Source organism: Electrophorus electricus, chromosome 6 (genome assembly GCF_013358815.1).
Source record: "Electrophorus electricus isolate fEleEle1 chromosome 6, fEleEle1.pri, whole genome shotgun sequence".
In the NCBI taxonomy this organism is placed as follows: Eukaryota; Metazoa; Chordata; class Actinopteri; order Gymnotiformes; family Gymnotidae; genus Electrophorus; species Electrophorus electricus.
In genome coordinates this window covers 4,028,237-4,100,325 of record NC_049540.1, presented here as the reverse complement: position 1 = coordinate 4,100,325, position 72,089 = coordinate 4,028,237, and the positions used below count along the sequence as shown (strand labels likewise).

The 72,089-nt window shown below is 36.6% G+C and overlaps 2 protein-coding genes and 2 pseudogenes across 5 annotated transcripts in view; 2 read left to right on the top strand and 2 right to left on the bottom strand.

Annotated features, from left to right (window-relative positions):
• The first annotated feature begins 23,438 nt into the window (after nt 1-23,438).
• On the top strand, nt 23,439-30,447 carry LOC113585948 (annotated as a pseudogene).
• A 16,583-nt stretch (nt 30,448-47,030) lies between these two features.
• On the top strand, nt 47,031-47,866 carry LOC118241528 (annotated as a pseudogene).
• Nucleotides 47,867-59,492: 11,626 nt separating this feature from the next.
• On the bottom strand, nt 59,493-67,031 carry LOC118240066 (cingulin-like protein 1). 4 transcript variants are annotated; one of them, XM_035527246.1, is made up of 8 exons: nt 66,962-67,031; nt 66,709-66,755; nt 64,675-65,001; nt 64,047-64,078; nt 63,802-63,834; nt 62,911-62,971; nt 61,960-62,334; nt 59,493-61,582 (listed from the first exon to the last, which is right to left on the bottom strand). In XM_035527246.1, exons 2-8 carry the CDS (start codon nt 66,725-66,727, stop codon nt 60,261-60,263), a joined length of 2,169 nt encoding a protein of 722 aa, XP_035383139.1. In that variant the 5' UTR covers nt 66,728-66,755; nt 66,962-67,031; the 3' UTR covers nt 59,493-60,260. The 4 variants fall into 4 exon arrangements, with proteins under 4 accessions (XP_035383139.1, XP_035383140.1, XP_035383141.1 ...); XM_035527247.1 differs by having other exon boundaries at nt 64,675-66,591; nt 66,962-67,007; XM_035527248.1 differs by having other exon boundaries at nt 64,675-66,341; nt 66,962-66,996.
• A 2,758-nt stretch (nt 67,032-69,789) lies between these two features.
• The window catches only part of LOC113590598, a 7,310-nt gene continuing 5,010 nt past the window's right edge, over nt 69,790-72,089 (bottom strand). Inside the window, exons 7-8 of the mRNA XM_035527250.1 lie at nt 71,741-71,818; nt 69,790-71,616 (exon numbers count right to left, since the gene is read on the bottom strand). Of these exons, the coding sequence (XP_035383143.1) occupies nt 70,544-71,616; nt 71,741-71,818 (1,151 nt within the window). The 3' untranslated portion in view covers nt 69,790-70,543. The remainder of the gene's footprint in view (nt 71,617-71,740; nt 71,819-72,089) is intronic.

Below are 72,089 nucleotides of genomic sequence, written 5' to 3'. Positions count from 1 at the left end.
GCTAGAGATTGTTATACCTGGCACACACTGTTGGCATCATTCCTGAAAGACCATCAGCTGAATGAGTCCTGAGCTGAATGGAACTTGTCAGTGTGTACAGAAGAAGTTGTAAGCATGGTGACCAAATCAATAACTAAGTGGGTTACAGTAAAGGAGGATAAACCTGTTGTGTTGTGGCAATGTATGCATGAATGTCTGTATAAGGTATACTGTAAAACATAACAGAAGCGACAAAGAAAGGAGTTGGACAGAAATTGAGAGAGTTATCCACCATGTTTGTTTAGATCTATAGTCAATTTAATTCTCAAGAAACTCCCTCTGGGTTTTGAGAATAGGAAAAAATTGGTCAGCAGTTGAAAAATGACATAGTTGTGGGGCGTCTTCCTCATCTTTTGAGGGGTGGTGGTTGAGTTGCACTTGTGGTTTGAAGGGTACATGATGTGGTGCAGCCTTTTAGCAGTGCTTTCAAATATATGGAGGACCAATCCAATTTTTTTGCTTTATAGCATCTTAAATCCCAGTGAAGGGAATGCAGTAGTAGAGTGATTTTGGAGAACACATGAAGCTTGAATACTGAAGTGGATCTATATTTTGAATCATCTACAAGGATATAGAGGAATGTTTACCCACTAATAAAAATTAATAGTGGTGTAGAGATTTTTCCTCTTCAAATATTTGCTGTAGGTTGGCAGGATGTCCCTTTAAGGTTGTGAGATACCAACCAGGGGTGCATTCCCGATAATGATTACTCTTAACTGTGACTTAGGCAGGGAGGGAGCAAAACAAAAGTGCTGATGAGGAGTGTCTTCATTCCGCATTTCATAAAGACAAACAAAATTGGCATACTTCTAATGAGTCCCCCACTGATGTAGAAAGGGGAGCCAAATCTGAATGTCTTAATTATTTCACTGGATTATCTTCCTTCACAGTTTGTGTGGGTCACATTGACATATTTGCTAAAACAATCACTATGTCCTGATGTGAAAGTTAACCCCCACCCCCCCAACCCAGGATCCTAGTCTTGGCAGCAACCACATAGGTTGAATACAGGGCTGGAATGCAGAGGAAAAGAAGGATGAAGGGCCTGGTAGAATATTCAAGAAACTCTATCCTCAATCTTACCAACTACTTCTGTAAGGAAAGAATGAGTGGAAAACAAGGCATGTGAGGATATTGCCTCACCTAGAGAGCAAGTATAGAGAGATCATACCCCTTATTGTATGTCTGTGGAGAGCTTGCATGGTGCAGAGAACCCTTCTATTTCACCCAATATGATGCCTTCTGTAGGTAGGATGCAAACCACTGCCACAATGTCATGTTCTAGCAAGACAAGAGAGTGCCTCCAATTTACATAAAAAAAGTACAAAGTTAATAACCATGCCACCCTGGGAATTAATCAGTTAGCCTTATGATATAACATTAGAAGCAACAATACTTCCCACACAAGTCTTCCAACTAAATGAAAGACAAACAGAGATGGAAGATTCTGCAGAATTCATTAACTGGTTTATTTAATATCTCTCTTATAAAATGTGCAATGAAATATAATTCTTTATGAACAATAAAAACAGCACACCTGCATGAAGTTGGGCTTTAGATAAGGTAATTGATCTGTACAAATCAACTTAGAATGATTATCTCAATGTGTGATTATCCACAAATGGTGGCAACTCTTGTACCTGCACAAAAAGAAAAACAAGAGTTAGAATTCTAATATCTACTGGCTTCAAAAGTATATCACAACACACACTCACACAGTAATGCAGTTCATTATTTCCAAACTTCAGTAAAGTGCACAGAAGGTTAAATTTAAATGATTTAAATGAACTGTTCACTTGATAAAGACATGATTAAACCAGAAACCAAACAAAAACAAGATAATAGCAAATACAGAAAAGAAGAAAAAACAAACAGAGAAAGCTGAGTAAAATTCTTCAAAATGCAAAAGGGATAGCACTTGCCTGCTAAACATTAAAATGCCTTAAAGGCTTAATCATTCTGATTACAAAAGGAAGTACAGGAAGAATATGAAATCTGAGTAACAAAACCAAAAAGTGTGGTTTGTGCTAATGTACAAATGTACTAATGTAATGGACACCACACTGATTACAGTTTTTAACTTTTTTTAACAGTTAATTCAATCTCAACTCATAAAAATCACAAGTTCTGCAATGTAGTAAATGATCATCTAACAAAAATTAAAAATACCAGCCATGAACCACATTCATGCATATTAATATTATTTTTGCTAACTAGACAGCAGTTGGGTTTCTATGGCTGATTCACCACTGACAAAGATACTTAAACAAAAAAACAAAGATCATTCTTACCTAATTTATGGTGTCCAATCCTGGATCACATACAATGTTATAACATGTAGCCAAAAATAAGCACATTATCAACTATCAACAACAGATTTATGAGACAGTTACCTTAATTCCTTTTCCATTTTACCTTGAAAGTTAGAAAAATGTAGTAACATGCTACATTTACTCCGCAACATTTACTTAAGTACTTTTTGGACCAAATTGTACTTTTAATATTTGGTTATTCCTTTTACTCAAGTACATTTGCGAGGTCAAAAATGTATTTTTACTCTGCTATACTCGTCAACGTTCCTACAGCTACATTTTAAAAATAATTTTTAATTTTTGTACACAACCTGTCTAGTGTGGGAGGGTTAGTGAAACCCTAAAGGTGATCATTGAGTGCCAACACTTTGCTTTAGTAAGTTAAACCAGTGGACAGTAGACCGACAATGAACAGCGGATAGGCACGTTTTACAGCGTGAGACTTAAATGACATTTATGAAAAGCAGCTCGCAATATATTCTTTTCTTTAGGGATCACATATCTGTGTGTGAAATGGGTGCACTCTCCTAATATGCTAACTACCTACATAGCTATAAACTACAAGCATTAGAAAAAGCATCTGAACTGATGCTTGCCCCATTCTGAGGCATATTTTCAATATTATAAAGATTATAATGGTTTCAAGGTTATAAACATTAAGATTTGTTATTGATTTCATACATTTAAATTTCTTTTGACCAAATGCAGGCTCTGTTGGTAGCTAGGCAACATAGGATATCTAACTAGCTGCTTTGGATAATCGGTCACCTAATTTCAAGGCAAATAACAAACAGTAAGATGTCTAGTAAGTTACCTTTGGCAAGAACTTGGAATATTCCCTGTATTAATGTATTAATCTGTATTAATCACAAAGTGACTGTATTAATCATGAAGTGATCACCAAGTCCAATGCGATACTTGTGTCTTATGTTATATGCACAATATTTAGCCAATATGAAACATCTCAGCTTAAACATAACACATGAACACATGAGCTAAGAATGACAAACCCTGAGCAAAGAAAACAGCTGTTTATTATGGATTTTAGCATGCAGAATACAAATGTTTTCAGTTGTTGTTTTTTTTTACCCATTATATTTACATCTACATGTATCGCATTTAACAAATATGATCTACCAAATTGCTTTTAGCTGTCTACATAGAACAAATAGTTTAGAACTGATTACACTCACACCTCATTATGTATGGTAGGCCTATGGAAAATTGGCACCAAGGAAAGTGGTGCCCCTCTGTGTTGGCAGAGTATTACTGGACAGTGAAGAGGGTGTTTCTGAGACCAAATATTTGTGAGGGAGAGGGAGCTAAGGAATGTAATTCACAAACCTGTACACCTGGACCCTGACCACATCACTGTGCTACATTCAAGTAGGGTTCATCCCATCACAAAGGTCACAAATGCAGAAGAAAGATCTAAGTAGACATCTAAGTATGACATTTTGGGCAGAAGCAGCTTATAAGCAAGGAATGGAGGAGGAATGGTGTGAATGATATAAAGAGAGAGCAGGTTGTATTAATGGGAAGATCAGGGAGGAAGAGTGTAACTCTAAGTGATCTAAGTGATGCTCTGAGTACTGGAGAAGGATTACTGTCGAATCAGGTGTACCAGGTGAAAGCTGGCTCTTGTCCTGCTTTCTAGGAGGAAAGTGACTGAAGTTCAAAGCAATAGATGGGAACACTGGAATGAGGTATAAGCGTTACTGTTGGTCTGAAGCAAAGATGAAGAGTGAGAGGACAGTGACGGGGGTTCTGTTTGTTGGGAAAGAACTTTTAAAGATGTCCAGACCTTCTATGAAGTTAGCTATAGATCCAGGGGGATCCATATATGATATGTGACTGTTTGTTACACTAATGTGAAGTTTAGTGCTGAAGGATATTGTTCCAATGTGGAATTCAAATTATGAATTGTGAAGCTGGGACAGCACAAAGGGTATGAAACATTACTTCTTGGATAGAAGCAGACCTGTGCCACCTTCCATTCGTCCTTCTGTATTGAATGCAAGTTACCCCAAAAAAAAGAAGGCAAAAGAAAAGCCAAGAAGACATTTCTAATGACTTTTGAAGTAATATGCATAATTATAATGCAAAAGAGATTATAATATATTTTATATCAACAGTATCATAAAATATCAGTCTTTTTGAGATGAAACACTTAAAGAACAAAACCAAAGCACCATTGCTGGACTGCACAAGTTCTGAACTGCACATAAATTTAGGAAATAAAAATCAGAGAACCATGTTTGAGTCCTTGTACAATTTGATATGTGGTAAAATGAGAACATACATAATGGTACCAGTATCTACATTTTAAAAGAGTTTATTAATTAATTAGTTACTTTGTCCTAAACAAAGTAAACACCAATAATGAGGTGTCTTAATTGTATTTTCTTTTTCCCATGGTGCTCTGTTTTAAGGATGACTTTTACAGGAGAGGATACATTAGAAATTGTCACCCTGGGGAGACCCTTCCAGCTGGGAATGCTCTATGACAGCCGAAAGGATGCACTAGTACCAGGTATTACCCAACAGCAATGTTTTACTCAACGCATACTCCCTCTCCTCAAAACAGATAGTAATGTTTTTGTAGTGAGCCAACATGTGAACTGACAATGTCTTTTGAAAATATGTAGTTAAAACACTACAGGCATGAATCTAGAATTATAGCATATTTGACAATATTTGGTATATGTGAAGACTGCATTTTGTTGTTTTTTTTACTTGTACTGAGAAATGACAATAAAATGACTCTTTATCTTAAAATTCTTATGGTGTATTTTGACAAGATAACTTTGAAATGAAGACAACATAATTTATTCTTTCTGACCGATCACAGGAATCACACTTTGGGATCATGAACAATTGACAAACAGCACAGATGTTTGTCCTCAGCATAATACAGAATTCCAAGTCACAATGGTGGACTCCAATGAAGAAAAATGTAACAATCTAAAGGTTGAAGGTGGTCTCAAATTGAATGTTTTGGCTGGACTAATTCATTTAAATGGAGCAGCTAAGTATTTCAAGGATACAAAGAAATCTTTTAGACAAGAGGGGTTGACCCTGCACTATTGTTCAAACACCAAGTTTGCACAGTTGACAATGGATCATTTGGGAAGTGTGGCTCACTGTTCTGTCTTTGATAATAATATAGCAACACATGTGGTTACAGCAGTGCTATATGGAGCTAATGCCTACTTTGTGTTTGATAGATAGGTTTCTTCAGATGTGAAGAAACGAGATGTAAATGGAGACTTAAAGATTGTATTTGATAAACTCAAGGGTGTTTCTGCAGGTTCACAGGCAACATTAACCATGACTCAAAATGAAAGGATGGCACCTGAAAAATTGAATTGTACATTTTATGGTGATTTGAAGTTGTCCTCTAACCCAAACACTTTCAAAGATGCCATAAAGGTTTACACAGATCTATCCAAAATGCTTGGAGAGAATGCAGAATATGCAGTACCTCTCAAAGTGTGGCTTTACCCTCTTGTGAAAGTAGACTCGAGAGCACCCAAACCTGAGCGAAACATCAGCACAGAGATCATCAGAGCATTGGAGTGAGTAATTGAGACTTTAAATATCACAGAAATGAAATGTGGAGACCTTCTAGAAGATACAGTGACAAAATCATTCACAGCATTTCAAGATCAAGTGCTGGACTTTAAGAAGAACTGCTGTCATTACAAAGTGGATTTCATGACAAAACTTGGACACCTGCTGCCAAATGTTCGTGGAGGTAAAACAGACATTAGTGCTGTGACAGGTCTTCTGCATGGCCATGAAGAGTCTCCTTTTAAAACCAAGGATCTTCAGCAGTGGATAGAAGACAAAAAAAAATGAATCTAAAACAATTAAAGCTCTACTTAAGCAACTGGATGAAGCAGACATTAATAATGATCTAGACAGTCTACTAATGGATATGGAAGTAGAGAATTTAGTTTGTTACACTTTCACATCTCTGCACGAGCCAGACAGTGTCTTATACAAACAAAAGAAATACTTAAGACCCTCAGAAAAGAAGGAAACCAATAAGCCATCTGAATCTGGTTCCAAACACAAATCATGGCTGTCTGCAGACATTAAAAAGATCATGAAGAACAACTTGTGTCACTTTAAAACATTACAGAAAACACACAAGAGATCAGTATAATCACACAAAACTCATTGCTGTGTCAAAACAAGTGGATAATCATCCAGGTTCCTGCATTCTTCTCTGTGAAAATGGATCTGATGAAGCTCTGCATTTTCTTCCTCCATCAAAACCAGACTGTCCAATTATTGACTGCCTGACAGATAACAGTGTGACAATAAAGTAGGGCCCCTCATGTTCTGCCACAGTGGAGACCAGACTAATTATACAGAATCCAACAACAGGAGCAATGGAATGTTCAGCCTGTACTGAAGAATCAAGATCACATTACTCTGATTGATCTGGAATACAGCACTGTTTATGAGATTAAATGTGTATCAGTGGGCAAGTTGGGCTACACAGTTGAAAGTGATGTGCTCTGTCTTAGAGTTATAGACAAGGACCTAATCAGGGCTACACAGGTAGTCATTGATAATTTAAGGGAAGCTGAAGGGAAATGCAGAGAGCTCCTAAAGGACACTAATCAAACAGCTTTAGTGCCGTTGCAGAAGAAGATCCAAACCATGCTACAGGGTTATCTAGAATATGTGCAAGATTTTAAGGACAAACATGATTCCCTGATCTTATCTATCCAAGCATGTAAAAAAGAAGAAAGACAGTCTCTTGATCTTCATAAGAAGTCTCCTTTCAACAACAGTGCCATCAGCCAGTGACTAGAGTTCAAAGAACAGGAATTTAAAACTGTATGTGCCTTTCTCCATTTTAGAAAAATGGAACTGAAATAAATGAGAAATTGGCTGTAGTCTTGACAGACTGTAAAATTAATAATGTGGTTTGTTACACATTCACAAGACTTGGACAGCCAGATCCATTGCTCTCTCAGCAAGAAACTTTTCTGAAGAGGAAAACTCCTGAGATGTCTGGTCCTGACTGCCAGCAGCAGACTTGGATGACAGATGACATCAGAAAAACTATGAGGGAACATTTTAAGATATTTGAAAACCTGATGAAATCATGCAATAATCTGACAACAAAATTCTTGGTTACATCAAAGGATCATCAGCTTCACCCCGGTTCCTGCATTCTGCTCTGTGAAAATGGATCTGATCAAGCTGTTTGCTTTGTTCCTCCACCAAAACTAATTATTAGACATATCAAAGACAACACTGTCACAGTTGAGCTGGGTCTTTCATGTTCTGTTGCAGAAGAAGTATTGTACAAGATGACGCAACAGGATGAGTGGATATATCATTCTGTGCAACCAAATGAAGATACAGTCACACTGAATGATTTAACATCAGACACTGCATATGAAGTTAAATGTAAAGTAGTAGGAAATCAAGACTACAGAATGGAGAGTGACATTTGCATAATTCAGCCTATTCAACAAATGTCCAGTTATTTCTGCCTTTTGTCTGACAACACTCTGATTTGTCATTTGGACTTTCTGAGGATCCTCCATGAACAAATATCAAATCTAAGGGAGGTGTCTGCAGTGGAGGTCGCTGATGCTATTCTGGTTTTCTGCTGTGTTGTTTGAAGTGTTGGAACAGACATTGAAACAGCGCTACATAAACTAAATCGTAAATCAGCTAAGCAGTTTATTAAGTCTACATATTTTTTTATGTATAGAGTAAGGCCGGCCATAAATGATCAATACAATATCTACCAAGACTCCTCACATTAGCTGAAATTCATATAAAATATAGAACCCCATATAAACCTATATATTTCCTATACATACATACCTATCGCTAATTTGTTTTCATATAAGACAAAAAAGACTATTAATTGTACATGTACATGTTGAATTCACAAACTCATGAGATGAAATAATAATAATAATAATAATAATAATAATAATAATAACAACACAAATAATAATTATTATTAATATTAAGAGACTAATAATGTATAACGATACTCATATAACCAGAAATTTATGTATTGTTATATGAAGACAAATCCAGAAATTGGGACCAAGGTTTAGGAAATTGATGTTTTTATTTACTTACAAGTACACCTGGGTGGGCATCATGGACATCTGCTCATCATGGACATCTACTTTTTTGTTGGAAAGAATCACCATAGGAAAAAGGTAAAAGCTCAGAAGAGAAATGCAGCCTTTAAACATTAAAAAACAGACAAGAACAAGATGATGAGTAAAAACCAAGTCAAGACAATAAAAATAATGGAATGTCTGAAACAAGAGAACAGGAATCAGGCACAAGTGATATGTAACAAAAATAAAAGCAGAAATAATTGACCCAAACTATTTACTCCCTGGAAGATAGTCTTTCTTTTAGATAATTTTCCTTGCATTTTAAAAATAGCAATGCTTCATGATAATTATAAACAAGTGTATACAGTGAAACACCCGGATAATCAACATGTTTTTTTACTTCAAGTAAAAGCCTCATCTTGCAAACTGAAGATTCAAGGTACAGTGAACCTCAGGAAATAAACCATTAATTTATATAAGTATTATATATTTTCATTTTGTAATGATGAATGGTAAGGAGGCAGACGCATGCGCAGAGAAGAGCGAGATTTATTCAAGGCAAATCCAAAATCAGAGTCATAAAGGCAGTCCAGGGTCAAAGAGCCAACACATCGAGTACGGGGGTACATGAGCAAACAAAATAAACACACATGAAGCCAAATGGGAAAGCAAGCTATAACTAAGGCTAGAGAAAACTAAGGGCTACACGGAGTACCAACACAACCAACACAACCATACGAAATAAACATACAACCATTCAAATGAACAGCAAATCACTGGGATCCAGACAGGGTTTAAATACATGAACTTAATACTAGAAATGAGGGACACGTGTGGAAAATCAAACAAGGGGAGGAGAAAACAAAACTATGGAACAGAACTAAAAAAACACAGGACAGGGAAACCACAGAAGCTGGAACCTCATGACACATTTGCACCGCATAAAGCATATTTATTACAGGACATATATATACACACACACACACACACACACACACACACACACACACACACACACACACACACACACACACACACACACACACACACACACACAAACAATGATTCTAAGAGTAAAGACCCTAAAAGCCCATAAAGATTTCACAACAAAGCTCCATGAACAAATACCAGCTCTAATGAAAGTGTCAAGAAAGGAGGAATTTGATTTCATTCTGGTTTTCTGCTCTGTGGTTTCACAAGCTGGAACTGACAAAGAAGCAGCTCTGCATGAACGTAATGGAGTATCAGGTAACATTCTGTAATGATTCTGGAGCCTTTATATATAATCATGAATGAAATATATATTTATTATGTTATGTTCTCATTTGGTTATTTGACATGTAAGGTTTGGACAATCTGATGTTATCAAGACAGATTATCTGTTTCGTTCTTTAATATAGAGTCAAAACCTGCAATTTTGGTGATGCTCCATCAAACATTTGACCCAGACAGCATTGTACCAGACAGCAGCAGATGGGTATCCAGGGAGAACATGATCACAGTGGACTGTCTGTTCCATGAGGATCAGGGACTGCTGCAATGTCAGAGAAATAATGAAGCACTATCCAGAGTTAAAAAGCATCTGGAATGTCAGGTAATTTTTTTCTTTCTTTTTTTTAATAGAAGTTTTATGTTTTAGGGAGTGACATCATTAAGCCATAGTTATTTTTAACCCTTTGCAGGTGACCCTCTCTAACTGACCTAATAACATAAACTGTTGTATATCTGCTGTCGAATCATGGATGCCTTGTTAAGTGGCTACCAAAACTTTTATTTTGATATCATTGGTTAGGAGGTTTGTGATATATATATATATATATATATATATATATATATATATATATATATATATATATATATATATATATATATATATATATATATATATATATATATTTTTTTTTTTTTTTTTTTTTTTTTTTAAGTATATATTGTCTCTACTTTGTACCATAATCAAATGTTTGTTTCTTCTTTGAAATATGTCCACTGCCAAAACAAGGAATGCTCACATAGCAATAGAGCTGGTTTTGAGAGTATTTGAGGATTTATGTCCCAATCACACTGAGTGCATTATGGGTGATCAAATTCTTTCCCAGTAATGAAGTGACCTTATAACAGTGTGCTGTAGATTTTTCTAACGTTACCTTGTCTAAGCACTGTAGAATATCAAGCATTCTACCCAACTGAACTGTCTTACACTGATCTGTTCATATCAAGTGAAGTAGTAGTTCAATTACTTGGTAACTTTTAGGAAGGTGTTAAAATCTTGCAAATTTTGCTTTTGGATGAAAACAGCTTTACTGCACAAGCATATTCAGTACAGCTGCTGAATGCAGTAAATTCTATGCAGCAATAAAATCAAACACTGACAGGGGCTTTATAACTAAAAGAAGACCATAAACATGTTTGTGTCTTTTTTAAGCATCAGTAATAGTTCTGGTATTTTCCCTTTTCCACTTCTAGGTGGAAAATCCAAAGTCATGTAAGTCAAACTCTCCACAAGTACTGGTAGTTTTATTTTTATATTCATATTAGAATGTTATTGCTGTTGCAGCTACCAGCAAACTAGAGCTGAAGCTTCATTCTTAAAGGAAACAATCACTGATGATATTAGCATAAATCATTTGATTAATTAATTTTTTGTCAGTGTCCTTAAAGCAGGTCGGACAAAGTTACTTAAAGTTTGAAGGTTTAGAACTGTGTTCAACAGAATTGAGGTTCTATTAGAAATAGAGCTGAAGTTCAATTCAGGAAACAGAATTTTTTTTTTTTTTCCTGCCATGAATGGATTGAATTTGGACATTACAGTCTAAAACTTTGTTTACCATTTTTTCTAGCTCAATCAATTGGGATATTGTGGAGCTGGATATTTCCATCAACATCGTCAGTGGCACAGGTGATCCTCTGGAATGACATACTAATGGAACACACTGTATATTTGGGAAATTATAGTAGAACTAGCGTAATCTGTTTTATAAATTGCAAGAATAACAATGAGCAACAGAATCACTAGAGTTTATGAAAAAAAACTTCATCCTTTTTCATCCTTGTTGAAGCAGAGTGTTTCCACTCTTGGCTTTAAAAGTGAAAAACTAACAATTCTAGTGGATACCAACACTAAATAGTCGCACTAAATAATAGTGCTATGTCTTGCACTTGAATTCCATATAACATATCACTGCACGTGCCCCACAAATGTTAGACATACCCCAAAACACACACATATATATGTGTCACAGAATGCTCGCCTCTGCAAGTCACATGGTTTGGCCCGCCAGGTGCAGGGGGAGGATGCTCGTTTGTGGCCACGCCTGCACACACCTGCACCTCGTCCTGTCTGTGTATTTAAACCCTCGTCAGTGTGTGCAGTGTCGTTGGTAATTGTTGATGTAACGTGTTAAAGACTCAATTTCAAAAACTGAGAGGTTACGCACTACTGATACACTTTGTAGATGAGACTTGTTCAGCTCATCCATACAAAAAAGCAGGAAAATTATGCAGACCAGGAAGGGGTATGTCATAAATATCTGAAAGGCTGTGCTATAGGTACTCACAAAAGATAGAAAAAGAAATGTTCACAATTATTATGTATTATGAATACAAGCTCTGCTGGTATCTATAAATCCAGATTCCAAGTTCAATCCAAGAAATAAATTGAAGTTCACTGTTTTATTTATTTTTATTAATTATTCTATATTGTATTTTGTCACAGGACGGCCCCTCTTCCCAAACATCTCCCTGTGTGTGTGTGTGGGGGGGGGGGGGGGGTTGTTAGTATGTGAGTACATGTCTTTTGTTTAAATGTGAATATTGTCAGTGTTTGACCTTGCAATAGCCTAAGCGCTATGTTGTCTTCAGTGTTTATCAGTAAACTTTGTTGTGTGTCACACGGCTCATCTGTGCCAAGCCTCCCCGTGTTAAATATTTAATGGTTTTTGGTGTACTTTATGATGTATTCTGTTTTCATATCTAAAGCAGAAAACTTTAGACTCAAAATAAAATGCTAATTAATTAAAATAAAATGAAAGGTTGTTCAGCTCAACTATGCTAGGAAATTCCACCTGTAATGATGTCTCTCCTGCTGGTAACCTCCGTTATGTGGCTTTGCATTTATGTTCCATCTTTTGTCTTTTACCATGCCAGGTGTTGTGTGTTTTTTCATTTGCCACACTACGTGGGGGTTGTTATGCCATTATGTTATGCTCTTTATAAAACCTTTGTGTTTTGTGGCGATTTGTCAGTCATTGTGAATGTTACATTGGCTTTCTTTTGTTCCTGTTAATACACTTTTATGTATGGGTTCATTTTTGCTTGTTTCATTAAACTGTTCAGTTAGATACTCACAATTCCTGCACATTCCTGCCTGTAGCACCACTTATATAATAGATATATTAAATATATACTATATATGTAAAAGTTATTCTATGCCATTAACATGTGCTTATGGGTATGTTTGTATGATTAAACACTTGACTATTATTATTATTATTACAATTATTAGTTAATAATTATTTATTATTCATTAAAAGCCAGTGAGTAGGTCTGGGAAAACACCAACAACTTGATTCTGTTCTGCACTAAAAACAAGATCGAACCATCTCTTCATCTCTACAGCTCTGTCTGTGAGCTCAGTTCTAGTCATCAGCATGGTGTCCTGCTGGATTGGGAGGGGTATTGACCTGCATCATCCTTGATTTCCCACTGAGTCCCTGCAGATGAGCTCACACCCTGACCGAGGGGTCATCCTCATAGTCAATCATGGTCTGTGGCCTGCTCAGGAGCTTTTGGGGCTGGTACGCATTCTATCAATGTGTAGCAACTTTCCACCCTGTCACACCTGTACCTTCTTAATCAGAATCTCTTTGTGCATTTGGAATTTGCGTACTATTGTATACCTCCATGTGTTGCCTACATTCAAGTTAATCCCATGTGTACACTCTTAACTGTTACTTTGAATTCAATATATGCATATTTTGACCACTAATAAATTAACTGTATTTTGTTTTTAGATACTCAGACAACAGATTGCTAGATTTTAAAAAAGTAGAATCATTTATTTTATTAGCACTTGGTGGGTCTGTGCTGTCAAGTTATTCTTTGCACCTCTTGAAATTAACTTGTGTTCTTAATATACTTTTTTAATACTTTGTCATCACTTAACAACACTGACGTTCAAACATGAGTCAGATAACTTTTCAATTGTCTTTCTTAGCAGTGTACACGTCCCAATGAATTTTATTAAATGGTTGGTAATGTCAAAGGAATAATCACATTGAAAGTTATGTGTAGTCTGTTACTGCAGTGTGCAAGTATGTGGTGGACAAAAGCAGAACCCAACAACTGTAAGGAAGTTGAGGGCAAATGTGAAGTCAAGGACATGAGCAATCTAAGAAGTAATGCACACTCTGACAGCAGGAGATAACCGGATAAATAGTAGAACATATGCAAACAGTTGATGCTAATCAAGGGAGACATAGGGAGTGTTCACACAGACAAGGACTTTGACATGAGGACACGAGGCAGGGAGTGATCACTGTGCAGATGTGATATAGTTTATGGTGAGATTACCACTGGAGGAGTTATAATTTGTGGCATAACAAGTGGTCACATCCAACAGTGGATGTGTTATTTCAGAGAACCTCTACTCAAGGATTTTGTGAACATTTAAAAAGCTATTTAGGTCAGTGTGGTTGTAGTTAATCCTCTTTCTTATTACTGATAAGTAAAAGCCTTAGCCAAAGCATTTTTTTTCATTCATACACAAGCATGTGTGTAATAGAATTCAGTACCAAGTGTTAGATATAAATTGCCTTTGTTTACCTGCATTTTCTTTGGATTAAACTAGAGTTAAACTTAATATTTGCTGTAGCCTTATTTATTTGAAACCTAATGGAGGAGTATAATAGTACTTTTTTAAAACTATATGTTATGCTGGTGCCTTTGATCATTTGCAGCAATCAGTGCATACAAACTACAGTCAAATTACAGAGCGTTGTAAAATGCAGCGCTGAACTGGACTGGAGATACAGGATCCCAGTGCTGATTTATCTTCAGTGAATCTGTTAAGCCGAGGATTTGATTTCTTAAATGGCAAACATGAGGGGCAGCCAAGTTCTTGTCCCCAGCACTTTTTAAAGCAAAGTTACACCCATGGTCCGAGATTATGCAAGCTTGTGCTGATAATTAAATTGTTTGTGTGGTTAAAACTGTTCCTGGTGAAATCTTAACTGTAACCTGAACAAACAAAGTGCAGTAGAAAGTAAACTATATCCCGTTTGAACCGAAATTAAGATAATGACCTTTATAAATCATCAGAACAATAAATGCCTTGCTTTCTAGTAGTAGACCTATGCTAGTGATAGCTTGAAGCTTTCTGAAAGTTACACTGAAGCTCGATATGCTTGACCAATGTGACTGTAAAGATAAGTATAACGTTGAGTGGTAAGGAGGCAAATGCATGTGCGGAGAAGAGAGAGATTTATTAAAGGCAAATCCAGAATCATAGTCGTAGTCCAGAGTCACAGAGCCAACACTGAGCTTACGGGGATCTATGATCAAAACAAAAGTACAAGAAGGCAAACAGGGGAATCAGGCTATAACAAATGATGCTAGGAAAACTCGGAGCTAAGATACACGACGTACAAACCAACATTCAGTACAACCTAACAATGAGCCTAATGCATCAAACACGAAGAACATAACAATGAACAGCCAAGACACAGCGCACATGACAGGGTTTACATACATGAAGGAGGGACAGGTGTGGAAAATTAAACGAGGAGTGTAGAAAACGAAACTACGGAATAGAACTGAAATATACAAGACAGGGAAAATGGAACACAGAAGCTGGGAGGGACTAATCATGACGATAAGAGGTAAGGAAGATAATTCAGTACTGAAAAAACACAGCCAATAATACGGTTAGAGAGTGCTGAACAGTGGTGCACTTGAAATTAAGAATGAAAGTGAAAGCTTTCTGTATTCTTTGGAGTTTTTTTTTTTTTTATCTGTCTCAGGGGAATGACTGAGACACGTGACACTATGTCTGAACATACATTAAAGCTAAATAATGTAAAAAGCTCCAAGGCCTAGATATTAAAGCTAACAGGCCTAGACCCCATATAGGCCCTGGGCATAATTTTATAAAAAGCACAGGTTAGATCATAAATAATTGTATGTGCAAAGTGATGGTTCAGCAGATATTAATAAATAATGATGGTTGTTCTCAAGGAAACTCCTTTGTTGTATACCTTGTTGGTGTCAATAGATTAGTTTCTAATTTTCTCTATCACCCTCATTCTGACTCTCCTTGTCTGCTGAGTGCTTTGAATTTTTGAATGACAACTACGTTCTTCACTTGTTCTGAACCTAAATTGGAGAAGAGAGAACAGAACAGAACGACAGAACAGGTTAACCGTATCAACATTAATGAGAATCGTTTTGGTTTGCATTTGTGCTTCACTCTCTTCTTGATGTCACACTAGTCACACCGGTGGTATGAATACTGATGTTTAATACACACCACATAAGTGAGGCGCAGACACACACAAACGAAATGTGAGAGAAACATGGACATAACATAAACCAGCCCACGTATGCCGCCGCATGTGAGATTGAATTTTATGTACTTCATTTTTATTTTTGCCCTGCACAATACTGGTTTATTCTGAACATTCAGCCTGAGCATAGCAATCACTGAAACATGGGTCCATGGTCAGAGGACACAGTCCAGAGCTGTTTCCTAAAAAGGAAACAGTGGTGCAGTGAGAGCGTTAAAGTGAAAATGAAAGTGTGTTATAGCTTTTGAGATTCAGACTATAAGTGGTAGCCTCCTGTATTCTTTCACTGTCACAGCAAAGAGCAGGTGTGGTGAGTAACTGCTTGTTTAATTCTTATTGAAAAGGCTAGAAATTGTGTATTTTCATAAATATGTGCGCGTTTATGTAAGAGATATGTTTTTCCAAAAATGTGTCAAATATGTGTTATCAAATATGTATCACATAGTGATAGTGAACAAGAAATGATCAGTGATGCATGTAAAATTTAGAAAGAAAGTGAGACATTGCAAGGTGTGAGCTCAAAAGGAAGGGCAGCATACAGGCATGAGCCATTGAAAAAAAAGATTAAATTTGATAAAAATTAAAGAAAACACAAACATACAAATGCTAACGTCCACACACCTAAACATTCAACTGCTACATGAATTTTATATATATATATTTATATATATATATATATATATATATATATATATATATATATATATATATATATATATATATATATTTATTTATTTATTTATTTATTTATATATATATATTTTTTAATTCTATTTAGTTTTTTTATTTTTTTATTTTTTCTGTGAGAGTTGAGTGTGAAAAAAGTGTGACAAAAGAGAATGCCAAATCTGAACTGTGGTTAGATGAGAAGATGAAGATCTGTGAGCGCCATTAAGCATGTGCAATACAGGTGATTTCTCCTCAACAAACATGGCAAATGTTTTTCCTCATATTGCAGCAATCACTCAGCCACAGTACAAGAGGACACTAGCAATGGCCACAGCTAATCAAGAGTTCAGCGGTAAGTTTATGTGGATTTTGTAAATTTGGGTCATTAAAATGTTTTTTGTTTTAAATTTGACATGGAATATACCACCCATGTTTGATTTCCATTTCTGCCCTGTCTGTTCCTGTGTCTCGTTTGGGTCCTGTCCCTATGCCGTGTCATACTCGTTATGTTCCTGTTGGTGTATTGTCCTAGTCCTGCTTTTTGGATTTGGTGGTGTTTTGCACCCCACGGTGTTGCGTGCTTTGAGGTGGGGGTGGGGTTGGTGGGGTGTACAGGAAGTGTTCGCTTCCTGTATTCTTCCACAGTCACAGCAAAGAGCAGGTGTGGTGAGTAACTGCTTGTTTAATTCTTATTGAAAAGGCTAGAAATTGTGTATTTTCATAAATATGTGCATTTTTATGTAAGAGATATGAACCTTCAGAAGATATTATTTCCTCCTCTGCTTTCAGAGCTGAATGTGATGTTGAACAAATGAATGGTGAATGTATTTTTTTCCATTTGTATGAGCAGCAAATGAATGACTACTGAGTCTTTAAGTGTGTATGAGCTTAAAGAGCAGCCTGCTCAAATAAAAATATGAAACTGCCTGTATAAAGATCAAGATCCTACTACCACTGAGCACAGAACTGTCCACAGTACAACTAAACATGTTTCTCTGTGATTTATGCATTTGCAGACAAGTACTGCTGTGCTTGTGCCTCATAGCCAGACAGTTCACATAGCTTCCCTATAGAGCCAGATAGCATTCTTGTAGAACCAAAGAAAAAAATGAAAGAACAGGCTGCTGATCACCAATATAACATACTGACATTTTCAAATAAATCAGAAGGTAGTTCAGTTCTCAGAAGGTGTACTCAGTTTTTCCAAATATGTGTCAAATATGTGTTATCAAATATGCATCACATAGTGATAGTGAACGAGAAATGATCAGTGATGCATGTAAAATTTAGAAAGAAAGTGAGACGATGCAAGGTGTGAGCTCAAAAGGAAGGTTAGGATACAGGCATGAGCCATTGAAAACAAACAAAAATAATAACATTTGATAAAAAGTAAACACAAACATACAAATGCTAACATCCAAACACCTAAACATTCAACAGCTACATAAACGATTGATATAGAAGGCTGGAAAGGCGAGAAATAAATACCCGGATAAATCAGGAATGAGATTATTCACAAGTCAGATAAGTTTGGAGTAACTGGACACTTTTCAAAGTCAGATAAGAAAAAATATATACAGTGTAAATATATATATATATATATATACTGTCACAGTTAGTCCCTCCCAGCTTCTGTGTTCCATGGTTTCCCTGTCTTGTGTGTTTTTGGTTCCATTCTTTAGGTTTGTTTTCTCCACCCCACATTTGGTTTTCCACGCCCGTCATTACTTCCACCTGTTCCTCGTTTCTAGTCTTGTTAAGTTAATGTATTTAAACCCTGTCTTATGCCCTTTGTGTTGGCTGTTCATTATTTGAATGGTTGTATTTATGTTTGGTTGTTTGGATGCATGTATGTTTTTGAAAACTATGCTTTTGAAAGCTACGTTTCTCTAAGTGTTTATTCTAGCCTTTGTGTTTCTTAGTCTGAGTAGCATCTTTGCTATATTCTGCTTCCCCTGTTTGCCTTTGTGTGTTTTGGTTTAGTTTATCATGTATCCTCGAAATCTCACTCTTCCCCGCACATGCGTCTGCCTCCTTACCGCTCACCGTTACACCTTCAACAAAAAAAAAATTGAAGAACTGCCATTTCTATAAGAATACCAGTAGTCAAGTGGTAAAAATTAATTGTGGTATCACTTATTTAAAAAATGACCCTGTTTTCCTGTTGTGCCTCACCATAAACACTTGCATCATCTCAGATCCATTGTGTTTAAATGATAGAGTACGTTACAATTTTCTTTAAGGCGATGTTATAACATTTATTTCAGATGGCAGAGTCATAACAGAGGTAGAGATAGATGGGTTTATAGTGATACCTGAGGACATCACTGAGACTGAGGCTGAGGAGACAGTTGCCCTAGGCACTGGTGAGTGTATGTTCATGAATGCAGAAGGCAAAAACAGCAGGTACAAATGTAAGTACCACAACATTAGAGTAGTATATTACTCTAATTTTTAGCATTAATAATGATGAGAATGTTTATGATTTAGGCTCTATAAAATCAGGGTCCTAAAAGATAAACCTTCCCAATGTCCTCTCATTAGCTTTGGGCTACTGAGGTCATTTCAGCCAGAATGATTTGAGTATTTTGAATGGAGAGTACTCCGTTAACCCAAATGGCACATACCTTCAGAAGATATTATTTCCTCCTCTGCTTTCAGAGCTGAATGTGATGTTGAACAAATGAATGGTGAATGTATTTTTTTCCATTTGTATGAGCAGCAAATGAATGACTACTGAGTCTTTAAGTGTGTATGAGCTTAAAGAACAGCCTGCTCAAATAAAAATATGAAACTGCCTGTATAAAGATCAAGATCCTACTACCACTGAGCACAGAACTGTCCACAGTACAACTAAACATGTTTCTCTGTGATTTATGCATTTGCAGACAAGTACTGCTGTGCTTGTACCTCATAGCCAGACAGTTCACATAGCTTCCCTATAGAGCCAGATAGCATTCTTGTAGAACCAAAGAAAAAAATGAAAGAACAGGCTGCTGATCACCAATATAACATACTGACATTTTCAAATAAATCAGAAGGTAGTTCAGTTCTCAGAATGTGTACTCAGTTTTTCCAAATATGTGTTTTCAAATATGCATCACATAGTGATAGTGAACGAGAAATGATCAGTGATGCATGTAAAATTTAGAAAGAAAGTGAGACGATGCAAGGTGTGAGCTCAAAAGGAAGGTTAGGATACAGGCACGAGCCACTGAAAACAAACAAAAATAATAAAATTTGATAAAAATTAAACACAAACATACAAATGCTAACATCCAAACACCTAAACATTCAACAGCTACATAAACGATTGACACAGAAGGCTGGAAAGGGGAGGAATAAATACCCAGATTAATCAGGAATGAGATTATTCACAAGTCAGATAAGTTTGGAGTAACTGGACACTTTTCAAAGTGACATTGAAAGTAACTGAAATGTGAAAGTTCAGTAAGTGAAGCAAACACCTTTAATAAATAGGTAGTTAAGTACTCAGTTTTTATATTGCCATTCTATATTATAAAATGTATCATCATAGTTATAGTGAAAGTGAAAAGATAATCAGTGATGAATGTAAAATTTTGAATAAAAAGTGAAAGCTTCCTGTATTTATAATATTAACTCCTCAACCTGACCATCACAATCAGAATAAGCCATATATAATTCAGTCAGTTGTCACTAAATGACATTGTGTTCTACATGGTTATCCAATATGGTTGTATGTTTTCTTTGAGATTTTGTTTTTGATCTGGGTAACATCAGTAATGTCACTATCAATGATGGGCCATGATGGGTCTTTAGGACATTAGACACCCTCTCCCAGGTCACCCAGCTGGCAGTTATCAGTTCCCATCTTGTGTTCCAGTAGCATTCACAAACAGATCACTTATTTTGATCCACAGCCATCTAGAGGCCTTTTCTGCTGCTTCTATGCTGGCTCTGATGGCCTTCCTCTTATGTGGGCTTGTGATGCCAAAGAGACCGTAATCCATACCCAGAGATTGTAAGCCTTACACAGACATATATATCAGTTATTTCCATTGGCCTCTTCCATCCTTTCCTCCCCGGACACAGTGAGCTCTAGCATGACCACCTGCTTTGATGTTTCTAGCACACTGTCTGGTCTCATGGTGGGTTCTATAAAGCTCTCTGGAAATCTGAGTTGCTTCCCCAGATTGACTATCGTCTTTGAGTCATCTGCTGTTTCAGAGAGACCTACTGCTGCTTGCCTGGGTCTGGTACTCCTCCCCATATCTGACAAATGACCTTTCCTGCCTTAATAAAAAGCAAAATCTGTAGAAACCATAATTAAACAATGACATTGTCATGCATTCAGAAAAATACTTGGCTTACCTGAGTTACACTGAACACAGCAGGCATGGTACCTTCATATTTAAAAGGAGAACCTCTTTGCAAATATGTCTAGCATTCATTTGTACTAAATACAACTTAAGTAAAAAATTTAAACTCACCTCCAGTTCAAGTAACTCAATTCAAACATATATATATAAAAAAAAAAAAAAAAAAAAAAAAATATATATATATATATATATATATATATATATATATATATATATATATATATATATATATATTAGTTAATTTGCAGTTCCCTGTCATTTTAAACTACTAATCTTTGTCACTGAGAAAAAATAAATAAATAAATAAATAAATATACAGTATGTATATGTATATATATATATATATATATATATATATATATATATATATATATATATATATATATATATATATATATATATATACTGTCACAGTTAGTCCCTCCCAGCTTCTGTGTTCCATGGTTTCCCTGTCTTGTGTGTTTTTGGTTCCATTCTTTAGTTTTGTTTTCTCCACCCCACATTTGGTTTTCCACGCCCATCATTACTTCCACCTGTTCCTCGTTTCTAGTCTTGTTAAGTTAATGTATTTAAACCCTGTCTTATGCGCTTTGTGTTGGCTGTTCATTATTTGAATGGTTGTATTTATGTTTGGTTGTTTGGATGCATGCATGCATGTATGTATGTTTTTGAAAACTATGCTTTTGAAAGTCTATGTTTCTCTAAGTGTTTATTCTAGCCTTTGTGTTTCTTAGTCTGAGTAGCATCTTTGTTATATTTTGCTTCCCCTGTTTGCCTTTGTGTGTTTTGGTTTAGTTTATCATGTATCCTCAAAATCTCACTCTTACCCGCACATGCGTCTGCCTCCTTACCGCTCACCGTTACACCTTCAACAAAAAAAAAACTGAAGAACTGCCATTTCTGTAAGAATACCAGTAGTCAAGTGGTAAAATTAATTGTGGTATCACTTCTTTAAAAAATGACCCTGTTTTCCTGTTGTGCCTCACCATAAACACTTGCATCATCTCAGATCCATTGTGTTTAAATGATAGAGTACGTTACAATTTTCTTTAAGGCGATGTTATAACATTTATTTCAGATGGCAGAGTCATAACAGAGGTAGAGATAGATGGGTTTATAGTGATACCTGAGGACATCACTGAGACTGAGGCTGAGGAGACAGTTGCCCTAGGCACTGGTGAGTGTATGTTCATGAATGCAGAAGGCAAAAACAGCAGGTACAAATGTAAGTACCACAACATTAGAGTAGTATATTGCTCTAATTTTTAGCATTAATAATGATGAGAATGTTTATGATTTAGGCTCTATAAAATCAGGGTCCTAAAAGATAAAACTTACCCAATGTCCTCTCATTAGCTTTGGGCTACTGAGGTCATTTCAGCCAGAATGATTTGAGTATTTTGAAGGGCGAGTACTCCGTTGACCCAAATGGCACATTCTGTTTGTTGTGCACAATATAAAAAAAAAAAACAACACAGAAATTCCAGATGGAAATGAGCTTTGGACAGCTTCAGAGAGCTTAAATATAGATTCAGAGAAAGTTATGAAGCAGAGGTGTAATGAGAAAAAATGGTTTCTACTTATTTTTCTAATTATTCAGATATTGTTTAACAAGCAAAATATTTTATTGTTATTAGAGGCTACAAAACTAGCACATTAATACATAATTCATGGAACCATAGTTGTGAAAGAGAGCAGAGGTTCAGAAGGTCTCAATGAACAATAACCATAACTCATGTGGTTGGAGGAAATTAATGTGTGAGAAGAACATGGAAGTGTCATACAAGAACAAGCAAGTGTGTCATACAACAACATTTGGTAGAAAATATTTTAGATAATTAATCATTATATTTATGTTTATAATAATTAATATTTGCAATTTATTGTTGAAAAAAGAATCTCAAAAGGAAGAAGACAAAAGATCAGAAGAGAAATGCAGCCCTCAAACAATAACAAATAAAGAAGAACAAGATGATGTAGACAAACCTCAATCTAAAATTCAAGACAATAAAAAGAATGACTTGTCTGAAACAAGAGAACAGAAGTTAGGCACAACTGGTAAGTTTTTATTTAGTACAAAAAGACTAAAGACAGAAATGATTAACACTAGGCTCCCTGGTAGATAGTCCTTCTTTTAGATCATCATTTTCATTTAAAAACAATAACAGTGCTTCATGATGATTATAAACAAGTGTAAATAGAGAAACACATGGATAATAAACATGTTTTCAAGGTTGACTATAAACGTTACATTTATAGTAGGAAATTGCAAAACTCAAGAAAAACTCATTTATACTGTGTATTTTCATTTGCACTGCAAGATGCACTATATTTGTTTATTACAGGAAATAAATATACAATGATTCTTAGTGGACAGACCCTAAATGCCCATAAAGATTTCACAGCAAAGCTCCATGAACAAATACCAGCTCTAATGAAGGTTTCAAGAAAGGAGGAATTTGATTTCATTCTGGTTTTCTGCTCTGTGGTTTCACGAACTGGAACTGACATAGAAGCAGCTCTGCACGAACTTAATGGCATATCAGGTAACATTCTGTAATGATTCTGGAGCCTTTATATATAATCATGAATGAAATGAATATTATATTTATTATGTTATCATGTTGTTATTTGACATTCTAATGCTATCACAACTTCTGTCCTTCATTCTTTAATATAGACTCAAAACCTACAGTTTTGGTGGTGCTCCATCACACATTTGACCCAGACTGCACTGTGCCAGACAGCAGCAGATGGGTATCCAGGGAGAACATGATCACAGTGGACTGTCTGTTTCATGTGGATCAGGGACTGCTGCAATGTCAGAGAAATAATGAAGCACTATCCAGAGTTACCAAGCATCTAGAATGTCAGGTAATTTTTTTCTTTCTTTTTTTTAATAGAAGTTTTATGTTTTAGGGAGTGACATCATTAAGCCATAGTTATTTTTAACCCTTTGCAATTGACCCACTCAAATTTTAAAAACATGACTTAAACTGTTCTAGCTCTGCTGTCCAATCATGGGTGACTTGTTAAGAGGCTAAGAAAACTACATTTTGGTATCATTGGTAAATAGGTTTGTGGCATATATTTGTCTCCATATGTAATGATATGTTCGGGGATTTTTCTCATTTACCTCTCTGACATAATTTTATGTCAAAAAGGGAGAAACCTGCTCCAACAACTTTTTTTACAGTTTTGTGTTACCTGACCTCTCTGTAGAGAAACAGTACATTATTCAAATGTTGGCCATAGTTTCTAAAAATATATATTTATTTAAGTATTGCAAAAATAAATGATCACTCACAAAACTCACTCACAAAACTTCAAATAGTTCCTATTTTGTAATCTATTTTGAACAATAATGTGATTTTCTCATTGAGCAAAATTATATGTGGACTTCTTTTCAATTTATTTTTGAGGGTGTTTTTTTCAAATTTAAAATTCAGTCTACATAAACACATTGAGTTTTATTTTAAAGAAATTATTCTATGGGTTAAAATGATGTTATTATAGGCTCTACTTTGCACCATAATCAAACAATTGTTGTTCTTTTAAATATGTCCACTGCCAAAAATAGAAATGCTCAGATAGCAATAGATCTAATTTTAAGAATATTTGAGGATTTATGTCCCAGTCATACCGATTGCATTATGGGGGATCCAATTCATTCCCAATTATGCATTGGCCTTATAACACTGTGCTGCAGATTTTTTTTAATTGTCTTATCTAAGAGCTGTAAAATATCGCGTGTTTTAATTGAACTCGCTTATACTGTGCATGTCAAGTGCAGCAATAGTTACTTAAACAATCACTTCAAGAAGTTGGTTACTTTTAGGAAGGTACTAAAATCTTGCAAAATATGAATTTGGATGAACCTACTTTCACTACACAAGCATAGTCAATACAGCTCCTTATTGCATTAAATTCTATGCAGCAATAACATAAAAATACTGACAGGTTATATATAACTATATACATACACTTTATAACTAAATAAGCACTATATACATAATGATTATGTGTTTTTTAAGCATGACTAATATTTTTGGCATTGTTTCATTTTTTATCTTCTAGATGGAAAAACCAAAGTCATGTAAGTCAGACTCTACAACAACTGGTAGTTTTATCTTTATTTTCAAATTAGAACATTATTGTGCTTTCAGCTGTCAGGAAAACTGAACTGAATTGCCATTCTTAAAGAAAACAGTCACTAATATATTTGCCTCTCAAAAATTGATTGACTTTGGACATCACAGTATGAAAGGTTGTTTCCATTTCTTCTAGCTTATTCAATTTGCCGTGGAATCTGGAGATGGTTATATCCCTCATCAATTAAGTCAACGGCCCAGGTGATCCTCTGGAATGACAAACTAATGGAATACAGTGTAGCTTTGGGAAACTAAAATAGTACAAATGTAATCTTATCATTTGCAAGAATGGGCATGAGCATAGGGATAATTAGATTTCGTAAACTTGATCTTTTTTATCCTTTTGAAGCACTGTGTTTCCATTGGATTTCCACTGTTGGCATTAAAAATGAAAAGCTAACTATTCCTTTGAACACTAACACTAAAACTAAATAGTAAGTATATCCATGGGTGATGAATACCTGTGATTTAACCCTTTTGCAAACAGTACTGTCTTGCAGTTGAAGTCCATATATCACTAGACATACCCCATAAATATTAGACATACCTCAAAGTATACCCATATATGGTTCTTTTCCCCTGTTCCAGTGCGCTGTACAAAGTCTCTATTTATAGTCTTGATTTAAAAACAAATCCCTTTCTTTTAATCTTTTAGGAGGACAACAAACAACATAACCAAAGCAAAGTGGAGAACCGAAACAGGGAAAGAACAGTTCCAACATCAGGTGAGAATGATGGACCCTCCAGTCTATAAGTCAGCTCACTGATGGGTGCGTGAGAAAACTTAAACTGAAAGGGGTAAGGTGTTCTAGCAGTGTCTACTTAGGAGCTGCAGCACTGAATTTACTCCTATAATGTTATTTTCTCCCTACATTTATCATTTTTACATTTCCTGGCTCAGGTGTGCTCTGATACCCATATTGTAGAACATCTTGTTGAAAACGCTCTGTTTTGACAATTCTTCTGTGACAAGATGAGGCATTAAGAAAGGAAAAAAAGTATGAAATCAAAAGTAAATAAAACGCGGGGGGGGGGGGTATGAAGGCTACAAGGCAGGGACATCCATATTGTGCCTAATTATACAGATATAACTAGTGCTATTAGAGCTTTCCTAATTTTAATGAAGCTTGTCTTAACCAATAATTAGATATTAACTAATTGTAATGGTGACGTTTAACGGGTTAAGGAGGATGCGGGGATGAGGCATATTAAACACAACATACGTTTTAATCACAAGCACGACTCAACACACACACACAAACACACTACATGGGTCAAACACCGACAACCTTGACGATACGACACGAGACTTATATACACTCATGACAATTACACACAACAAGGATCAGGTGCACAACACAAGAGGGCATGGCAATACGGACACGCACACACATACACAGACACATTTGAGGGGGGAGGGGCCATACGTGACAGTAATTAATAACTCATTTCTTGATTGATTGTTTAAAATCTTGCATTGCTTTATTCTTAAAATTATTGATTACTCATAGATAATCTTATTATATTAGCATAAATTGTTTGATTAATTTGGTTAATTTTTTGACAGTGTTACTAAACTAGGCAGCACAAAGTGGCATAGAGTTTGAAGGTTTAATAATGTTTAGTAGAACCAGTCGAACCAAAAGACACAAATAGTATAAGCAGTCAGACAAATCCAAAATGAAATGAGTGAAACAGGGACCGGCACTCTACTGAGGAGAATCAAGAAATGGAACAAATATAACAGATACAGGTCTAAACAGAGCTAAATGGATACTAGAGAGAATCTAGGCTCAGAAAAACAAAAACAACCAAAGGAAACCAAAAATATCATAACACTAGCACAGAATCAGTAACTCATATACTAGAGAAGAACTAGTACAGCCTCCCTTCAGGAGACTCCCTGCATGTGTAAGAGAGGTTGTGCTTGGTTTCATGATGAGGAACAGGTGTAAGGAATGTAGGGCCTCTGGTTAATAGGCCAGTAAAGCAGAGCACTGAAAGGAGATGAGTGGGGAGGCAGGGTGCGTGGCCTATTTGAAAAACGAATAATTAAAACTGTCGGATGTACAATGCGACACAACATACTATATGTGCAGTAAAAATAGGATTTTAAAGAAAAAGCAAGTGGAGAATCCACTAACATTTCAGTTTGGTAGGCAAAGTCATGGCTGGGAGCTGGTGTGACAAATCAGCTGTCTGATATCTGTAGCTTCTGAAGATTGTGTTCCACATTCTGACTGGTTATGTTGTATTACGATGGCCCTTGAAAAAGTTCAAGTGGTCACCAAATTAATAGGCTTCTACCACTTGGGGTCTTGATTGTGCACAATCCATTCATTACTTTGAGATATGTTCTTAGTCTGTTCTCAGTCTTGTTGTCAGCTTGTGTGCATCATGTGTTGTAGTGATTGAATATCCAATACATACCATTCAACAGATATCACTGGCACTTGCTCAACCTTCACAGATGTACATATTCAGGAAATTTTTGAACCATATTTATATGCTTTCAAAGAAATTTTGCATACAATGGCAGAATAAAGCTACATTCCTCTTTCTGACAAAAGATCATTGTTGTCCAATGTCTATGATCAATTTGTACTTTTGTACCAAAAGCTCATTTCCATTTCCATAAAGAGTAGTTTATAATGGATCTTCTTTTGTATTATTTCAATCTACGGCACTCACCTTTTACCTGGAATTAACCAACATGCATATTTATGCTTTTTCCTCTTACACAATTGTTATTAATTAATTAACATCTTTTGATTTACAATTATATTTAATAGTATTAATTGCACTTGTGTCTAGTTGGTCAGTAGTCTCTATGAATTTGTTTTAAACACAAATTTTTATTACGAGCATAGTTAACGTGTTTTAGTTAATAGCTTGAATTTTCCAGACATACCTGTGAATTGTGTTTGAGTAACTGGATTTGTACTTATAGGTTTGAAAAAAGATAATAAAAAAGGCATCTAAGCAGCAAAAAATAATAATTTTATTTATAATTATTTCAGAATTGAAATGGAAATCTTTTTTTCAACTTCTTTGTAACATCATAATGACTTTAATGGACATATGGACAGCAGGGAAGAATCAGCCAAAAGAAGCTGAGACTGTATTGGAGCAAACAGACAAACAAGCACCATATAAAGGAGAAGAATTAGAAGAGGATGAAATGCAACAAGAAGAGAGAGTGAACATCAACAAGATCATTGTGGAGATGAGAGAGATGGAGGAAAGAATGGTGAGAGAAAGAGAGCAGATGAGACAAAGAAAAGAGCAGGAAATGAGAGACACAATGACTGCTGTGGTGGAAGCTTTGAGGAGCTCAGCGGAACAAATGGGGAAACTGATAGAGAGGATAAACCAGCATAAACAAAAACATGAATGTGTGAAAAGGTTATCAGAGGAGAGAAATGATGAAAAGAAGAGAGAGCTGGAGAGAGAACTGGAGAGAGAAGATCAGCAGATGAAGGAGGAAGAACAGGAGCTGAAAAGGATGCAGGAGAAGTGGAGACAGATGGTGAAGAACCACAGACTGGAGATGGAGAACAGAGAGAAGAGTGCAGAAGAGGCAGACACACGCTGGATTAGTTCCAAATTTAAATTAATTACTCGGGCTTTTATAAAAAATGCCATAGAATTTTATAGTGATATCAATAAAAAAAACAAAGAATTAGAGAAATTGAAACAAAACCTAGCAGAGATGGAGAAAGACAAAGAAAATCAACTGGAGGAGAGAAATACTTTACATAAGAAAAACAAACAACTTAAACAAAAAGACACTGAATTAGAAGGACATGTAAAGACAATAGAGAACCGAAATAAAATAATAAATGAGAAGGATGAACTGGTCAAGGAGAAAGAGAGAATACCAGAGCACACAGTGGAGGAGGTGGAAACCAGCAAAAAGCAACTGGAGACACTGGAAAAGGAACTGCAGAACAAGAAGAGCCAAATACAGGAGATGATCATCCTACTAGAACATCAGAAATCTGTACTGGCAGAAAAGAACAAACAACTTGAAGAGAAAGACAAACAGGTTGAGGAGAAAGACAGACTTCTAGAGGAGATAAGCAATCAGCTGCAAGAGAGGACAGATCCAGACTCATCAGTCCCAGTCAGGAGAAGACACAATACAGAGATGCACCAATTTACTCCAAACAGTGAGTCATTTTATTTTTAAAAATGAAGGCTTAAAAGTTTACAGTTGTTACACATGCTAAGCTGTAGTTCATACAAAAGCAAGTGAATATAATTAATATGAAGCAACTGAAGCAACTAATATACTCTATTATGCAACCTAACCTAGTGGATATATAGACCAAATACAATGTATTATTTCAAATTAGTTAGGCTATGATTATCATATATTAATTTGATAACTTTGCTTGTTTATTAAGTGATTCTGCTGTATTGCAGTGTATGGTGATACTCCAGACTTGGCAGCACCACTCAGAATAGGAAAAAGTATGGAGGGACTTCCTCCAATGAGAAAATGATTAATGTTGCATGTAGTACATTTATTGTATCCATAAATGTATCTCAGAATAATGTAATAATGTAATAATGTAATAATGTGCAAAATTATTGTAAAATCTGCTAAATGATTCATACTTGTTCATATCCAGTGGGTGGAGTATCCTCTAGTTGAGACTCTCCAGTGCCGGTTCCAGTACCAGAACTCAGGCTGGTGCTGCTGGGGAGGACTGGGTCTGGGAGGAGTGCAGCAGGAAACACCATCCTGGGCAGAGAGGAGAGGAGCCAGGCTGGTCCATCTACAGTGACCCAGCAGAGTGAGAGCAGACAGGGGGAGGTGGCTGGGAGGAAGGTGACTGTGGTGGACACTCCTGACTGGTTCTGTCTGGAGGAGGTTAAATGGGACAGTGAGATTCTGGGCTGCCTGTCTAGGCAAAGACCACTTGCCTTCCTCCTGGTTGTACCACTGAATCAGCTTGCTGAAGAGGATAAAGAGATGCTGAAAAAAATAGGGGAATCTTTTGGAGGACAACTTTGGAATAACACCATGATCCTTTTCACTGTTACTGATGAGCAACAAAACAAGGACAATGAGGTATTTTTTTAATTCAGGAGAACAGGAGTTCCAGACACTTGTGGAGAAATGTGGGAACAGGTTTCACTGTCTCAACATTAAGGAGAGTAGGGATGGATCTCAGGTATTAGATCTGCTGGAGAAGATAGAGAAGATGTTAGGAAACAGGACTAAGTTAGATTAATAAGATGATAGAGATATATGATGTCTGTAAGGTTTAATTTCAAAAGCAAAAATAAATAAAGAATAATTATGCAGCATAGAAATGAATAGTTACACAGACTAAAACATTTATATAAATCATAAACAAGATAAAAATTCATTTGAAGATCAGTTGAGTTATTATATTCTGCTTACTGTGTGATTCTGCAGTTTCCAGTCAGAGTGATAGTGGACTTTGATCTGCGATTGTCAAGTAAAACACTCTAGGGACATGAATAGTCTGAAGATTGAAGCTACATATTAAATGCATCATATGAAATACTGAAACTCTGATCAAATTACAATTATTTGAGAATGTTTCTTCCCAAAGATCTTAGAAATGTAATTTGCCGTTTTGTATTTATAGCTAACACATATATTTGCTTAATGGTATTGTCACAGAACGCTCGCCTCCCACGAGGCACGTGGTTTGGCCAGCCACGTGCAGTAGGAGGGTCATCTCCATAGCCACACCTGCACACACCTGTAGTGTTAGTCTTTGTGTATTTAAACTCTTGTCGTTGTGTGCAGTGTTGTCGGTTATTGTTGGCGTAATGTGCGAACGTTAAATGTTTTTCTTGCCGTTGTTAAATGTAATCGTATTTGTTCAGTGGTAACCGTGTTGTGTTCATTGTTTGTAACACATGTGAGTGCCATCATCTTTGTTTCAATTAAATGTTCTTCCATGTCGAAGAGAGCCTGCGTCCTGCCCCTCGCTCTGCGGCACTCGGGCCACCACACGTTACAAGTATATTGTACCTACAGTGGTGCTTGAAAGTTTGTGAACCCTTTCGCAAATTTCTAAAGTTTCTGCATAAATTTTACCTAAAACTTTATCAGATTGTCACACAAATCCTAAAAGTAGATAAAGAGAACCAAATCAAACAAACAAGAAAAATATTAGACTTTGTCATTTATATACTGAGGTAAATGATCTAATATTATGTATCTGTGAGGCATTTTAAGATTTTTGTCTTCACTTTGTTTCCCTTGTAAAATGTATGCAGGAATTAATGTTCAAGCAGCACTGTAGCTTAAACAGCATGGCATCTTCCAAAGTTGTAAAATTACCATGTCACCAAAATCAATAAATAGCTGTTGTTTAAGAACCTTATGCAAAAGGCAAGTAAATGTCAAGTAAACATTCCTAAGACCCAAAAGAACATTACATTCAGTACATACTTGTAAGGCTCTATCTAAGAACCTACCTAGACAGCAAAGTATGAACTTCAAAGAACCTGGTATGGATGAGGGTAAATGCAAACTCATAACACCCTATTTCAAAGAAAGCCTACAGCTGACAGCGATGTACAGATTTGAACCCTACAGAGCTGCGTCTACTGTGGTCACATGGTGACAACTGACAAGACATCACGGGTCATCAACACAGATATTTAAATAGTGGGCCAATCAGGTCATCCACGTTATAACGATGAGTCATATCTCCACATCTTACTGGTGACAACAGCACAAATAACAGCACAACAATACATAAAAATACATAGCCATATACATAAGCTCACCGGTCCAAAAAAAATTAGTCACCTGTGTGTTTAAGGTGGTAGTATTTTCTGGCTCCTTAATTAATTGCAAATGAGTCATTTTATTGAGGTGACACCAATTTTGACCCACAATGCCTACACTGAGCTGCTGGATAACCAGCTGTTGCCTGGAACATAACATTCCTGTCCCTGTATTTCAAGATGACAAACCTTGCATTGCGTTCACAGGACTACAAATGTGATTGATTGGCATAATGAACATTTAGGAGCATTTGCACCTCTGGACTGGACTGGCCACAGACTTGAATCCTCTTGAAAATCTGTGGGACAATTTGGACCAATGAGTCAGATGCCAGTGAAGGAATCCACAAAATCTGGCTGAACTGTGCAATTATTTTTATTGTAAGAGCGGCAGAACATTGATGTCACCTACATCAGACACTTGTCTAGTCCATACCAAATCAAATCAAAGGTTTTCTTTATGCTCATGGAGGTATTACATGCTATTAGGTCTGTTTCAGTCACAGGTGACTGATGTTTTGTCCTGTGAGCATATATATATATATATATATATATATATATATATATATATATATATATATATATATATATATATATATATATATATATATAGATAGATAGATATATATATATATATATATATATAGATATATATATAAACTATAGGCCTAAGACAGGGACCGTAGGCCTTACACATGAGACAGCACATTGTCTGGTTTCTGAGAATGGGAAGCAGATGCAAAAGCTGAGAAGAGAGAGATTTATTAAGGGCAAATCCAGAATCAGAGTCATAATAATGGTCCAGCAACACAAAGAGATTCAGGATACATGATGAAACAAACAAGCAAACAGAAAGAAACAACAGGAAATGACCATGACAACAAAAATGACAACAGAATGACCAGAGACAAGACTGGAGGAACACAGGGTTAATATACGTGTACTAATGAGAACTACACAAGAAACTGGTGATACAATGACGGGCCGAGAAAACCTAAATTAGGGGTGAAATAAGGAAGCGAAGAAATACAGACATGAGACAGGGTTACCAAGGAGACAGGATGCTTGGAGGGGCCAATCGTGACACTTGGGCTAAAAATTTAAATGTACATTCAGTTCAGGTAAAACAATTGATAGATTTAATTTTCATAGGATGTAGGTCATTGTCAATTAAAAAAAATAATATTGTGTCCAGATTGATTTATTTTATTATTATTATTATTTATTTATTTATTTTGTGGCAAAAGTGCAGTGGATAAAAAATAAAAATCTAAATCCCAACAGAGATTCTGATTCAAACTCAACTGTGATTATTAAAAGATAAAAAAGTGAAGATGGGCTGCATCATTAAGAGGGTGCAGCACAGGTGAGTTCTCCTTAACAAACAGGATAAATATGTTTTTACTCTCTCATACTCCAGCAGTCACTAAGCCACAATACATGATGTCACTGGAGAGTCATGGCCACACCTGGCCAGTCATGGCCAGTGTTCAGTGGCAAGTCAATGTGGATATTTTACATTTGGGTCATTAAAATTATTATTATTTTAATTAAACATGTGGAATACAATGTCAACAATGTTACAATAAAGCTGAAACATATCAGGTTTGCACTACAATGTTTATACACACTGTGGATGCCTGTAAACAAATCACTTGCAGGAATGAAATACATTGAGTTAGCATTTATTATTGCAATTTGAAATGCAGTAAAGACCTCCAAAAACCATCCCTAAGCCCAATCCTTCCCCACTGGCATGTGGTTGCACACTAGCATTTACATTTATGGCATTTTACTGACACTTTTATCCAAAGTAACTTACAATTATAAGTGAATACAACTACAATAGCAATTGAGAGTTAAGGGCCTTACTCAGGGGCCCAACAGTGGTAACTTGACAGTTGTGGGTCTTGAACTGGCTACCTTCTGATTACTAAATGAGTACCTTAACCACTGAGCTACCACTGTCCCCATGCTACTAGCATGAAGTAGCATCATGGTCTACACCAACTTAATTAGTAGCTTTGATGTATAAAATTAGGAAATAATTCTCAATCTCAAGTGGAAATGGGCAACAACTGAGAAGAGAAATGTAATCCTCAAACAATAACTCTGATGCAAGTGTGAAACTTCAGGTTGAAACTGAAGATACAGTTGCCCTAGGCACTGGTGAGTGTGTGTTCATGAATGCAAAAGCCAAAAACAGGAGATAAATGTTAAGAATCACCACATTACAGTAGTATCCTACTCTATTGTTTAGTATTAATAATGTGATAGTAAAGGAATTGGGTGTAGAACAGTAAAATAGTAAATGAGTAGAAAAATTAATATGTTGAACAGAAAATCAAACAAGTGTAATGGCCCCCTCCTCTATACCTCCTCATCTATGTGATGCTAATCAACATGTTTTGTTTGGGTCTTTGTCAGTGTGTCTAAATCTGTTTGCAAAAAAAAATAAATAACTGTTGACTATTATCAGTAAATAAATAAATAAAACAGAATCATAAAAGGATAAGATTTTCAATTCTGTGGCCCTGTGTCCTGTCAGTCAAGTAGGTTGGTGAGATGCATAATTGGACAGAAGTCTGACTCTGAAATGAAATGCATTTCATTCTCATTTTTGTATTTGAGGAATCAGTTGTTTAAAAAAGTGCAATAAATACTAATTCTTTGTATTAAAGAATATTCAGCAAGGACAGAGGAGTTTGATGAGAACTTGTGTGGACTTTAAAACCAGGGTCCTAAAAGTTAAAACTTTCCTGTAACGGTGAGTGGTGAGGAGGCGGACATGTGCAGAGAAGAGCGAGATTTATTAACGACAAATCCAGCGTTGTAGTCATGAGGGTAGTCCAGGGTCATATTACTAACATGGAGATTACTGGGATACATGATGAATAAACTAAGGGCTAGGATAAAAAAGCTAGTAATATCAAACCAAAAACACATGAAGGCAAACAGGGGAAGCAGGCTATAAGATGCTAGGAAGAACAAAGGTTAGGATAACAAAACTGGCTAACATAATTGAAGGCTTTGAAACACAGACAGGCTTTCATAAATATCTAGGCATTCAAACATCCAAACACATAAATGCATTCAAATAAACAATGAACAGCCAAGACACAGGGAACATGACAGGATTTAAATACATGAACTTAACAAGACTAGACACAAGGGTCAGGTGTAGAAAATCAAACGAGGGGCGTAGAAACTACGAAATGGAACTAAAATACATAAGACAGGGAAAGCATGGAAGCTGGGAGGGACTAATCGTGACATTACCCAATGCCCTTTCATTAGCTTTTTGACTGAGGTCATTTCAGCCTGAATTATTTGAATATTTTGAATGGAGAGTACTCAGTTAACCCAAGTGGCACATTTTGTTTCTAGTGCAGGATGTAAACGAAAACACAGAAATGCCTTGTTCATGCAAGCTGGAAATGAGCTATGGACAGGTTCAGAGAGCATAAGCATTCCCAGAAAGTTATGAAGCAGAGATATAATGAGAAAAAAAGGTTTCTGATTATTTCTAATTATTCCATTATTGTTTAGCAATAAAAATATTTTGTCATCATTAGAAGCTATAAGACTAGAACATTAATAAATAAATGGTCTATGGAAACATAGTTGTGCATGATGTTCAAAAGGTCACAGTAAATGACTCAACCCTAACTCACAAGGTTTGAATTAATGAATGTGTGAAAAAAAACATGGTAGAAGCAAATATGTCATACAACAACAGTTGGTAAAGAAGCTTTTAGACAACAAATCATGTTCTGATATATGGAATTCAAGTGCATAGCACTATTATTTAGTGTGAATGTCCACTAGAATAATCAGTTTCACTTTAAAGGCTAACACTGGAAACACATTGCTTCAAAAAGGATGAAGTAGGATCAAGTTCTCTCATGCAATCTAATGATTCCATTGCTCATTGCTATTCTTTCAAATTCTAATACATATTACATTAGTTCTTCTATTAATTTCCCAAATCTACAGTGTGTTCCATTAGTATGTCATTCCAGATGATCACCTGGGCCGCTGACGTTGTTTATGAAAATAGCCAGCTCCAGAATATCCCAAATTAAAGAGCTAAAAAAAAAACGATAAACAAGGTTTTAGACTGTGATGTCCAAATTCAATCCATTCCTGGCTTGGAACTTTAGCTCTATTTCTGACAGAACCTCAGTTTTTTTAAACACATTTCTAAACCTTCAAACTTTAAGCAACTTTATCCTACCTGCTTTAATTAATCAAATGGTATATGCTAATGTAGAGCTTCAGCTCTATTTTTCCAGCAACTAAAACACAATAATGTTCTAATATGAATATAAAGATAAAACTACCAGTATTTGTGGAGACTTTGACTTATGCGACTTTGGATTTTCCACCTAGAAGTGGAAAAGAGAAAAATGCCAGAATTATTACTGATGCCTAAAAAATACTTTATAACTAAATAAAAACCATGTACATAAAGTCCCTATCAGTTTTTTTGCATTATTGCTGCATATAATTTAATGCAAAAAAGCAGCTGTATTGAATATGCTTGTGCAGTAAAGCTGGCTTCATCCAAAAGCAAATTTCGCAAGATTTTAACAATTTCTTAAAAGTAACCAACTAATTGAATTATTACTTCACTTGATATGCACAGATCAGTGTAAGACAGTTCAGCTGGGTAAATCACTTGATATTCTACAGGTAACATTAGAAAAATCTACAGCACATTGTTATAAGGTTACTGCATTACTAGAAAAGAATTTGATCTCCCATAATGCATTCGGTGTGATTGGGACAAAAGTCCTCAAATATCCTCAAATTCAGATCTATCACTATTTGAGCATTCCATGTATTGGCAGAGAAAATATTTAAAGAAAAAAACACTTGTGTGCTTATGGTACAAAGTAGAGGCAATATATACCATTTTAACCTATAGAAAGATTTCTTTAAAATGAAATAACATTTTAAAAATGATACAAAACTGATCAAATTGATAATAAGATGATATTAAAAAAATTCTAAAAATGTTTATGTAAATCAAATTTTAAGATATCCACATATTTTGCTCATTCAAATTCACATTATTGCTCAAAATATATAAAAAACCATATGAACTATTTATAATTTTGTGAGTTACTTGACAAACAAAATGACTGGTACTAAAAAGTGTAAACATTTCTTAATTGTTCAATTAAGCTCAATTGTTGGAGTAGGGTTCTCCTTTGATGGTATAAAAGTAAATGAAGTGTGATATCTCAGTAGTCTTTTCTGAGTGCAGTGAGATGAATGGAAATTTTTTTCCCCAACATATCATTACATATGGAGACAAATATATGCCACAAACCTCTTAACCAATGATTACATTTTTGTTAGTAAGTTAGCAAGGCATCCATGATTGGACAGCAGATATACAACAGTTTAAGTTATTAGTTGAGTTAGATTGGGCCAACTGGAAAGGATTAAAAAATAACTATGGATTAATGTCACTCCCTAAAACATAAAATTTGCTTCATTATTTCTCTGACATTGCAGCAGTCCCCGATCCTCATAGAACAGACAGTCCACTGTGATCATGTTCTTCCTGGATACAGTTGTGCTACTGTTTGGTGCAGTGCAGTCTGGACCAAATGTGTGATGGAGCAACACCAAAATTGCAGGTTTTGAGTCTATATTAAAGAAAGAAAGACAGAAGTTGTGATAGCATAAGAATGTCAAATAACAATGAATACCACTTGACTACTGGTATTCTTACAGATATGGCAGTTCTTCAGGTTTTTTTCTGGGAGCTTGCTTTCATAATCCCATTCTTCCTCACTTGTAAAGTTTCACACTTGCACCAGCGTTATTTGTTTGAGGATTCCATTTCTCTTCTGAGTTTTTGCCTTTTTCCACTTGAGATTGAGAATTATTTCCTAATTTTATAGATCAAATCTACTAATTAATTTGGTGTAGACTGTCATACTACTTCATGCTAGTAGCTAGTAGTAGTAGGGGGCAGTGGTTGCTCAGTGGTTAAGGTAATCATTTAGTAATCAGAAGGTTGCCAGTTCACTGTTGGGCCCCTGAGCAACTCCCTTAGCTGAGATGTATTGCTCAAGATGTATTCAGTCATAATTGTCACTTTGGATAAAAGTGTCAGCAAAATGTCATAAATGTAAATGCTAGCATAGAACCACATGCCAGTGGAGGAGGATGGGGCTTAGGGTGGTTTTGGGTCTTTACTGTATTTCAAATTGCAATAATAAATGTTAACTCACTGTATTTTATTGTGATTTGTTTACAGGTATCCACATTGTGTATAAACAATGTAGTGCAAACCTGATATGTTTCAGCTTTACCGTAACATTAGTTGATAAATTATATATGTCAAATTAAAAATATATAATTTTAATTACCCAAATGTAAAATATCCACATTGACTTACCACTGAGCTCTGGCTTAGGTGTGGCCATGACTCTCCAGTGACTTTTTGTACTGTGGCTTAGTGACTGCTGGAGTATGAGAGAGTAAAAACATATTTGTCCTGTTTGTTAAGGAGAACTCACCTGTGCTGCACCTTCATAATTGTGCAAAACAGAGGCAGCTCATCTTCAGTTTTTCATCTTTTAATAACTACAGTTAAGTTTTAATCAGAATCTCTGCATTGTCTCTCTATCAGATGTTTGTTTGTTTTTTTGTCCACTGTATTTTGGACTCTTGACAGACACACACACACACACACACACACACACACACAAAAAAAAAAAAAATCCAGACACAATATTTTTTTAAATTGGCCAACATTTTTAAATAATGAGGATCTGCAACTTAAATCTATGAATTGTGTTACCTGAACTGAATGTATATTTTAATGTTTGCCTAAGTGTCACAATTGGCCCCTCCTATCATCCTGTCTCCTTGGTAACCCTGCCTCATGCCTTTGTTTGTCTTTTGCTTTATTGTTGTTTCACCCCTAATTTAGGTTTTCTCTACCCATCATTGTATCACCAGTTTCTTGTGTAGTTCTCATTAGTACACGTATATTAACCCTGTGTTCCTCCCGTCTTGTCTCTGGTCATTCTGTTGTCATTTTTGTTGTCATGGTCATTTCCTGTTGTTTCTTTCTGTTTGCTTGTTTGTTTCATCATGTATCCTGAATCTCTTTGTGTTGCTGGACCATTATTATGACTCTGATTCTGGATTTGCCCTTAATAAATCTCTCTCTTCTCAGCTTTTGCATCTGCTTCCCATTTTCAGAAACCAGACAATGTGCTGTCTCATGTGTAAGGCCTACGGTTCCTGTCTTAGGCCTATAGTTTATATATATATATATATATATATATATATATATATATATATATATATATATATATATATATATATATATATATATATATATATATATATGCTCACAGGACAAAACATCAGTCACCTGTGACTGAAACAGACCTAATAGCATGTAATACCTCCATGAGCACAAAGAAAACCTTTGATTTGATTTGGTATGGACTAGACAAGTGTCTGATGTAGGTGACATCAATGTTCTGCCGCTCTGCCGTTTTTCTGAGCCTGGATACTCTCTAGTATCCATTTAGCTCTGTTTAGACCTGTATTTGTTATATTTGTTCCATTTCCTGATTCTCCTCAGGAGAGTGCCGGTCCCTGTTTCACTCATTTCATTTTGGATTTGTCTGACTGCTTATACTATTTGTGTCTTTTGGTTCGAATGGTTCTACTAAACATTATTAAACCTTCAAACTCTATGCCACTTTGTGCTGCCTAGTTTAGTAACACTGTCAAAAAATTAACCAAATTAATCAAACGATTTATGATAATATAATAAGATTATCTATGAGTAATCAATAATTTTAAGAATAAAGCAATGCAAGATTTTAAACAATCAATCAAGAAATGAGTTATTAATTACTGTCACATATGGCCCCTCCCCCCTCAAATGTGTCTGTGTGTGTGTGTATGTGTGTGCGTGTCCGTATTGCCATGCCCTCAGACAACCTGATCCTTCTTGTGTGTAATTGTCATGAGTGTATATAAGTCTCGTGTCGTATCGTCAAGGTTGTCGGTGTTTGACCCATGTAGTGTGTTTGTGTGTGTGTGTTGAGTCGTGCTTGTGATTAAAACGTATGTTGTGTTTAATGTGCCTCGTCCCCGCATCCTCCTTAACCTGTTAAACATCACCATTACAATTAGTTAATATCTAATTATTGGTTAAGACAAGCGTCATTAAAATTAGGAACGCTCTAATAGCACTAGTTATATCTGTATAATTAGGCACAATATGGATGTCCCTGCCTTGTAGCCTTCGTACGCCCCCCCCCCCCCATGTTTTATTTACTTTCAATTTCAAACTTTTTTTCTTTCTTTCTTAATGCCTCATCTTGTCACAGAAGAATTGTTAAAACAGACCTTTTTCAACAAGATGTTCTACGATATGGGTATCAGAGCACACCTGAGCCAGGAAATGTAAAAATGATAAATGTAGGGAGAAAATAACATTATAGGAGTAAATTCAGTGCTGCAGCTGCTAAGTAGACACTGCTAGAACACCTTACCCCTTTCAGTTTACTTAGGAAATCCAATTATCCCTATGCTCATGCCCATTCTTGCAAATGATAAGATTACATTTGTTCTATTTTAGTTTCCCAAATCTACACTGTATTCCATTAGTTTGTCATTCCAGAGGATCACCTGGGCCGTTGACTTTGTTGATGAGGGATATAACCAGCTCCGGATTCCAAGGTAACTTGAATAAGCTAGAAGAAATAGTAAACAACCTTTTATACTGTGATTTCCAAAGTCAATCAATTTTTGAGAGGCAAATATATTAGTGACTGTTTCGTATAAGAATGGCAATTCAGTTCTATTTTCCTGACAGCTGAAAGCACAATAATGTTCTAATTTGAAAATAAAGATAAAACTACCAGTTGTTGTAGAGTCTGACTTACATGACTTTGGTTTTTCCATCTAGAAGATAAAAAGTGAAATAATGCCAAAAATATTACTCATGCTTAAAAAACACATAATCATTATATATATAGTGCTTATTTAGTTATAAAGTGTATGTATATAGCTATATACAACCTGTCAGCATTTTTATGTTATTGCTGCATAGAATTTAATGCAATAAGCAGCTGTATTGACTATGCTTGTGTAGTCAAAGTAGGTTCATCCAAAATCAAATTTTGCAAGATTTTAGTACCTTCCTAAAAGTAACCAACTTCTTGAAGTGATTGTTTAAGTAACTATTAATGCACTTGACATGCACAGTATAAGAGAGTTCAATTAAAACACTTGATATTTTACAGCTCTTAGATAAGACAATTAAAAAAAAATCTACAGCACAGTGTTATAAGGCCAATGCATAACTGGGAATGAATTGGATCCTCCATAATGCAATCTGTATGACTGGGACATAAATCCTCAAATATCCTTAAAATTATCTATCTATAAAATTATGCTATCTGAGCATTTCTATTTTTGGCAGTGGACATATTTAAAAGAACAACAACAATTGTTTGATTATGGTGCAAAGTAGAGACTATAATAACTTACCATTTTAACCCATAGAATAATTTATTTAAAATAAAACTCAATGTGTTTATGTAGACTGAATTTTAAATTTGAAAAAAACACCCTCAAAAATAAACTGAAAAGAAGTCCAAATATAATTTTGCTCATTAAGAAAATCACATTATTTTTCAAAATAGATTAAAAAAGAGGAACTATTTGAAGTTTTGTGAGTGAGTTTTGTGAGTGATCATTTATTTTTGCAATACTTAAATAAATATATAAATATATATTTTTAGAACCTATGGCCAACATTTGAATAATTTACTGTTTCTCTACAGAGAGGTCAGGTAACACAAAACTGTAAAATCTCAATTGTTGGAGCAGGTTTCTCCCTTTTTGACATAAAATTAAACATGATCTCCCAGTCATCTTCTGTGAGTGCACTGAGGTAAATGAGAAATCTATGAGAAAAATGAGAAAGGTAAAAAAAAAAAATTGAGAGGTAAATGAGAAAAATCCCCCAACATATAATTACATATGGAGACAAATATATGCCACAAACCTCTTAACTAATGATACCAAAATGTAGTTTTCTTAGCCTCTTAAAAAGGCACCCATGATTGGACAGCAGAGCTAAAACAGTTTAAGTCATGTTTTTAAAATTTGAGTGGGTCAACTGCAAAGGGTTAAAAATAACTATAGCTTAATGATGTCACTCCCTAAAATATAAAACTTCTATTAAAAAAAGAAAGAAAAAAATTACCTGACATTCTAGATGCTTGATAACTCTGGATAGAGCTTCATTATTTCTCTGACATTGCAGCAGTCCCTGATCCTCATGGAACAGACAGTCCACTGTGATCATGTTCTCCCTGGATACCCATCTGCTGCTGTCTGGCACAGTGCAGTCTGGGTCAAATGTGTGATGGAGCACCACCAAAACTGTAGGTTTTGAGTCTATATTAAAGAATGAAGGACAGAAGTTGTGATAGCATAAGAATGTCAAATAACAACATGATAACATAATAAATATAGTATGCATTTCATTCATGATTATATATAAAGGCTCCAGAATCATTACAGAATGTTACCTGATATGCCATTAAGTTCGTGCAGAGCTGCTTCTATGTCAGTTCCAGTTCGTGAAACCACAGAGTAGACAACCAGAATGAAATCAAATTCCTCCTTTCTTGACACCTTCATTAGAGCTGGTATTTGTTCATGGAGCTTTGCTGTGAAATCTTTATGGGCATTTAGGGTCTGTCCACTAAGAATCATTGTATATTTATTTCCTGTAATAAAAAAATATAGTGCATCTTGCAGTGCAAATGAAAATACACAGTATAAATGAATGTTTTTCCTGAGTTTTGCAATTTCCTACTATAAACTTTAGGTTTATAGTAAACCTTGAAAACATGTTTATTATCCATGTGTTTCTCTATTTACACTTATTTATAATCATCATGAAGCACTGTTATTGTTTTTAAATGAAAATGATGATCTAAAAGAAGGACTATCTACCAGGGAGCCTAGAGTTAATCATTTCTGTCTTTAGTCTTTTTGTACTAAATAAAAACTTACCAGTTGTGCCTAACTTCTGACCATGGACCCATGTTTCAGTGATTGCTATGCTCAGGCTGAATGTTTAGAATAAACCAGTATTGTGCAGGGCAAAAATAAAAATAAAGTACATAAAATCCAATCTCACATGCGGCGGCATACGTGGGCTGGTTTATGTTATGTCCATGTTTCTCTCACATTTCGTTTGTGTGTGTCCACGCCTCGCTTATGTGGTGTGTATTAAACATCAGTATTCATACCACCGGTGTGACTAGTGTGACATCGAGAAGAGAGTGAAGCACAAATGCAAACCAAAACGATTCTCATTAATGTTGATACGGTGAACCTGTTCTGTCGTGGAGGTAATTTCTCTCTTCTCCAATTTAGGTTCAGAACAAGTGAAGAACGTAGATGTCATTCAAAAATTCAAAGCACTCAGCAGACAAGGAGAGTCAGAACGAGGGTGATAGAGAAAATTAGAAACTAATCTATTGACACCAACAAGGTATACAACAAAGGAGTTTCCTTGAGAACAACCATCATTATTTACTAATATCTGCTGAACCATCACTTTTCACATACAATTATTTATGATCTAACCTGTGCTTTTTTTTAAATTATGCCCAGGGCCTATATGGGGTCTAGGTCTGTTAGCTTTAATATCTAGGCCTTGGAGCTTTTTACATTATTTAGCTTTAATGTATGTTCAGACATAGTGTCACGTGTCTCAGTCATTCCCCTGAGACAGATAAAAAAAAAAAAACTCCAAAGAATACAGAAAGCTTTCACTTTCATTCTTAATTTCAAGTGCACCACTGTTCAGCACTCTCTAACCGTATTATTGGCTGTGTTTTTTCAGTACTGAATTATCTTCCTTACCTCTTATCGTCATGATTAGTCCCTCCCAGCTTCTGTGTTCCATTTTCCCTGTCTTGTATATTTCAGTTCTATTCCGTAGTTTCGTTTTCTACACTCCTCGTTTAATTTTCCACACCTGTCCCTCCTTCATGTATGTAAACCCTGTCATGTGCGCTGTGTCTTGGCTGTTCATTGTTATGTTCTTCGTGTTTGATGCATTAGGCTCATTGTTAGGTTGTACTGAATGTTGGTTTGTACGTCGTGTATCTTAGCTCCGAGTTTTCCTAGCATCATTTGTTATAGCCTGATTCCCCTGTTTGCCTTCTTGTACTTTTGTTTTGATCATAGATCCCCGTAAGCTCAGTGTTGGCTCTGTGACTCTGGACTACGACTATGATTCTGGATTTGCCTTTAATAAATCTCTCTCTTCTCCGCACATGCGTTTGCCTCCTTACCACTCAATGTTACACTTATCTTTACAGTCACATTGGTCAAGCATATCGAGCTTCAGTGTAACTTTCAGAAAGCTTCAAGCTATCACTATCACTTTCTACTGCACTTTGTTTGTTCAGGTTACAGTTAAGATTTCACCAGGAACAGTTTTAACCACACAAACAATTTAATTATCAGCACAAGCTTGCATAATCTCGGACCATGGGTGTAACTTTGCTTTAAAAAGTGCTGGGGACAAGAACTTGGCTGCCCCTCATGTTTGCCATTTAAGAAATCAAATCCTCGGCTTAACAGATTCACTGAAGATAAATCAGCACTGGGATCCTGTATCTCCAGTCCAGTTCAGCGCTGCATTTTACAACGCTCTGTAATTTGACTGTAGTTTGTATGCACTGATTCCTGCAAATGATCAAAGGCACCAGCATAACATATAGTTTTAAAAAAGTACTATTATACTCCTCCATTAGGTTTCAAATAAATAAGGCTACAGCAAATATTAAGTTTAACTCTAGTTTAATCCAAAGAAAATGCAGGTAAACAAAGGCAATTTATATCTAACACTTGGTACTGAATTCTATTACACACATGCTTGTGTATGAATGAAAAAAAATGCTTTGGCTAAGGCTTTTACTTATCAGTAATAAGAAAGAGGATTAACTACAACCACACTGACCTAAATAGCTTTTTAAATGTTCACAAAATCCTTGAGTAGAGGTTCTCTGAAATAACACATCCACTGCTGGATGTGACCACTTGTTATGCCACACCATAAACTATATCACATCTGCACAGTGATCACTCCCTGCCTCATGTCCTCATGTCAAAATCCTTGTCTGTGTGAACACTCCCTATGTCTCCCTTGATTAGCATCACCTGTTTGCATATGTTCTACTATTTATCCGGTTATCTCCTGCTGTCAGAGTGTGCATTACTTCTTAGATTGCTCATGTCCGTGACTTCACATTTGCCCTCAACTTCCTTACAGTTGTTGGGTTCTGCTTTTGTCCACCACATACTTGCACACTGCAGTAACAGACTACGCATAACTTTCAATGTGATTATTCCTTTGACATCACCAACCATTTAATACCGTGTCACACATTATGTGTGGCATAACATGGTTACTGTCAAGTTATATGAATCCTATATGTCAATCATGTATTAATATTATTATTGTTGTTAACAACAATACAAACTTTAACATGTCTTTTTTTTTTAAATAATCCATGTTATGCTATCTGACAAAATATTACTTTTGATTTTGAGGCAGATTATATAAGAGTATGTTTTCATAGCAATATGTGAGCATAGGTGAACTGTAAACATTAACAGAATAACTATAATATTATGCAAATTGTACCCTTATTTAAAGGTATTTCAAGACACTTGTATGTCTCTCAGATGTATGGATACATGTAAACATTATCAATTATGGTACCTATGAAGTTTGGGGCAAGAATGTAAGCAAAAATGTACTTTTTATTTCTAACTGATGAGTCATCCTAAGCAGAATTGCTTCTTCTGTAGCTAGCAAAGCTTTTCAAGACATAACTACTTACAAACTATCCATTTCTTTATTCAGTCATTCATTTAATCACCCGTTAACATAGAAACTATTATCTACAAGACACCATAGGAGAATGAAACGTGCATGGAAGTTTTTGGATAAAAAATAAAGGCACAAAAAAGAGTGTAAAAAACAGATGCATATCTTGTAGCTATACTACAAGTTGATTGGTTTCCTCTTTAAAGTTAATAAAATAAAAACATGCATAGATAGAGGATGGATGAACTGACATTGCATGCATCGAAGTACTCCACAATGTGGCTAGCCAGTAAAGGGCTTAAAGATGAAAGAATAATGACATGGCCCCTTTTCTTACCTGGCCTAAACCCTATTAAGAACCTGTGGGCCCTTCTTAAACAGGAGATTTACGTTGAAGGAAAACAGTACAGCTCTTTGAACAGTGTCTAGGAGGATTGTGGTTGCTGCTGCACAAAAAGTTGATCGTCAACAGATTAAAAAACTAACAGACTCCATGAATGGAAGGCTTATGACTGTTATTAAAAAGAGGTGTGACTATATTGGTCACTGATTTTTTTTTTTAAATGTCAGAAATGTTTATTTGTAAATTTTGAGTTGATTCTGAGCTTATTATGGTCACTTTAACAGATGAAAGTAAACAAGTGAGATGAGAATTTCTGTTTTTCATTTAGTTGCACAATAATTCCGCACACTAATAGTTGCCCAATAATTATGCACACATAGATATTCTCCTAAGAAAGCCAAAACCACACTTTTACTTTCTTAAATATTCAGGTTTGAGGTTTATTAAAATTTTAGATTGACTGAGAGCACTGTAGTTGTTCAATAAAAAAAAAGAATCCTCAAAAATACAACTTGCCTAATAAATGTGCACACACTATTTGGCTACTCATCTGACATAGGTAATAGTTGTACATTAATACTTTTCTCTTGTGATATGTCTCAGGATGTTAGCATAATGGAAGTGCATTTTGTCAAACTACTCTGATATATGGTCCAGTGTTTTAAAACATTACACAGATACACACACACACACACACACACACACACACACACACACACACATCTATATATATATATATATATATATATATATATATATATATATATATATATATGCGCATTCAATATTTTTTTTTTGTTCCAGGCTTTGCAGAGTTCATTCTTGCAGCAGAACTCAGGCTGGTGCTGCTGGGGAGGACTGGGTCTGAGAAGAGTGCAGCAGGAAACACCATCCTGGGCAGAGAGGAGAGGAGCCAGGCTGGTCCATCTACAGTGACCCAGCAGAGTGAGAGCAGATAGGGGGAGGTGGCTGGGAGGAAGGTGACTGTGGTGGACACTCCTGACTGGTTCAGCCCTGAACTCTCTCTGGAGGAGGTGAGACAGGACGTGGGACTCTGTGTCCTTCTGTCTGCCCCAGGACCCCACGCCTTCCTCCTAGTCATACCAGTGAAGGAGCCTGCAGGAGAGGAGAGAGGGATGCTGGAGAAAATGGAGGAGATTTTTGGAGAGAGGTGTTGGAGAAACACCATGATCCTTTTCACTGTTAATGATGAACAACAAAAGAAAGACATACAAAAGTTTGTTGAATCAGGAAACCAAGAGCTCCACAGACTTGTAGAGAAATGTGGGAACAGGCTTTCACTGTCTCAACATTAAGGAGAGTCGGGATAGGGTCTCAGGTTTTGGAGATGCTGGAGAAGATAGAGAAGATGTTAGAAGGAAACAGGGTTAGAAATGAGGTTTCTGAGGTAATTAATAATATAGAGAGGAAAAGAGAGGAGAGAGATACACGAATAAGAGAAGATAGTCACAAAATGCAGGAAGCCCTAAAAAAAAATGATACATTTATTAAGGAATATGAAAAGGATATATTGGAAATACATGATGTAGAGCAAAAGGAAATCATCAAAATTCTCAAAGACATGTGTGAGATCAAGAAGATTAAGACACGGTATTAAATGAGATCAAGAAGATTATTGGGCAGCAAATTATAGCAATGTATAAGAAAGTAATTGGGATGGAGAGGGACGTAAACTTCATTAAGGTCATGTAACCAGGCAATCAGCATGCCGTATGGCTTTCAGTGGCCAGAAGGCAGGATGAATGTATGAATGGGGGTAAAGACAGAGAGTTGATCAAACTTACGGAATGGTTCTGGAAAGTTTCAGAACAGAGACTCAATTTCAAAAACTGAGAGGTTACGCATTACTGATACACTTTGTAGATGACACTTGTTCAGCTCATCCATACAAAAAAGCAGGAAAATTATGCAGACCAGAAAGGGGTATGTCATAAATATCTGAAAGGCTGTGCTATAGGTACTCACAAAAGATAGAAAAAGAAATGTTCACAATTATTATGTATTATGAATACAAGCTCTGCTGGTATCTATAAATCCAGATTCCAAGTTCAATCCAAGAAATAAATTGAAGTTTACTGTTTTATTTATTTTTATTAATTATTCTATTTTGTATTTTGTCACAGGATGGCCCCTCTTCCCAAACATCTCCCTGTGTGTGTGTGGGGGGGGGGAGGGGTTGTTAGTATGTGAGTATATGTCTTTTGTTTAAATGTGAATATTGTCAGTGTTTGACCTTGTAATAGCCTAAGCGTTACGTTGTCTTCAGTGTTTATCAATAAACTTTGTTGTGTGTCACACGGCTCATCTGTGCCAAGCCTCCCCGCGTTAAATATTTAATGGTTTTCGGTGTACTTTATGATGTATTCTGTTTTCATATCTAAAGCAGAAAACTTTAGACTCAAAATAAAATGCTAATTAATTAAAATAAAATAAAAGGTTATTCAGCTCAACTATGCTAGGAAATTCCACCTGTAATGATATCCCTCCTGTTGGTAACCTCCGTTATGTGGCTTTGCATTTATGTTATGCCATTATGTTATGCTCTTTATAAAACCTTTGTGTTTTGTGGCGATTTGTCAGTCATTGTGAATGTTACATTGACTTTCTTTTGTTCCTGTTAATGCACTTTTATGTATGGGTTCATTTTTGTTTGTTTCATTAAACTGTTCAGTTAGATACTCACAATTCCTGCACATTCCTGCCTGTAGCACCACTTATATAATAGATATATTAGATATATACTATATATGTAGAAGTTATTCTATGCCATTAACTTGTGCTTATGGGTAGGTTTGTATGATTAAACACTTGACTATTATTATTATTATTATTACAATTATTATTTAATAATTATTTATAATTAATTAAAAGCCAGTGAGTAGGTCTGGGAAAACACCAACAACTTGATTCTGTTCTGCACTAAAAACAAGATCGAACCATCTCTTCATCTCTACAGCTCTGTCTGTGAGCTCAGTTCTAGTCATCAGCATGGTGTCCTTCAGGATCTGCTGGATTGGGAGGGGTATTGACCTGCATCATCCTTGATTTCCCACTAAGTCCCTGCAGATGAGCTCACACCCTGACCGAGGGGTCATCCTCATAGTCAATCATGGTCTGTGGCCTGCTCAGGAGCTTTTGGGGCTGGTACGCATTCTATCAATGTGTAGCAACTTTCCACCCTGTCACACTTGTACCTTCTTAATCAGAATCTCTTTGTGCATTTGGAATTTGTTTTGGTTGCCTGCCTCAATAAAGTATTGTGCGTACTATTGTATACCTCAATGTGTCGCCAACATTCAACTTAATCCCATGTGTACACTCTTAACTGTTACTTTGAATTCAATATATGCATATTTTGACCACTAATAAATTAACTGTATTTTGTTTTTAGATACTCAGACAACAGATTGCTAGATTTAAAAAAAAGTAGAATCATTTATTTTATTAGCACTTTTATTCTTTGCACCTCTTGAAATTAATTTGTGTTCTTAATATACTTTTTTAATACTTTGTCATCACTTAACAACACTGACGTTCCAACATGAGTCAGATAACTTTTCAGTTGTCTTTCTTAGCAGTGTACACAACCCCAATGAATTTTATTAAATGTAACTGTGGTGATAATTAGTGCACCGGTATCAAGTTACTGTTGCAGTAAATTCACCTGTGACTTATTGCATAAAATGTAAAGCACTTGTTACTTTCACTAACATGGGAACTGCATGGTTGCACCAAGATGATGACTTCAGTTCTTCTAAATCATGGCAGAGCAACAAAATGGTTTTGCTCCTCAGTCTATATATGTTTATAACTTCTTTTTCTATATCATTAAGTTAGCATTTTGGAGAAATATTATGTCTTTGGAAATCTTTTGGCCACAATCTTTTGTGAAAAATCTGAAAACAGTCCAAGAAAAGTGAAAAAATCATCTTCTGATATCATGAATGACAAACTTCAAGCTTCACAGCTTGACCTAGTTGAGTCTTTCATGGTAGCACAGTGCTTAAGATACTCAACTTGTAGTCAGAAGATTACCAGTTCAAGCCCCACCACTGCCAAGTTGTGAGTGTTGGACCCCTGAGCAAGGCACTTAACTCACAACTGCATGAATAGGATTCAATTATAATTATTCCCTTCGTAAGGTGTAAGCTCAATGTCTTAATATATAAATACATTTCCTAAGTTTTCCAATCACAAAGGAAGAAGCCATACTAGCTGTTCACAGCCTTAAGTCAGGAAAAACACCAGGGGCAGATGGTCTGGGCTATGAGGTATACAAATCATTCAGGCAATTCTGGAAATTCTAAATTACTCTTAAATTGGTGTATTGCCAGTGTCTCACAAAGAAGCTGACATTACACTGATTTTTACAAAAGGATAAAACCTTGAAGACTATGGCGTATACAGACCAATAGCGCTGTTAAACTGAAACTGTTGTCCAAAACATTGGCCCTTAGATTTGAAAAGGTTTTACAATTAATGAACAGCAGAGAGGTTTTATTAAAGAAAGGAGCACCAGTCATAATATCAGAAGGCTTTTACAGTATTTAGCTGACATTTTTATTTAAAAAATAAAAAATTACAATTATGACTGAACACAGTTCAATCTATCGTGAGTTAAGGGCCTTGCTCAGCTCAGCATGGTGGGGCTTGAACTGGTAACCTTCCTAGTCAAGTACCTTAAATAAATTTGTCGGTAAGCTAAATGGGTGAGAATTTTATCTCAACTTTTTGAATTTTGATAGATCATCCAATCTAGATTGGCTTTTTACTGGGCAGTTTACCATAAGAGAGGTTCAGATGGTACATTTTTAGAGAAGTGTTCTGTTATGAATTGATATTTCCTTTACAACTGAGGAAACATTTTACTATGATGTTATTTTCTGTTGACATTAATGCAATATTAAATCTTTCTCAGTCTTTTACCCACTGGATCTTTCTCAAATCAAATTGAAGGATACCACAATAAATAAACATACACAAAACAAACTAAAATTAAACAATATGGAGAGAGGAAAACTATACAGGAAAATTTTAAGTTCAGTTCTACAAGAGGAAATGGACGTGCAGTCCCAGAGTAACTGAGTTAAGGTTTAGGCACTACAACACTAAAAGTCTTGTCCAGCATGGTGGACAACCTGAACTAAGTGTATATACAGGGGTGTAGTGATATCACAACAATAGAGCAGACAAGGCAATTTAAGACTTCAATTTAGAATGGTGAAATACTTTTAAAATCACTGTTCAAATCACATCCTTACCAGTCATGAGAACAGAAGACTTAAGATTTTTTTCTTCTTCCTCTATTTTCTTTTTATAGCACTCAAATTATTTTTCAATTTCCAAGAAAGCTCTCTTGATTTCTGTGAAAGAAGTGAAAGGTATATACTATATAGACGATCTTGTGCAGGGTACTCTGTATTGATAACTGCTTTTCAAAATATTTTTAATGTCTGACAACTAATTGAGTAATTATCAACAATGGTAGCTATAAACAAGGTCCAAGGCATCACTATTGCCAGCAGGTAAATGTAGAGAATGCTTTCCTGCTCGTAATTGCGTATACCTGTATTATTGTTGGTGTTGTTATACACACAATTGCCACATACAACTCTATTTCAGCTTAGTTTTATTATGTTATTTATTTTTGAAGTTCTTACCATCAATATGCAATATTTGTTTGCTTTCAGACGTTTTCAACTCCATCTGGCTTTGAAATATAAAACTTTGCTATTGACAAAGTGGATTTTTAAATATTATTCTGCGAGATCATGTTGAATATGTTTTAAAAATCTTCATTTTTACACCTCCTGTTTTAAAATTTATTTTTATTTTTCAAGGTTTTAATCCTATTTTGAATATTTCCTTTTTAACTACCTTCAATCAATTGTTACTAGTGAAGTTTAATAGAGGTTTACAATGTTTACAAAAACAATACCACACACTCTTTAGTACATTGGTCATTCGAACTACATTTGCTAATTTTGATGATTTATATTACAGAGGTAACAATATATCAGTATTTTGAAATAAATACTGCACCCACATCCTAATTAGTAGAGTTAGAAGATAAATACAAAAAGTAAAAATTTAAATCAAAAGGAGATGAGGATTAAAAATATACCTCACATATCATCCACTTTTTAATATTTGTCATTTTCTTCATAGCATCATTATTCTTACGACACTTCAGCAATCCTTTATCTTCATGGAAGGGACAGTCCACTGTGATTGTGTTCTTTTGTTTCACATGTCTGTAGCTGTCTGGTACTGTTCTCTCTGGGTCAAATGTGTGGCTCTTCTGTTCTCCTCCCAGCTGGCTGATAATCTTGTTCCAGTTGCCTGTAATTCCCTCTGAGCTCAGACAGTCTCTGATTCAGTGTGAAGAGCTCTTGGTCCATCCTCTCTAGCGTCACAAGGAATTGTTTCTGCACTTTTGATTGGAGAACCCAAACTATATGACAAAGCTCTGGCATAGCAATTTGCTCAAAGCTCCTCTCTGCCTCCATCCAGAACTTTCCATACCTCTTCCTGATCTCCTCCTTCATATATATATATATATATATATATATATATATATATATATATATATATATATTATATATATATATATATATATAATATTTATATTTGTTATATGTTGTTTTTGTTTTTCACTAAAATCCCTGCATAGAGTGTGTCTCCATGTTTCTTTTTTTTTTCGGCGCACTTTTTTGTCCTACAATTTCAGCTCACAACAGGTATATGTCATAGGGACGTAACAAAAAAAGTGTATATATGTATATGAATGTTCTACTACTATTGTATAGTATATGTTAATTGTACAGTGTACCACTGTTGCACTGATATTGTCTATAGTCCCAGTAATCCTCCACATTGTATACCTGCTGCTATTTCACACTATTACTTTCATTACACTACTTACCATTAGCCAGTGTATATCACTAGTGGATGGGGTGGCACTTGGGCAATTGTAATATAGTATATAATATAGTTATGGTCCCCATAGATTTTATTTTTACCGTATTTTATTGTATTTCTACTTTTAACTCTAATTATTTCCACCATGGGGATCAATAAAGGGAATTTTATCTTAATTACCATGTCTTTTTTTTCTTTTTTTTTTAAATAAACTGCAATCACTTAAAAAAAAAAAAAGTATTAATAATGCCAATTTTGCAAAGCCTGAAATGTATTATTTCTGGTCTAGATAATGTCATACACACCAGTGAGCAGAACAGAATCTTTCATTTTCATTCTCTCATCCTGAATCCATTCTCAAACGTGCTTAACAAAGAAACAATGCTGACCTCTCATTTATCTTATTTCTCATGTATCACAATAAAAAGCATAAAATGATACCTGTATTTTCTGTTCCTGACCTTCACAGAAAACGTGATGCCGAGAATACTGTTGCTATTTTAACTGTTTCGGTTAAACCAATAAACCATGGTTCTCAACCAGTAAATAAAGGCACATTTAAATCTTTAAGCTAAAATGTTAAGCTGTAACGCTGGCCCGAGTGCCACAGGGTGCGGAACAGGATGCATATACCCCCTCGACGCTTAGAGACATTTAATACCATAGAACATACAAGACAACGCTGGCACTAACACAAAACACAAATGGTTAACATTAATAACGCTGACGTTATTCTCACACAAAAGAACAACAGTGAACATGAACACACATAAACGGTTTTACACAACGTGTCACTTACTTATGCATTCTCTTTGTGCCCTTTTGGAGTCAGGCCCCAACATCTTTATTTAGTATTAACATTACTTAGACCAAAATTAACATGTTACTTGACTTGAGTAGCATTAACATTTGTCTTGTACTACAAAAGGAGAAGAGGTAAGCATTACATAGTGCCCCTTGGGTAATGTAGTTTGTATAAGGTCATTATGAATCCCCCTGAATCTGATATGGCAGAAAAGCGATCAGGGAGCTCTTGGGAAGAGCCGATACGCAAGAAAATGCATAATGCATACTGATGAGTACCACCCCACTTCAAGCAGTGTTCAGGACATTTCTAAATGGTATTTCAGTAGTTATTGAAAGGGACAAATTATTAATGTATTATAACATAGTAATGTATCCTTAATACATTTCATAAAATCTGGGCTAAAGTGCACAGGTAGAGGTGGCTGCCCTAAGAGCAAGCCAGGTTCATGCCCAAACAAGCTGAACACGTGGTTCAATTCATTAATACTACTTACTCTGCATTACTACTGTCAGTTATTCTGTTTTTGTCTCCATTGGTGACCTGACACAGGTAATCTCCTGTATCTGACTCTCTGCAGTCTCTCAGCTGTAAGGAGACATTTCCTCTCTGCAGCTCCTGAGTGAACAGACTCACTCTTCCCTCATATCTCCTCTGTCACCTTCCCGTTCTTATAGAGGCAAACACAGCCTGTCTCCGTAAACCACTTGATATCCAGGGCAACAGGACTACTTTCAGGAGACAGGTGACAGCGCACTCTGACTCTAGAGCCAATTGACTCAACTTCATCACACGGAATGTTACATTTAAATTTATTTATTTAAATAAATTTTTGTAGTGAGAAAAAACACACAAAGACATGACACAAAAATATTACTGCACTTGTAATTAAATCTTTCTAATCCGAAGCCTAAACCTAATTTTAATCTGATTCGAGGCCTAACCTGTACCTATTCTAAGGCTACCTCAGTGGCAAATTCTAACTTCAACTATCATACACGAGTGCATTATCAATCACTGGCTTCATACACACTCAATTATAACTATGTACACAGAAGATTGTGTGCTTGTACTGTGCTCCAAGCTTCACACAAACCATATGAAAAGCACCACATAAAATCATTACCATAATGATAATTCAAAGGCCATTACCTTGGCTTGTGACTGCTATTTTTCTAAAGCATTTTCAAACAAAGTTCTGAATGGAGAATGGGGATAGAGAGATAGAGAGAGATAGAGAGGGAGAGAGAGAGAGAGAGAAAGAAGGGAAGAACATGATTATTGAATACAGTACACCAATATTATTTTCTGAAGTTGCTGTTGTCCCAGTTTTGTAAAGAGCTCATGTTACTGTTAATCTCACAGTCCAAAAGCTCACTCTTGCACTCCAAAACCTGTCTGTGATTAGCACACACTTGTCACCTGGAAAACATGGGTTCAAAGCTGGGAGTGGTCTTTACCCTCTGCCTTTACTACACACCTCAAAAGCGTTATGTGCTGTTCTGGAGTTCTTCATATTTCCACTAAATATAAACATTTGCATGTGTAAATAAATCCACTTGCACTAATTACTGCACCCTGACATATAAAGAATCCATGATATTTTTGGATTTCAACAGACTGATTCTGCTGAGCTAATGAGCTCATTAATATTACTGCGATTAATTAAAAACTGTTTATATAAACGTAATATAATATAAGGGCCAGTGCTGGGGGTAGGACTGTCCTATGAACGCTCCTTCTTAGTAGCTTTTTGGTCATAAATGTTAATGTGTAATGAGTTCAGTTCCATCCTCTTTAAACACTCAAAGTTCAACCTAATGTGTTTACTGCCATAAAAATGATCTACCACTAAGTGTAATGTATGCTAACTTGGTTAGCATTTTCTGTGGTAGCTAATATGTCAAAAAGCTTATGTAATATGATGAACTTATTATTAATATATAACAGATTATTAAAATAGGAGCTACTTAAATATTTGAAAACAAAGATGAATTAATTTTCAATGAACAAAGGTGAACAAAGGTTAATTAGCAATTCAGATGGGACATGCATTCATAAGGAAAATAATACTCTTAAACATACATGATCTGCACATTGTAACATCGTTCTGGAAGTAACTAAAAGACTTTTACTTTCACTGGTTGTCTTTGAGTATCATTCTGGGAGCATCAAGATTTGTTCCTCTCCCCTTGTCTCTGCAGTGTAACATGGCACATGCTTAAACAACATTTTGAACCTAAGACACTAATTTTCTCTGAGACAACGGAATAAAATAACCTATAGCGATATACATTTATGTTACTGGTCTCCAGGAAAGTGCAGCAGGTGTTCATTTGTTTTGTTTTCATGGTGTGTGCATATGCTGGAAGACTCTGTCAGTACCTCTAATATGGCTGCTGTGTGATGTTATTCAGAGTATTTGTGCTATAGTGAAAGAAACATCTTTATGTGGTGTGTTACAGGTGAATTAAAATACATAACCTTCTCATGTACCAGAGCACATTTCACCACGAGTTAATCTCAGACCAGTCAAACCTGTCTGAAAAAGGAAGGACCAAAGACAAATAGACACAAGGGCTACTGAAGTAAAAATGTGTGGGTAGATGAAGAAAAGGACGGTGAATGTGAATCGATATTGGTAGACCAGATAAAAAACGAACCACCACATTTCCAGGTAATAAATAACAATAATAATTAATGCTTTTGTCTTTTTTTGGTTTGAAGGGAATCATATGGAGGGGCAGATGATCTTGACAAAATGACTGAAAGAAAGCTACAAAAAGCTCTCTTTCTCCATCACACATTAGGGTACATATGAGTCATTTTCTAGCTAGCTGTTACGAACCCCAGGAACAAACCTCAGCCCCACACAGCCACACCCACTCACACACACCCTCCATCTGACTCACTGGAATTCTAGCAAACACCTGATTCCCATCCCCCTCATTACCACCTCCCTTTATAAACTACCCTTCCCCGTGTACACGTCGTGAAGTATTGTTTAACCTATGTGGTGTACCAAGCGTTTCCTTATTTACATTTATATTTATGGCATTTAGCAGACGATCTTATCCAGAGCGACTTACAAAAGTGCTTTGTCATTTACCCATAGAATATCCTAGTACAGTACAGTAGGATAGAATCAAACATACCAATGAACTAGAATACTGTAGAATACAGGGATGAATGCTGATACCTAGAAGTACAAAATACATAAGGCCTATCTTAATGTGAGGGAAAATGCTTAATGCTTGCTTAAAGGAGGACTAAGGAATATGTGACCTTTATGTGACCTTTGCCCTCATCTTGACCAGTCTGCAAGAAAGGCGAATAGAGAAGTGATGGAGTATGACAGTTATCGCTTAACTATTGCTGGGCAGGGGTGCAGCAGCAGGGAGTAACAACTTGTTTTTAGCAGGAAAGAATGTTCAAGCACAGTTGAGGACACGCAGAGTACGCCTCACATCAGCCGCAGTCAGGCACAGCACCTGGTCATTTTGCGGAGGGATGGACTTTTCCGCTACAACGTTGTTCTGCGCTTCAAACCGTGCATAGAAGTCATTCAGTGCATCTGGGAGGGTGGCATCACTGTCACAGGAAGGTGATGTTTCCCTGTAGTTAGTAATGGCCTGAATGCCCTCCCACATGCGCCGTGTGTCACCAGTGTCTTTGAAGTGTCCATGGATCCTCTGTGCGTGTGCACGCTTTGCTTCCCTGATCGCACGTGACAGTTTGGCTCTTGTTTTTCTGAGAGCCTCTCTGTCACCTGTTCTGAAGGCTGAGTCACGGGTCCTCAGTAGCATGCGCACGTCAGCAGTCATCCATGGCTTCTGGTTGGGGCATGAGGTGATGGTCTTGGAGACAGTAACATCAATGCACTTGCTGATGTAGCCAGTCACTGATGCTGTATACTCTTCCAGGTTAACAGTGCCACCGTTAGTAGCAGCCTCCTTGAACGTGATCCAAGTCGTCTGCTCAAAACAGTCCTGAAGAGCAGAGATGGCTCCTGCTGGCCAGGTTCTCACCTGCTTCAGAAGCGGTTTCGAGCGTCTGACGAATGGTCTATATGCAGGAATCAACATTACAGACATGTGATCAGAGTAGCCGGGATGGGGACGGGGCTCCACCCGGTACGCACCGGAGATGTTCGCTCCTCTCGTTGCAAAGTTCACATGTTGATGGAATTTAGGCAGTATTGACTTGAGATTTGCGTGGTTGAAGTCTCCGGTGACAATAAACAGTCTGTCTGGATTAACGTTCTGCAGTTCACTAAATGCTCCATACAGCTCCTGGAGAGCCTCTCGTGTGTGCGCGCTGGGTGGAATGTACAGCACGATTATAAACACGGAGGTGAATTCCCGGGGTAAATAAAAAGGTCTGCATCTGACAATAGCAAACTCCACCAGCGGTGAGCAGTACTTAACGACAAGCACAGAGTTTTTACACCAGGACTCATTGATATTAATGCATACTCCTCCGCTGCGTGTTTTGCCAGAGAGTGCATTGTCTCTATCGGCACGGATTGAGACTAATCCATCCAGATGAAGGGTATAATACTCGCTGAGCCACGTTTCAGTAAAGACTAAAACACAGCAGTCTCTCGCTGTGTAGTCTGCTGGAGTTTGATGCAGTCCAGTTTATTATCCAAGGAGCAGACATTTGAGAGGAATAGAGATGGTAGAGCTGGTCTGCTAGGATTAGCTTTTAGCCTAGCACGGACCCCAGCTCGCTTCCCCCGCTTCTGCTTCCTTGCACAACGCTTGAGGTGTCTCCCCCTTCGTCATTCGGACTCAGGCGACCCCGTGGTCTGCAAGCCTGGTACACATAGCAACCCAAGCTCACAGATCGTCTGAAGTACGCCGTCGTCCAGGTAGGTTTTTGCATTATGTCTTAAGTGTAGCAGGCTATGGCGGTGGTATACATGGAGGTTGGTTGTTTCCATGTATTTGTGGATTAAGTTGCCAGAAAAATGTAGTAGAGACGACAGATAGTAGCACAATAGTACCATTATCAGACCTGGAGTGGCCGCTGCGTTCTACCATGTTAAATATTCTGCTGGGTCTTAGATGGGTCTACAGTCTTCCTTATCCTGAGTGCTTTCCCAGTTATTGATTCCTGTCTGCTTTCTAGATCTCGACTCCTGCCTGACCCTTGGATACCTCCCAGATGCTACCCCGTGTTTAGACCCCAGACCGACCCGACCACGATTCCCTGTCTGATTCCACGAATTAGTTTGTTTGTTAAAATAAAACCTCTAGCAATCGTATCCTCTTCTGTGTGTGTGCAAACATTACACTAGCACATAGTTTCTATAGTTAGATGGCTAAAAAGCGGCCAGCTAAACAGTTAAACAATTCAGTGTTGTTAGGTCAGAGATAGTAGTAGTAGTAGTAGTAATAATAAGAATAAAAATAATAATTATAATTAAAAACTTTATTTGTATAACCTTCTTAAACTCAGTTTACAAAGTCCTTTACAGAAAATACAGACTATATAGAGGGAATTCAGGGTTTATTACATGTTGAGATCTATCATCAGAGTTTCAGATCAACATATTATTAATTAATCTATAACCTTAATGTGTAACTGATATGCTATAAAATGGATACATGTTATGTTTTAGTTACCGTATAGGAATAAATTGCTCTAAGCTTCTTTCCTGATTCAAGCACACACCCCCCCCCCCCATGTCTGTTACCAGACTGCAAATTTAACTTAACAGGCTTTTTTGGTGACACTACTTTGAAGTTAGTCACCATTTGAAAAAAAACATTTAAAAATTGAGGGGTAAAAATTTTAGGGGTAAGGCAGTATTTCAACACTCATGAAAAATTATTTTACAACTAATTAATGTTTTTTTTTCAAATTACTAATATAAGAAATTATACTGTTTATTAACTAATTAATATTTCTACATGAAAAACCTAACTACAGATGATGCACTGTGCAAATGTCATACCTTAACTGACATGAAATCATATCATAAATCTTTTTAAGATATACTTAGTTACATACAAAATTACTGTTGAATATTACAATTGAAACAGCTTTGCTTTTACTACCTAGAATAAAGAAGGATGAAGTTTTTTTAATCTTTGTCCAAAACATTTCTGTGAAGTTTATGATGTATCTATTCTTTATGTAATTCTCTGATCTTCTGTCCGTGTCTGTTCTCTATCTCAATCCTCTCCTACTGTATTTTTCTTTACACCATTTTCAACTTCATTATTTCGTGCTCTTATGCTTTGTCTCCATTTAGATCTCACTGCATTTTCTCTTCATTTTCTTCTACTGTCTTCTCAGTATTCATCAGGGACTCTGCTTGTGTTTGCTGTCCTGATTCTTTGTCTTTTGTCTCTGTCTGATCAGTGCTCATCTTAACCACCTGACAAACACCTGTTCTGAGTAAATGAGCTTCTTTGAGTTCTAAGAGTCTTTGTTTCATTATCTCTAACTCCCTCTCCTTCTCCTCCATCTGCCTACTGAACTCTTCCTGCATTTTTGACTTTGAGACCAATATGATCTGTTGGATTTCAGGTAGGATGGTCTTCATGAGGTCCCTCTCAATTTGCACCCTGGACTCTGCTTCATACATCTTGCAGATCTTCTCCATCTCTCGTCTGTGTCTTGCTTCCAGTTCACTTTTCTCCCACTCCATCTTTTCTTTCAGTATGTTAATCATACTCTCCAATTTAGTCCTCTTCTCCACTTCTCTTTGCAGATCACTTTCCATTCTTCCTTTTTTCTCTTTGTCCTGTTCTTCTTTAATGTTTTTTTCAAGTTCAGTTGTTCGATACTGAAGTTGTCTAATGTCGTTATCTTGCTCTTGGATCAGTCCTTCTATTTTCCTTAGAGAGATCTGGAGCTCATTATCTAGTTTCTCTTTCAGTTCTCTCTCTTCCCCTTCTCTTTTCTTTTCTTTTCGTCTATTGATTTTTGTTTTCAGTTCTCTTATCTGAAATTCTATCTCCAGGTAGATCTCACTGCTGTAGAATCTTTCTCTGTTTCCTTCCACCATCTTCTCTATCTTCACCAGCAACTCTGAGACTTGAGACCTATCCCCACTCTCCTTAATGTTGAAAGAATGAAACCTGTTCCCACATTTCTCCACAAGCCTCAGGACTTCTTGACTTTCTGACTGAATCAATTGTTCAGGACTTTTCTTTTCCTCAGTAACAGTAAAAAGGATCATGGTGTTTCTCCAACATCTCTCTCCAAAAATCTCCTCCAATTTCTCCAGCATCCCTCTCTCCTCTCCTGCAGGCTCCTTCACTGGTATGACTAGGAGGAAGGCGTGGGGTCCTGGGGCAGACAGACGGACACAGAGTCCCACGTCCTGTCTCACCTCCTCCAGAGAGATTTCAGGGCAGAACCAGTCAGGAGTGTCCACCACAGTCACCTTCCTCCCAGCCACCTCCCCCTGTCTGCTCTCACTCTGCTGGGTCACTGTAGATGGACCAGCCTGGCTCCTCTCCTCTCTGCCCAGGATGGTGTTTCCTGCTGCACTCTTCCCAGACCCAGTCCTCCCCAGCAGCACCAGCCTGAGTTCTTGTAGAGAAGAGTCTGGACTAGAATATTTTATACCTGCAGGTTTAAATAAGCCTGAGTTATTTATTTGCTTTTATGTTTGTTAAAGCAAAGGGAAGTTCCAAATTTCATAGGCGATTTAGATTAGATTAAATATTATATTTTGTCGTATTAGTTTTCTTAGTTTTTCTCCTGAGTTGAACTGGAGAAAAAACAGAAAATTTTTAGAAAAGGCAACATAATATAAAGCTGGGTATAAAAATGACCTTTAATATAATCAGCTTTGTTGGTCAGGGTCCATTTTCCAGTACTGTATTATTGTGTTATATTTTATTTAACAGTAATTGAATGGAATTAAATACTTCTACTTCCCTATCTCAATACCTCCAATCATAATAAGAAATATCGTACAAGGGAGCACAGCAGCTACTCACCAAGAAAAGGATCCAAATTCCTGCTGTGTCTTTTCCCAACTGGGACTGCTGAACCTGGATCTGTCTTCCCCTTGCTTCTCTCCTCTAGACATCTGTCTTCTTCTTGAACCTGGTGGCTTCTTTCTGTTAGCCGTGTGTCTCTCATCGTTAGACGCGTCTCTTTCTCTTCAGACTGGTCAGGGTGTTTTGCCAGCTCAGAATCCTGCTGCTCCAGCAGGAGAGTAATGTCCTGCAGTTGCCTTTTCTTGTCCCGCAGTTCCACCACTGCTTCCTCCAACTCCACTTTGGTGCTTTGTAGCTCTTCTTTGGTTTTCTCTAGTATGCTATGCTTCTTTGTAAGTTCTTTCATGAGGCTTTTTACATCCGTTTTATATTCTGCAATTATTACATTTAGTTAGTTTAGTTTATTTAATTTGTGTGTGTGTGTGTTTTTTTTTAAAGGAATCTGTATTGAGCCAGTACCGCACAGAATCTCTGTATCTCGGAATCATCTTAAATTTAAAATACACATCTGCTGCCTTCAAAAGGAGGACCTCTATTAAACGTTACTAATTCCACACATTGAAAAGTGTAAAATAAGATTGCTAACTTTTCAAATTAAGATGCTCATTGTACTTAATGATCTACAGCTCTCATCAAATAATTGCATTTGAGGAGTACTGTCAAAAGGCTGCAACTTCCCTACTCAAATGTATAAAACATCTGCCTCATGACTCTCTCTCTCTCTCATACAGAACATCTCTGGTAGAGCAAGTCGTAGAGAATAGTCATATTAACATTAATAACAGTGACAGTTCATTGATAAAAGCATATTAAGCAAATTACTAAAATAAGCTTTAAAGTATTTTAATTTTAATTAATTTTTTATGCATTAATAAAATGTTCTCAAATGAAAGTTGTGTGTATGACTATCATGAAACAATTAAATTATTTTTGCTGTTTTGAACTCACCAGTCAGGAGAGCTGATTCCCCCATTTTCAGTCTCTCCTCTACTGTCCATTTTCTTCCCCACTGTGGAAGTGAAAAAAAATATGAAAGTTGCATACATCATGTCCATACTGTTATGTATACTGCTTAGTGGTACACTGGGTCCCATGGCAGCCAAATTAACACACACACACACACACACACACACACACACACACACACGTACATACACACACACACACACACACACACACAGACAGACAGACACAGACTGAACAATTCAGGGTTATGACATGAAAGACTGACACTAAATTAGAATGATTTTTTTTCCAGGGTAGCCAATAATATTTCTGAATGATTAATATATTAATGGATATTATTAGATATGGATGTTATTAGGAAATATTATTCCCATGAGGGACTATACTGTCAAACCGCCTGTCGTGCTGGCTCCTTGAACTTCCCTCTCCAGCCACCAGGGGGAACCCTCACCAGAATATTAATCTACCTACGTTAATGTCTTTCACATACTTCTTCTTTTTGAACATGTATATTTACTTCATTGCACCCCATTTTGTTCTTTTGATGTCTTATCCATTTCCACAAGAAGCAGGTTTGAATGTTCTTTGTACTGTGCATTTGTTTTGGATGGTTTGCTGGAATAGTGACTTTTGCACTTACCCTTCAGACTACAACTCTGGATTTAGGTAAATTGTTTAGATTATCTAGTGTCTACCACTGAAGAGGGCCTAGCATCTCTAAGAGAGCCTAGAATTTCAATTTGACTGCAACATGTCTTAACTGTGTGTAAATGTGTTTGAATCATGCTGAAAGAGAGTTTGCAAGTCAACCCTTAAAGGTTCAAAAATCACCTGCTACACTTATTTGAAAGGATGATACAGAAATGTGCTCACCTGCTGGATGCTGACATAAGGAACAACTCCACACTGGAAAAGAGAATCTGATTAGGGGCAAAGTGTGATTTAGAACTTTTTCATTTTTGTTGAAAACCTAAACTCGGAAAATTACAACAAGGGACCAGGCCAGATAGCAACATTATAACCTATATAACTATACACAATATTAAGTTGTTAATGTACACAAAGGCAACTGATACCATTAGGCAGCACTATTATAGTGATAGTACTTATTATCTTACCACAACATCCCTGCTCAATCTTCTTAGAGGACCTGTGCGAGGTCATACGCAAAATGTCAAGAGTTAACATGTAACGTAATTTGTTTGTCAGTGTCAGTGCAGGGCACATACGTTTAACCAATGTGAAAAAGCCACAAATTGTTGCATGCTGAACCTGTTGCAACCAAGGGAAATGTAACAGGAAGTAAGATATAAACCCACAAATTTTCAGACTGCATCACTTTACCAGTGCAGCCATCAGTTAAGATAAATCTTAAGCATCTTTATGAGTGAACACTACTTTTGTTGATTATATTTAGAAAATTTACTTATATGTGCAGCCTTCTTGCATAATTGCTTTAGCTACTGGCCATGGTTGAGAGTTCAGACATAAGTGATTGCACTTTTTTTCCTGAGCATTTGTTTTACAGTATTAGCAATCCTTTAAGTGAGTAAAATCCTGAACACGTCAGCCTTACACAAAATCTTTCTCAAAATGTATAATCCCAAATCGCTGTTTTTTTTTTTTAAATAAATCTCTTTTCAAAGTCATAGAAATGGGTCCATTCCAGTTTCCTCTTTTTTCTTCCAATATGCTAACATTAATATTCATGTTGTGTTTATGCAGGATGCAGTTTGGAATACTTACGCCACCACACTCTTGCCGTAACTTCTTCTGCTTTGTCGCCACTGATCACCTGACACAAGTAATGTCCTATGTCGCACTCTCTACACTCTCTCAGCTGCAAAGACACATCACCCTTCTCCAGCTCCTGAGGGGATACACTAACTCTGCCCTCGTAGCCCCTCCCCTCTGTCACCTGTCTGTTCTTATATAGGCAAACACAGTCTGTCCCCTTAAACCACCTGATCTCCATGGCAACAGCACTCACTTCAGGAGACAGGTGACAGGAGAGAGTGGCAGGAGAGCCAAGTGCAGCCTGTTTATTTTTAGGTCCAATGAGCTTAAAATCATCTGTTTAGGAAACACAAACATACACGATTCACATGCATCATGTTATCTCTTTCGTCTCCTGATGAACCATTTCTATATTCCAAACACATAACATTTAATAGACTACTAAAATTGATCTTCACAGTGCCTTTTTAAATGTTTCATAGACTGTTTTAGCTGACATGTACAAACTGTGCCTGTAATGATCGATAAGCAGAGACAGGATGCAAGTAGAGTGAATTTTACTGAGGGCAAATTCAGTAACAGTCCACAGAACGGTCTGAGGTCGAAAAGTCATGGATATAAGTCAAGAACACACAAGAATACACGATTACAGAAAACAGAAGGTAAGCACAAAACAAGGAGAAGGTTAAGTAGAAAACGAGGCATACAAACACAGAATAACCAGGATATAGAAACCATAACATCAAACACAGAGATGTAGAACATAATACACAGTACAATGACCAATAATGAAAAAAAAAACAAAAAAAAAAACGAAACGAGGCTAAACCAGGAACAGAACCAAAACAAAGGAATACAGCTAAAGGAACCACAACACCAGAGAAGGGGAATCATGACACAAATACTACACATCTGCTTAACACAGGACAGACATCAATGCCCCTGGTGTGTTCAGTGTAAGCTAGATGTAAGATACAATCAAATTTCCTAATTAAGATCATTGATACATATTTGCTTATTCACTTTCTCAAATGCACTCACCAGACATTTGCTAATTAAGGTAATTGATACATATTTTCATATTCACTCTCTCAAATGCACTCACCAGACATTTTCTAATTAAGGTAATTGATACAAATTTACATATTCACTCTCTCATATGCACTCACCAGACATTTGCAGAATGGCAGAAATACAGTCTAATTAGAACCTTGTTTCAGGTGTAAATACTATTGCTCATCTGATGCCAAACATTCCAAATGTTCATTCCAAAGATGAAGGTGGGCACGTGGCCACATGACCACAACAGAATTTGTAACTGCACACCAATAAACCTATAAAATGTATATAAATACTGGTGTACTTAAAAGTGCCGACACTCTAAGTTCACCCACAAGAATGATTGCAGGTTTATTACAGGTGTTTCTGGTAAAGAGCCTATGACAATCATAGTGTAAATGTAGTATTTTTTTGTTACATTTATATAGCACCTTTCTCATACTTAAGGATACTTTACAATCAACACTCTACACAATGCTATTGCATCCAGTCAACACACACCAGTGAGAAGTGGCAGCCAGTCATACATAGCATACCCTCAACCAGAAATGAGATCACTGGGTATCAGGGGCAGGGGAAAGGAGGAAGGAGAACACCCGGAACATCCATCATTAGGCCTGCAGGCACAAATGACTGTAACCAATTCACCAAACCTCCATTTTCCTCTGGGAGGAAACCAGAGACCCCCAGAGGAAACACATGCAGACACAGTGAGAACATGGAAACTCTACCCAGGTGGAGAAATGAACCCAATGTCTTAGCACTGAGCAGCAAACATGTTAACCGCCAAGCCACCATACTGCCCACAGAACTTTTGTTCTTATGTTTTATTTTTGAGCTTTTCATTGAACTCCATCATGTAGCTCACTAGATAAACAGGAAACGGGTTATGAGGTGAATGTTTAAAAAGGCAATATGTCAGACAGTGCATAAAAAATTAGTATCCTAGGTTAACCTACTGATCAGACTAAAAGGTTTACTTACTGTTAATTGCATCTGACATATTTTCAGTTTGTCGAAGTTTATAAGATCTTTCACAGAGAGAGAGAGCGAGAGAGAGACAGAGAGACAGAGACAGAGAGACAAAGAGTCAGAGAGAGAGAACAGTTTCACAAAAAGAAAAAAAGTTCACATTATACAAATTTGTAAAGCACAACTTTGCAGTGTTTAATAATTACACAACAACAATGGCATCATATTAACACATTTGCGACAAAACATGAAGGCTGTGGCTCACCTTTACTCTTCCTTGCTTGCACAGTGATAGCTTTGGGTAAAGTGTTTCTGCATGTCATCTCGCAAATTACTGCAGTGGACTGACAGGAAGTTTAAAAAGCTTTCACTTTCATACTGATTTAAATTGTTGAGTTTGAGCATCATTGTACAAATTTCGTGACCTTTGATCAGTGCAGTCATAGTCTACTTTTAACAGCTATCTCCTTCAGCCCCATATTTTAAAGTCTCAAGCACTGAACAGTAAGAAAATATGGTGTCATGATGGTATTAATAATGCCTGCCATTAAAAATTTATAACAGGTGGTGTTGAGCTGAGAAGTGTGAAATGATGTGTAGATTCCTTTCTAAATGCAGAACCGACCTCCTATTGCATCGTGTCGTATGTGATCTCTATATTTGTATAACATTTATAGTTTTATATTATTTGCACTTATGTAATTTTATATATTTGCTTATTTGCACATTATATGTTCTCATGTTCATCTGTAAAATGCCTGTGTAGATTTGGTGAATAAATTAATTCTGATTCAGGGGTTGAAATGATAACTCCTCAAATACTGTAACAAAGAATATTTGTGACATTATTTTATTGAGTTACCACTGTCTGCCCCTAAGAAAGAGTGTTATTCCAGTTCAGTTTTTGTAAACCTACTCTAATCACACACACAGCAAAAACACATAATGATACACATACATGCAGTACAAGGCCATGAAGAGGCAGTGTTTCCCATGAAAACTCCACAAGAGGGATTAGAAAAGTCAAGAGTGGGAGCACTTTTAGTTATGCATTTAATTGAGATGTTGAATCAACTACTGATGGATTACTATTGTTGACATTTCAAATGGATCATTTAGACAGTGTAATATTATAAAGCCAAGAAATAGCCACATACATAGTAAGCACTAATATGGCATCAGTGTGTACTATGTATACTGCTATTCTTGGCTTTGTGTCCTTACACAGCATTTACATTTACATTTATGGCATTTAGCTGACGCTTTTATCCAAAGCGACTTACAATTATGACTGAGTACAATCGCATGTGTTGGTTGTGTGTGTGTGTGTGTGTGTGTGTGTGTGTGTGTGTGTGTGTGTGTGTGTGTGTGTGTGTGTGTGTGTGTGTGTGAGGGGCCCTCCAACAAAGTTTGTACGTAGGGACCTCAAAGGACCATGATCTCTGAGAGTTATATCTCCACTAGAGGGAGACAGTGAGCTGCCACACTGTAATTACCAGCAGCCAGCATCACTCGTTTTATTTAACGCTTATGAGTTACTTATTCACTCTGCCATGTGCTTGTATACTAAAGCTCAGCTAGTTTGCCCTGGTCTGCCACACTCAGAGACCTGGGGTTATTAAATAAATAAGAGTATTTTACTACCTATATATGTACATTTATTTGGCTTTAGTGACGATAAACATTTTATATGAAATTTATATTAAATAAATAAATTCATTTTTTGTTTGACTGTACAAACTACTGATGGACTATACTCAATCATCAGTAGCCTCAGACATCACCCAAACAATAGCATGCAACGAAGCTCAAAGGAAAAATATTTGAATGTGGATCAGATGCTGATTGCAGTTCCTTTTTGTTGTCTTCCTTTGTGTTCACTCTTTTTCCTCTCTTTGCAGCCTACTAATGTGCCCTTCTACTTCTCCCAAACAATTGAGAGTATAATTTTGTGATCGCTGATGGACTTTATTTGAATATTTCTCCATCTGCTTGCTCAACGTTTGTTAGTTAAATAGCATTTCGAAATTTTCTGCCATCTTTGTGGTGCGTATGGTCTTTTGCTTACCTTCCCCTAGTTCCCCCTTTGAGTTTAGTTGCCTTTTCAACTAATTTGCTATGTCTGTTATTCTTGCCCTCTGACGGATGAGTCTAGCCAGCCAAAAGTGAGGTGGCTTGTTAAGAAAGATGGCGAGGAAATCAAGGAGTGCAGTAGCAGAGCCTGGCCGATGCCCAGTGAGAGAGACATCATGTATCTGTCTTCCCGCTAAGACAGTGCCTGGGAATCACACTCCACACATTTGCCACCTGCCTCTGCATGGCTGTATCTGGTGAGGAAAAGCTCTACAGGTGCATGTGGATCTGCTGCATAACAACAAGAAAACTGGACCTGGAAGTCCTCATGCTGACCAGAACTGTGATTGATCTCAAGAAAGAGATGCTGCACTTAGAGAGGAGGCAAATGAAGTTGTCTGCAGCAGCTGAAGGTGGGGAGGTGGTGCTTTCTGGCAGAATGGCCTTCGTGTCCTATAAGGGAAACCGCTGGTGGGGTGCTGAACTCACAGCAACAGGGATGGACAGTGGAACTCCATGGACAGGCAACACTGTATTGTTCAGCCTCCATGGACAGGCTGAATGCAGTGCCACTGCTGGCTGGTGGATCTCTATTGGCCACAGGTGCTTTTCACGTGTGAAGCTGCCAGTGCTGAAGGAGCTGAACACAGCAGCAGCACTAGAAGAGCCAAATGCAGCGTCATTGCTGGCTGGTGGATCACTGATGGCCATGGGCATGCCATCAGCACCTTCTTTAGCATCAATGATGGAGAAAGAGGGAAGCAATGAGGGCAGTGAATAGGGGAATGGTACTTATTAAAAAAGCAGGCATGAACTGGGATTTTTTATGGAAATGGAACTGTCTGTGTCCAGGGCAAACTTCCATATGGAACACTAAAATAAATCTAATCTAATGTTCTCTGTTGAAAAAGGCTTCAGATAATTAAACACTACCAGACAGGGTCCTCTCTAAAATTAAGTTAATGTCAGAATTAAAAATGAAGTAAAAAAAAATGCAAATCATACAATACTTGTGCAGGATGATGTATTTAAAAAATAATCAAACAGTACAAAGAAAAAAGTGAACAGGTTTCTAGAGACAATGCAAAGTTGGAGTACAGGAATGTAGATAGGGAAGATTATAGGCAAATAATGATGTCAAACTAAATGCAGAAAAGCAGGAAGAGAACATAAAATAATTGACTAGTTGCATACTAGAAACCTCTAAACAAACCTCATCTTCTCTTGACAAAACTTGTTCAAATACATTAAAACCAATGGGGGGATTCAACTGTGAATGGCTGCCAAAAATAATTAATATAAATAAATAAATAAATTGATTAATTAATTAATTAATTTTTAAAATTTATAATAAAAAGTAAAGAAATCACTAAATCAATCCTCAGTTAACTTGGGTGGGCACAACACAAACATATCAAACATGTCTGATAAAGCTTGAAAACTACAATAATAAAGTTGAAATGCAAATAGAGGTACAATGGGGTTCCCATCCAAAACAAAATTGAATGGAAAGCCAGGAGTGTCTGATTAAGTGGAGGTGAGGTGAGGTGAGGAGGCTGGCAATGATACAACCAGGTGCAGAGCTAAGGGTGTGATGGAACCAATGTCCACTTTAGAACTGAATAAGCGTACTTGGCTATTCCAATGGAAACAAACACAGTAAAGCACAGTTCACTGAAAGAGTTTTGAAAGTGGAATTATTACAACAGTATTATTGTATAAAAAAGAATAAAATCTCTGTCTTTTATAATCAAACTAATTCCAAGCCTCAGCATCATTTCTTTTCCATGTGGGCCCAAACACTCTGCTGGAGTTCAGGTAGGATGATCTTCAGGAGGCTTCTCTCTGCCTCCATCATGGCCTCTCCTTCATACAGCTCCCTAAGCTTTTCCATTTCCAGGTTGAACTTTTCTTCAGTCTCTCTCCTGTGTTTTGCGCACTCCTCTTTCAGCCTCTCTAGCTCCAAGTGAACTTCCTTCTTCTGCTGAATTTCCTTCTCCAGCTCTCTGTCTAGTGTTAGCTTTCTTTTCTCATCTTGTTCCTCTGTTATCATTCCCTCAAGTTTACTTATTTCATCTTCATGTTGATTTATTTGTGCATGGCATTTATCAGCTGATTCTGTAAACCTGCTCAAGCTCTCCTGTAAACCTCTCTCCAGTTTCTCTTTAGCTTTTCTTTCCTCTCTCCTTTTTGTTTGCCCTCTCCGTTCTGCACATTTTTTCTCCAGCTCCCTAACCCGACACATTGTTTGGAGGTAGACTTCATTGCTGTAAAATCGATTATTGTTCGCTATCAACATCTCATCTATTTTCTCCAGCAACCGGAGGACCCGAACTTTATTCCCATTTTCCATAATGTTTAGCATGTGAAACCTGTTTCCAGATTTCTCTACTAGTCCCATTACCTCTGGGCTTCCTGCAAAAAGCTCTTCTAAGATGTCATCTTGTAGCTCACCAAAAACAGTAAAAAGAACCATGGTAAACCACCAACACCTCTCTCCAAAAATCTCCTCCATTTTTTCCAGAATGTATCTAATTTCTCCTGCCGACTGTTTCGCTGGTATGACTAGGAGGAAGGCGTGGGGTCCTGGGGCAGACAGACGGACACAGCGTTCCACATCTTGTCTCACCTCCTCCAGAGAGAGTTCAGGGCAGAACCAGTCAGGAGTGTCCACCACAGTCACCTTCCTCTCATTCACCCTCCTCTGTCTGCTCTCACTCTGCTGGGTCACTGCAGATGTACCAGCCTGGTTCCTCTCCTCTCTGTCAAGGATGATGTTTCCTGCTTCACTTTTCCCAGACCCAGTCCTCCCCAGCAGCACCAGCCTGAGATCAGGCAGTGGAGAATCTGAAATAAATTATACTTCACTTTTTCACTTGCAGTAAATGAGGGGGGGGAAATGAGGCACTAAACTCAAAACAACTTAATGGGAGACTTTTAAAAGTTTATAGAACAGATACAAATATCTTACTCTTTAGAGGGTGTTCCACACTGATACTTGTGTTCCTCCTTTTGGTTCTTGTACTGATTGACAAACTCTCTTTACATGCTGTAAAACCAGAATCAGAATGGTAATTATATTTCTTCAGAAGACTTCAGAAGACACCTTCATGGTTTACAAATAAGAAGAAAATAAATAAAACAAATTTCAAATGTTTAACGTAGTTTTTCACTGCTTTTGTGCAAGCAATAAAAATCAGCAAGCATATGTTTTTCTCAATTAGTTGGACACCCAAGACATGAGTGTAGCCAATTTGTTCTCCAGGAATTTACAGACCTTCTCACCATTATCACCATTAAACTATTCACCATTAAACTGC

Coding starts and splice junctions, on each gene's coding strand:
- LOC118240066 (XM_035527246.1), bottom strand. Junction 62,972..63,801: donor CTTATGTCAGCATCCAGCAG/GTGAGCACATTT, acceptor TCACTTCCACAG/TGGGGAAGAAAATGGACAGT. Junction 62,335..62,910: donor GGAATCAGCTCTCCTGACTG/GTGAGTTCAAAA, acceptor TAATAATTGCAG/AATATAAAACGGATGTAAAA.